Source organism: Gorilla gorilla, chromosome 9 (genome assembly GCF_029281585.2).
Source record: "Gorilla gorilla gorilla isolate KB3781 chromosome 9, NHGRI_mGorGor1-v2.1_pri, whole genome shotgun sequence".
Classification (NCBI taxonomy): Eukaryota; Metazoa; Chordata; class Mammalia; order Primates; family Hominidae; genus Gorilla; species Gorilla gorilla.
The window spans coordinates 77,739,389-77,810,637 of NC_073233.2; the positions used below are offsets into that span (position 1 = coordinate 77,739,389).

Sequence of the window (71,249 nt, forward strand, 5' to 3'; positions counted from 1 at the left end):
CACAGAGCTAGGAATTACCTGTAGGGTGAGGTTTAAGAAAGAGGAAGAGAGGGCTCTACAGGTAGGGTCTGAAGGAGACCAGTAGCCACTGACCTAGTCTAAGGGCCAGGGAGGTGTCCTCCAAGAAGTGGCATCTGGTGGACCTACAGCCGGGCTTGAGCGGTGACAGTGCTTCCAGGCAGGAAGCACAGCATGGGCAAAGGCCTAGAGGAGACACGAGCAGCCTTGCTTAGGGAAGCCCAGGCAGCAGCCCTGGGAGCTGAATCCAAGAGGCTGCGAGCTAGCAGGGCTTTAAAAAGCCTGGCTCGGCTGGGCTTGGGTTGGGGCCCAGTCAGCTTTGTGTCAAAAGCAGAGATTTCTGGTTGCTGCAAACACCTCCCAGGCGAGGCAGAGGCATGAGTCGCTAGCAAAAATTCTCCTTGAAACTAGTCACTGGTGCCAAGAAATAGAGAATCACGTTATGCACATCAACCAGAAAGACAGCGGAGACCCGGGTACGATGAGCCACAGGGAAGTGAACCTGGTAGTTCAGGGCAAAAGCCATTTTAAGAGGCTCACAAACAACCTGGGAGCAGGATCTGGACACGCTTGTGAATTTCTCCTCTCATCTTTTCCTGTAGTCCCACCCATCCCAGTTGGCCGGCATGACTTTTTGGTAACTCATTTTCACAGAATCTTTCCAAAGCAGACAACGTTTCCATGAGAACATCATCTCTCTCTTGGAGGTTCGTATTTCATCGGTGAGTTTTAGGATTCATTGAATTTCCTCGTTGCTGTTACAAGTAGGGTGGGCCCGGGCCGAATTGGGAACAAATCAGGCCGACTGCTGCTGGCCCAGGAATGAGTGTGAGCATCTGGGCCCTGGCCTTTAGTGGCCAAGGACGTGGGCCAGCACGTCAGCAGGAGTGAGGGTCACTAGCCTGGTGAGCCTGTGTGGCGGAAGTCAGTGGAACCTCGGTTGACTGGCTGAGGCCACGCCGGGTGCTGTACACACATTGTGAGCTGGCTTGCTGCATTTTTAGAAGCAAACACATGGCCTCCTTGGTGGGAGACCTCTGAGGGGCTCCACTTTGCTCATCGCTTGCCGTGTGACCATAGGCAAGTTACCCACCTTCTCTGAGCCTCACTTCCTCCTACCCTTGCAGTGAGGCCTCAACAAGAATGTGGACAAGGGAGGCAGGGTCCTGTGCATGGGCTGGTGGCATGGTCTGATCTCTATCTACCTGGCACCTTTTGGAGCCGGTGGGCATTTGCGGGCAGCAGGTCCTGCCCTGGGTCACAGCAGAGGGGCCCCCTAGGACCCATGGTGGTCCCTCTTCAGCACAGACGCATGTGCTCTGGATTGGGGGTAAGCAGGCTCTTTGATATCCTCTGTCTTGCCCCTGGCCCCTAATTGTGCAACTCTGCTTCCCAGGACCCAGGGCCTGGGTGGAGGCGGGAGGGACCTAGGACAGCCATCAAGTCAGCCTGTTGTCAGGGGTGCGGGGGCCGGAGCCAGAGGATGTTTGGTTTCTCACGAGCCATTGTAGTCCCAGGGGAGGGGCTGTTGGTCTCTGGGGATGTGGACACGCCAGAAGCAGTGACCGTGGCACTCCGAAGGGGCCCAGACTCCGTGCATCTTGATCACCCAGGCCAGGAATGTGGTGGCAGAAAGGCCGTCGAGATGAAGGCCCTGATAGGTCCTGGGGCGGGGGCAGGGGATCTTCCTCTTACAAAGGATGTGGGTCACGGTGTATGGTCTTGCCACAATGTGGGAGGACAAGCAACTCGAGGTGGCTCCTGAGAGATGCTCCTGAGGCAATCCGATCCTGTTGCTGCCTCCTTCACCCTCCATGGCTCCCCAGTGCTGGATAAGAAGGTCTGATGGGTTTGGCTGGACTCTGGCTGCCTCTGCATAGTTCCCCACCCACCACGACCATCTGGCCACACTGCACTCCTCAGATTCCATTTCTTCTCTACACCCCCTGCAAAGGCTGTCCCCACCTTCTCTGATGCCACCATTTCAAAGGCATCTCATCTTTGAAAAGCTGCCTGGCTCTCGTGCTCCAGGGCCCAGCAGGGCCACCCCCATCAGCACCACCCCCATCAGCGCTCTACTCCAGCGGGTGATAACTGCTGGTCCATGGTCTGCTTCTCCCATGACATCCCAACTCTTCAGTGTAGGGCCTGTCTGGCACAGCCAAGCCCTCTATAAATGTTTATTTGCTGAGTTGACAGCTGGATGAATGAATCATCCTGCAAATACAACTTTTTCCCACTTAATAAATATATTCTACCATTTTCCCACAATATTAGATGATCTTTATAAACATTGTGACTTCTGTCAAGAGGGCGGATATAATAGGCCATGGCTTATTTAACCACACTGCTCTGTTTCTAATATTAGATGATTTCCGAGTTTATTTCTATTATAAACAATGCTGTGATGAACATCTTTGTGCGTAAGTTTGTTTTTCTGTATTTTGGATGTGATTTTCTGCAGCAGAATCTCTGGATTTGGGGGCTATAAATTTAAGGTCCTCAAAAGTAAACAATAATGTGTTTTATATTTCAAAGTAGCTAGAAGAGGGGACTTGAAATGTTTCTTTCTTTTTTTTTTTTTTGAGAGAGAGTTTCACTTTTGCCACCCAGGCTTGAGTGCAATGGTGAGATCTCAGCTCACTGCAACCTCTGCCTCCCAGGTTCAAGTGATTCTCCTGCCTCAGCTTCCCAAGTAGCTGGGATTACAGGTGCCTGCCACCACGCCCAGCTAATTTTTGTATTTTTAGTAGAGACGGGGTTTCGCTACGTTGGCCAGGCTGGTCTCGAACTCCTGACCTCAGGTGATCCACCTGCCTCGGCCTCCCAAAGTGCTGGAATTACAGGCGTGAGCCACCGCGCCTGGCCGAAATGTTTCTAACACATAGAAATGACCAGTACTCAAGGTGGTCGGCACCCCAAACACCCTGACCTGAGCATCACGTGTTCTATGCACAGGGCCAGGCACGGTGGCTCATGCCTGTAATCCCAGCAGATGGGAGGTGGAGGCAGGAGGATCACGAGCTCAAGATTTCAACACCAGCCTGGGCAACATAGTGAGACCTTGTCTCTATAGAAAAAAAAAATTAGCTGGGCATGGTAGCACACTCCTGTGGTCCTAGCTACTCAGGAGGCTGAGAGAGAAGGATCACTTGAGCCCAGGAGTTTGAGGCCTCAGTGAGCTATGATTACACCAATGCACGCCAGCCTGTGTGACAGAGCAAGACCCTGTCTCAAAACGCACACCCACATTCTCACACACAGGTGTGTGCCACAGAAAAACCCACAAACACATCCTATGCATATAACAAAATATCACATGTACCCCATAAATAGTAAAATATTATGTATCAATTTAAAAGTGTCAGCTGATGCTGTTAGGAGCACACAGGAGGCTGCCTGTTTAACCAATCCTCACCAGCATTGGATACATTTTATGTGTGTGTGTGTGTGTTTCCTACTTTGTTTTGTCTTTATTAATTGGCAAGCAGGCAATGATACTTAACTTTTAGTTTTTAATAAGTTTTAATAAACATTTATTTTAGGCCAGGTGTGGTGGCTCACACCTGTAATCCCAGCACTCTGGGAGGCCGAGGTGAGCGGATCACGAGGTCAGGAGATCAAGACCATCCTGGCCAACATGGTGAAACCCCATCTCTACTAAAGATACAAAAAGTAGCTGGGTGTGGTGGTGCGTGCCTGTAATCCCAGCTACTCAGGAGGCTGACGCAGAAGAATCGCTTGAACCGGGGAGTCAGGGGTTGCAGTGAGCTGAGATCACACCATTGCACTCCAGCCTGGGCAACAGAGCGAGACTCCGTCTCAAAAACAAAACAAAACAAAACAAAAACATCTATTTTAGAATAATTTTAGATTTCTAGAAAAGTTACAAAGACAGTGCAGAGTTCCTGTATATCCCATGCTGAGTGTCCCATTATTAACACCTTGTGTTAGTGTGGTGCACTTATTATAATTAATGAACCAATATTGATCCATCATTATTAACTAAAGTCCATGCTTTATACAGAGCTCCTCAGTTTTTCCCTAATGTCCTCTTTCTATTCCAGGATCCAGCCAGGACACCAATCGCGTGTAGCTCTCTCATCTTCATGGGCTCTTCTTGGCTGTGACAGTTTATCGGACTTGCCTGGCTTGGATGACAGCTTTCTTTCTTTCTTTCTTTCTTTCTTTCTTTCTTTCTTTCTTTCTTTCTTTCTTTCTTTCTTTCTTTCTTTCTCTTTCTTTTTTTCCTTCCTTCCTTCCTTTTTTCCTTCCTTCCTTCCTTCCTTCCTTCCTTCCTTCCTTCCTTCCTTCTTTCTTTCTTTCTTCTTTCTTTTGGAGATGGGGGTTTCACTCTGTCACCCAGGCTGGAGTGCAGTGGTGCAATCTCAGCTCACTGCAGCCTTGAACTCCCGGGCTGAAGCAATCCTTTCACCTCAGCCTCCAGAGTAGGTGGGATTACAGACATGCACCACCACGCCCTGCCAATTTTTAATTTTTAAATTTTCTGTAGAGATGGGTCCTCTCCATGTTGTCCAGGCTGGATGGCAGGTTTGTTTTGTTTGTTTGTTTTTTGTTTTTTTGAGACAGTGTCTCACTCTGTCACCCAGGCTGGAATGCAGTGGCATGATCTTGGCTCACTGCAACCTCCACCTCCTGGGTTTAAGTCATCTTCTCGCCTCAGCCTCCCGAGTAGCTGGGATTACAGGCATGTGCCACCATGCCCAGCTAATTGTTGTATTTTTAGTAGAGATGAAATTTTGCTGTGATGGCCAGGCTGATCTCGAACTCCTGACCTCAAGGGATCCGCCCACCTCAGCCTCCTAAAGTGCTGGGATTACAGGCGTGAGCTACTGCGCCCAGCCTGGATGGCAGTTTTGAGACAGCACTTGGTTTCCGTTCCTGCGCTGAAGGTAACTGTGGGGCTGAATACGGCTCCATGAGTTGCTTTGATGTTCGGGTTTTCTCCTCCGTGTCCCTTTATCTCCTGGGGGTCTTGGTAGCTTTCCTAGAAACGTGAGCGGCTGTAGAGGTTGTCAACATGGGCCCTTTCCTGTCCTGAGCAGCTCACACAGTTCATGCCGGTCTGTGGTCCTTTCACTTTGGGCCTGTCACCTGTCACTCCATGGTACTTGCTGATGACCTTTCCAGGAGACGGGTGCTGGCGGTCTCGTGGGCCAAGCCCTGGGGATATTTCTATTCCTTGGTTCTGTGGGAGTCAGGGAGGGCCTGAGGGGAGCAGGGGGTGGAGGAACCTTGAGGCAGGGAGGTAGTAGCTGCAGGAACATCTCAGACAAACCCGTTGAGAGCAGCGAGGGCCTCTTTTTCAGGGTGGGCCACAAGCAAGATCCCAACGAAAAGTAGCGTGGCTTCTGTACCTGCCCATAGAGCCACAGCCCCAGAGTTAGCCCCTGACTACACTCAGAACAAAATGCAGAGTCCCTGGCTCAGCCCTGCAAAGGCTGCCCTGCCTGCCTCCGTCACCCCAGCCCCTCTGCAGGTCCGAGGCAGCCTCCCTGCTGGCCTGGCTGCCCAGGGCCTGGGCTAGAACTCCTGCGCCCCAGGGCCTTTGCAATTGACGGATACCCTCCCTGCAGGGTGGCTCCTTCTTGCCATTGGGGTCTTCGCTTGATGTCACCTCTCTTGGCAGGTTTTCCTGGTCAAATTGTCACCTGTCTCCCCTGCTGTGTCCCTCTTGTCTGCTCAGGTTTTAGACATGTAGACCTGTGACACACTCGCCACCACCTGGAGTAGCTCTGTTTTTTTTTTTGTTTGTTTTTTTGGTTTTTTTTTGAGGTGGAGTCTTGCTCTGTCCCCCAGGCCGGAGTGCAGTGGCGCGATCTCGGCTTACTGCAAGCTCCGCCTCCCAGGTTCACGCCATTCTCCTGCCTCAGCCTCCCGAGTAGCTAGGACTACAGGCGCCCGCCACTGCGCCCGGCTAATTTTTTGTATTTGTAGTAGAGACGGGGTTTCACCGTGTTAGCCAGGATGGTCTCGATCTCCTGACGTCGTGATCCGCCCGCCTCGGCCTCCCAAAGTGCTGGGATTACAGGCGTGAGCCACGGCGCCAGGCTGGCTCTTTGTTGCTTACATTGTGTGAGTGCCTCACTGGTGTCAGCCGCACAGACCCAAGGGCCGGCCCATCCCACGTCCTCTCCCTGCAGGGGCCGGTGCCAGGCTGGCACAGAGATGAGGTCAGTGAGCAGAGAAGGACGCTGGGCCGGAAGAGTGGATGGCACCGTGCAGGTCTTCCTCACGATCAGTGGGATAGCACCATCTGCTGCTGGAGGCAGCTGCGCCGCGTGGCCACTGCCCGGCTCCGTCCTCATGGACAGGGGAGCTGCGGATGGGGTGGGGCATGGAAGGGTGGCCTGGAGCTGGGCCATGTCACTCCCCAAGGACCAGGGGGTCACACTCCCCTTGGACCAGGACTCAAGTCCTAGCTTCATCCCTACTCAGCAGCCTCTCCTGCAGGACCCAGCTATCAGGGTGGCCGGCTCTCCGAAAGGCCCACCTGGTCGGTCTAGAGTAGACACCAGACCAGGGGTTGCTGCCAATGTCCTGCCTGCACAGAGACCCTAAGACCTTCTCACCTGAGTCTCTCACACTGCCAGCTCTGCAATGCTCTGTATGAGGGGTGTGGGGCAGGGAGGGGCACCGCCCATTTTATGGGAGGAACGAGGCTCACAAGGGCAAAGGACTGTCCCGCTCATGAAAAGGTAAGAGCCAGGTTGGAAACTGGGTCTGTCTGACTGTTCAACAGCTGCTTTAACCATGGAGACTAAGTGCTGTGTGACCTGGGGCAGATGGCTTCACCTCTCTGAGCTGTTCCCTCATTGGTAAAATGGGGATGATAGTGACTGCACACATCTCCTGGGATAATCCTGAGGCCTGAGTGAGAGAGCACACTTCCAGGACCCAGTGAGGCAAGCGTCACATCACACTGTGGCTTTTAGGTCTGGCCTGCGGGACTAGCACCGTGCTCCTCGTCCAGTGCTCTCCTCCCTCTACCCAACCCCTCCTGGGTCATGACAAGGCTGCCCCTGGGGGAACTGCATCCCTAAGATCATGGAGGGAAGCTGATTTCTGAAAGGCTGATCCCTGTCTTTGTTCAGGCACAGGAATCCAGGGCCTCAGCTCTGGGCCCCAAAACCTGATCACCATCCCTGTGGGGTCTCCAGGTGGGTGGAGCATAGCTGGCACCTGGCCAGCAGGGTTTAGAGTCTCACACCTGTGCCGGGCTGGGTTTGAAGTCATGCTCTGGGGAAGGAGGACTGCCCAGTCCCCTCTGCCAGGGAGAAGCTGCATGGCTGGAACCGAAGTCTACACAGGGCCTGGCTCAGATGAAAGTCCTGCCATGTGCCTGGTGAGGGCCCCTGGATGAGCCTCCTCAACCGAGTGCCCCAGGAAGGGCTGCTAGAGATCAGACCTCCAGGAAGGCGGCAGATCAGCAACACATTGCACCCACTGTGCCTGCCAACACTATGGGAGGAGCTGAGGGCCCAGGCAGGGGGACTGAGCACTAGCATTCGGGTGGCGACCACCACTTCCAGTATCCAGGGCTGGGTTAGCTTGGCCAGGCATGTGTGGCCCGAGCACAGAGCCTGGTGCACAGCTACTCTCAGAGACTGCTAGCCCTACAGGCTTCCCTCACCCTCAGGACTGTGGTTCTTTTTTTTTTTTTTTTTTGAGACGGAGTTTTGCTCTTGTTGTCCAGGCTGGAGTGTAATGGTGTGATCTCAGCTCAGCTCACTGCAACCTCCGCTTCCCAGGTTCAAGCAATTCTCCTGCCTCAGCCTCCCAAGTAGCTAGGATTACAGGTGCTTGCCGCTGCTCCTGGCCAATTTTTTGTATTTTTAGTAGAGACGGGGTTTTACCATGTTGGCCAGGCTGGTCTCAAACTCCTGACCTCAGGTGATCCACCTGCCTTGGCCTCCCAAAGTGCTGGGATTATAGGTGTGAGCCACTGCGCCAGGTCAGGGCTGTGCTTCTGAGGGAGATGCTGGCCTGGCCAATGCCCCTTACATGGCCCCACCCTGGGGGGAGGTTGGGAGTGACAGGTGAGGGCACCAGCCCAAAAAACCTGCCGCCACCCAGGGAGGAGCCTCTGATGACAGCCACTCAGTGTCATGCTGGAAAAGCCTCTGGCGGAGGCCAAAAGGCTTGGGCTGGGGAAGCTCTCATGGCTGGGCCTGGAGTGGGAACAGCAGCAGTCTGACCTCCAGCAGGTGGTCTCTGGCTGAACTGGCAGTAAATAACATCACTCCCACAGTGGGGTCGGAGGACATCCAATTCACCAAGCATTCTCCTGTATTCTTGACATTTGAAGAAGGGGCCAGCAAAAAAACAAACAAAAACGAAACAAACAAAAAAACCACTTGACAGCCCCGGGAGGCACACAGGTGGGTGGATGAGGAATTGTGATGCCCCCTCTAAGGAGAGCTGTGGCACTGACAGTATCCCTTTTCTCTTTTCTCCTCAGGAATAGAAGCCCTGCGTTTTGTCTGGCACTGGCTGTCTGGAGTAAAAACTACATTTCCCAGCCTTCCCTGCAGCTTGGAGTGGCCATGTGACTGAAGGCTGGCCAATGGAAGGTATGCAACAGTAGTGGGTGTGGCTTCTAGGAGATGACCTTGGAGGAAGGAAACCAACCCATCGTTTTTGCTACTGCTGAGTGGAATGTGGGTGGGATGGCTGGAGCCTAAGCAGCCATTTTGTACCATGAAGTCAAAGCTACATGACACATATGAAGGAAAAAGATGGAGGGACCTGGGTCCTTGATGAATCTGAGCAACCTCATCACCCTGGACTTCCTTTACATGAGAAACACCAGTTTTTATCTTGTTCAGGGTACATGTATCTTAAGTTTGCTGGCCTGCATAGCTAGGCTGAATTCCACTATAACTCATAGAGGGAAAACAGATACTCTGGGAGGTTCAACTGGGACCAAGACAAACCGTGGACTCAAACCCACTGGGTTCTGAAAGCAAGCCTTTCCTGTGCACCTTGAGGTGGGCTGCAGGTCGGGTGAGCATTGAGAGGACCCACCCTGCTGCTGTGGGGTCCGGGATGCCCCAGATGAGGCCTTGGTGAGCCTCAAGTGGACCGTGACCCTTCACTCCCCCTCTGGCCTGTCTTTCTCATACACAAAGCCTGAGGTGTCCCCAGACAGTGATGCCCATATTTCAGTGGCAATGCCTTCCCCGGAACCCCCACTCTGTAGAGAATGTGTGTATGTTGGGGGTGACAGTCACTATGCCTGGTGCACAGTGGCCTCTCAGACCCAGCCTCCTGTCTAAGCTCATCCCTCCCAGCTAGGGACTTCAGGCTTTACCCCTGGGCCTCAGTCTCCCGACCTGTAAAATGGGAATCATAATGGCCATCCTTGCAGGGTCACTGGGTGAATTCAGTGGATGATGGGTGAAAAGCACCCAGCCATGGCAGAGCACTTTGTACGCTAACTCAGTCAGTGTTAGCAACCCATGGGGATGCCCCTTTAAATCAGGGGTTCCTAAATTCTAGGGCATCCAAACTACCTGGAGGGCTTGAAACACACAGATTACTGGGCATCATCATCAGGGTTCTGGTTCAGCAGATCTGGGGTGGGGCCTGAAATGCAAATTTCAAGAACCACTGGTTTAAATCAAGAACCCTAAGACAAGCCGGGTGCAGTGGTTCATGCCTGTAATCCCAGCACTTTGGGATGCCGAGGCGGGTGGATGACTTGAAGTCAGGAGTTCGAGACCAGCCTGGACAACATGGCAAAACCCCGTCTCTACCATGGGCCTGTAATCCCAGCTACTCGGGAGGCTGAGGCGTGAGAATCGCTTGAACCCAGGAGGCGGAGGCTGCAGTGAAGTGAGATGGTGCCACTGCACTCCAGCCTGAGTGACAGTCTCACTCTATGTCACACACACACACACACACACTCACAAACCCTAAGACGAAAAACATGGAATCAAGGAATCAAGATCCCGTTAAGACAACCTGGGCCCAAGACCAGCCGGGCAGCTGGGTTTGAATTTGGCTCCAGTTCTTGGAAGCTGTGTGGCCTCGGGAAAGCCTTTCTTCTCTGACTCATCTATCATATGGGGAGAATTAGAACTCAACTCAGAGAGCTGAGGTGGAGTCAAAGCAACATGGCACCAGGTGGGAAAGGCACCCACTAAATGCTCACCTTCTCCCTCTCCCCCCAACACTGTCATCATCATCATCATCATTTTGTATAGCTCTGCTGACCATCCTTCCTCCAGTGGCAAGGATGAGCACCTGCTGCATACCCTACCCAGGCCCCAGGCCCACTGCCTCCTCCTCCGTGCCAAGCCTGGCCCTTGTGCCTGGGGAGGGGGCCCTCTGCCTTCCGTGTGCCACTGGGGCATGCCGGGATGCCCAGGCACGGTCTGTCCTGACTCCTCCCTGACCGCCTGACCAGGGTGAATCAGCAGTCGCCACAAGCATGTCACCGGCAGAGAGGCGCCATTGCCCACCAGGTGGAAAGATGGATGAATGGAAAGACCCGGCGAGGTGTCCTCAGCCAACTCTGCTACACCTGAAGCTTGTCCCTGAGGTCGCTGCCATCTGCTGGTAGGCCTCAGTACTGCATGCAGGGGTGCCCTCCCAGACCACCTGGGACGACCCAGCCCCCACCTCCTATACCCCAAATTGTCCCCAAGGGTGGGGAGGGCCTGCCCAACCGCATTCTCCTAGAAAGACCTGCAGACTACGTGGCTGTGCCAGCAGATTCATTGAGGTATCATTCATATGTGATATCATTCACATACCATACAATCCACCTGTTTAAGGAGTACAATTCATTATTTGTATTCACAGTGTGATGGTGACCATCACCACCATCTATTCCAGAACATTTTCATCATCCCAAAAGAAACCCCATACCAATGAGCAGTCTCTCCACTTTCCCCATCAGCCCCTGGAAGCCACTAATCTACTTCCCGTCTCTATGGGTTTGCCTATTCTGGACATTTCATAGGAATGGAATCGTAAGTGTGTCCCTTTGGTCTGGCTTCCTTCATTTAGCACCTGGCCCTCAAAGTTCATGCCTTGAGGTGGTATAAGACGTTTCAGCACTTCATTCCTTTTGCCTGTGAACACCATTTCATCCTAGGCCATAGCACTGTATACATATAGCATTGTATATGCTATCTATAGTAGACAGTGGATACGTTGTATTTATCCATTAATCACTTGGTGGGCATTTGGGTTGTTGCCACGCATTGGCTATGATGAATAATGCTTCTAGAAACATTAGTATAGGGGTTTTTGTGTGGACGTGAGTTTGCACTTCTCTGGGGCATATACCTAGGAGTGGAATTGCTGGGTCATGTGTAACTCTGTTCTGCAGTTTCAGAACTGCCATACTATTTTCCCACTTCTCACTTCTTGGCGACTTCCTGTTCTTGCTCCCCTCCTTGGGCTCCATGTAATATAAACTTTGGAGCCTGAGAGATCTTGGAATCAGCCCTGACATGTCCCTCACTGGCTATGTGACCTTGAGACAATTGCTTCATATCTCTAAGCCTCAGTTTTCTCATCTGCAAAAGGTGAATCATGACAGAATGTAGCAGACACTGGCGTTGTTCCACCCATAACCCTTCAGGCCTCACCCTTCTGCACAAAGAGGCCCCAGGGCTTCCCATCACAAGCCCTTGGATTTCTTGTCTGAGGGGAGCAGGCCAGAAGTTCAGGGAGTGTCCCTGGGAGTAGTCCTCAGCCAAAGGCAGACTTGAGTTGGTGGAAATAAATAGCCCGGGTGCCTCACCTGCATGTGGGAGACTGATGGGGACAGCAGTGAGTGGACAATTAACTAGATAATTACAGATTATGTTGGGTTCTTTGAAGGAAAATAACAAGGCACTGTAAGAACAAAATGAGAAGGGGCCCCAGTTGGAGTAGGGTGGTCGTGGTAGGTCTCTCTGAAGAGGTGACACCTTTAGAAGTAAAGATTATGAAGGGACTCAACTAGTGAAGAGTGGAGGGAAGATTAGTCTCAACAGACAGCATGTGCAAAGGTCCTGGGGCAGGGGAGAGTTTGGGATTGACAGAGATATCAGAGCGCTTTATCTGGCCTCACAGCCTGTGAAGGGAGCTTTTAGCCTGGGGCCCAGGTTGACCTGACTCCAGGGCCTGAGATCCTAAACACTCCTCACGAGGCAGCCAGTTATTTCTCTGTCCTGTCTTCTCTGCCCTTCCTTCAGCCCTGCAGTCTGAGCCTTTCCATATCCCAGGGCCAGCCTGTCCCCTGTGAAACTGAAAGATTCTGATGCACAAGGAGAGGCAGCTCCACCTCTGTCCATCCTGCCCAGCAGAGTATCTGGCATTTAGCTAGCTGTATGGGTGCCTGCTGCATTCTCTACCCAGGCTCCAGACCCACTGATGGGTGCCCATATGCTTGCTGGATGGATGGTAGATGAGTGGATGGATGGGGGGATGAATGGATGGAAAGATGCATAGATGGATGGAAGGATGGGAGAATGGATGGATGGAAGGATGGGAGAATGGATGGATGGGTGGATGGATGGATGGGTGGATGGATGGATGGATGTGGATGGATGGATGGATGGATGTGGATGGATGGACAGTAGATGAGAGGATGAATGGGTGAACAGATGGATGGATGGATGGATGATGGATGGAAGGACAGAAGGATGGATGGATGAAAAGATGGAAGATGGATTGATAGATGAATGGATAGTAGATGAGTAGGTGAATGGGTGGACAGACGGATGGATGGCTGGATGATGGATGGATGGATGAATGAAGGATGGATGGAAAGATAGAAGGATGGATGGATGGATGGACAGTAGGTGAGTAGATGAATGGGTGGACAGACGGATGGATGAATGAAGGATGGATGGAAGGATAGAAGGATGGATGGATGGATGGAATGGATGAAAAGGTGGAAGATGGATGGATGGATGAAGGCATAGTAGATGAGTAGATAAATGGTGGACAGATGGATGGATGGATGAATGAATGATGGATGGAAGGAAGGATAGAAGGATGGATCGAAGATGGATGGTTGGAAAGATGGAAGATGGATGGATGGATGATGGATGATGGATGGATAAAAGATAAGTGGATAGAGGGATGATGAATTACAGTGCCTTTCTCTTGAACTGTACAAAACACAGATAAATGTATTTGTTTATCAGTGATAATGAATGCATTTTTAAAATTTCTGTCTTCAAACCAGCCTGCTCAAGGCATGAGAGCTCCCAGGATCTCCCAGCCCACCACCAACACTCCCTGTGTCCTCTAAACTTTTCCAATCATTCCCCACCTTCTGGGCCCAGGTCAGCAGCCCCTCCAGCGAGAGTGCTGCAGAAAGGGCACCTAGTGGAAGTGTGTTCTGTTTCTTTGCACTGTGCCTCCCCTGCTGCTGGCTAGAGAGCAGGGCCAGGCTTTCTCTTGCATCCTCTCACGGCTGTGTATGCAGCTATTATTTACAGACCTTTTACCATCTGTGTGGCCTCAGCAGCTCTCAATGACCACTGTGGGAGCCCCACTTGACAGATGGGAACACTGAGGCTGGGGAGGGGCAGCGGCCAGTTCTGGGCCACGTGGCTGAAAATGCTGTCATGATCAAATAACAGAAGTGACTAAGGCCACATCTGAATCAGCAGGTCTGAAAACAGCACATGTGCTGGCTTTTTACCCACCCAGAAGCCTCTTCTCCCATGGTCCCCTTCCTTGTGTGGACACACAGCCGGCCAGGCACTCAGGCACAAGTGTAGGCTGCCCCTGGTATTCCAGCCATTGCAGCCAAGTGGGGACAGAGGTCAGCTCCAGGGGCTATATCTGTCACAGCCCTGGAATGCTGAGGCACGGTGGCCCTCCGATGGGTGGGCGCTAATTATAGGCCTGCTGGTTCACCTTTCTGAGTCCTTCCACCCCTGGGAGGCAGGAGGCCTCTGAACCCACCGAGGAGTTCAAAGACCCGCTCCAAGCAGCTGAAGCTCGGGCACCCACAGCCATCCTACCCTCCCCATTGAAGTACTGACTCCATCTGACGCAGAGAAGGTCAAGCGGGCTCCAGGGCTGGGATGCAGGGGGCCGGGTAGCGTGGGTCCTTAGTCTCTTGGCTTCACCCAGGCAAGGCTGTCTTCCCCTGTGGGGCAAGCGGGGAGTGGACCAGACCCCGGTCAAGCGCTCCCTCTGCCCATGTCCACCCTGGAGAGCACTGTGCAGGCCGACTGGGCAGGCAGGGGACCTACTGGCCACTCCAAGAGGAGCTTTTCTTCCTTTTTTTCCTTCATCCAGCAATGGTGATTGGATGCTGCCAATGCTCTCAACTAGCACTTTCCATGGGGAGGGCACGAAGATGAACGACAGAACCACTGCAGTCAAGGTGCTGCAAGAGAGTCACCATTTTAAGTGTGCAATTGAGTGCGTTGAGGACTTCCACAGCCTGTAACCATCACCATTATCTACTTTCAGTACCTTTCCATCTTCCCAAACTGAGACTGTCTCTCCATGAAACACTAACTCCCCATTCCCCTCCCCCAGCTCCCAGCACCCACCGTTCTACTTTGAGTCTCTCTGGATTTGACTACTTCAGGGATCTCATCTAAGTAAAATTGTATCATATTTTTTCACTCAACACAATGTCCTTAAGGTTCACCCATGTTGTAGCATGTGTCAATGTCCTTCCTTTTTTTTTTTTTTTTTTTTTCTGAGGCAGAGTCTAATTCTGTTGCCCAGTCTGGAGGGCAATGGCATGATCTCGGCTTACTGCAACCTCTGCCTCCTGGGTTCAAGCAATTCTCGTGCTTCAGCCTCCCAAGTAGCTGAGACTACAGATGCATGCCACCACCCCTGGCTAATTTTTGTGGGTTCTTTGTTTGTTTGTTTTTTTGGTTTTTGTTTTTTTGAGATGGAGTTTCGCTCTTGTTGCCCAGGCTGCAGTCCAATGGCGTGATCTTGGCTCACTGCATCCTCTGCCCCCCTGGTTCTAGCGATTCTCCTGCCTCAGCCTCTTGAGTAGCTGGGATTATAGGCACCCACCACCACACCTGGCTAATTTTTTATTTTTAGTAGAGACGGGGTTTTACCATGTTGACCAGGCTGGTCTCAAACGCCTGACCTCAGGTGATCCACCTGCCTCAGCCTCTGAAAGTGCTGGGATTACAGGCGTGAGCCACAACATCTGGCCTGTGGGTTTTGTTTTGTTTTGTTTTGAGATGGAGTCTCCCTCTGTCGCTCAGGCTGGAGTGCAGTGGTGCGATCTCAGCTCACGGCAACCTCTGCCTCCTGGGTTCAAGTGATTCTCCTGCCTCAGCCTTCTTGAGTAGCTGGGACTATGGGTACTTGCCACCATGCCCAGCTAATTTTTGTATTTTTAGTAGAGACGGGGTTTTGCCACGTTGGCCAGGTGATCTGCCTGCCTCAGGTAACCTCAGGTGATCTGCCTGCCTCGGCCTCCCAAAGTGCTCGGATTCCAGGCGCGAGCCACCGCGCCCAGCCATGTCTGTCCTTTTTAAGGCTGAATGGCATTCCATTGCATCGATGGAGCACGTTCTATACATCCATCCCTCTCCTGATGGATTCTTGGTGTGATGGTTAATACTGTCAACTTGATTGGGTTGAAGGATACAAAGTATTGATCCTGGGTTTGTCTGTGACGGTGTTGCCAAAAGAGATTAACATTTGAGTCAGTGGGCTGGGGAAGGCAGATCCACCCTTAATCTAGTGGGCACAACCTAACCAGTTGCCAGTGAATACAAAGCAGGCAGAAGAACGTGAAATGGCGAGATTGGCCTAGCCTCCCAGCCTACATCTTTCTCCCATGTTGGATGCTTCCTGCCATCAAACATCTGACTCCAAGATCTTCAGTTTTGGGACTCAGACTGGCTCTCCTTTCTCCTCAAGCTTGCAGACGGCCTATTGTGGGAACTTGTGATTGTGTAAGTTAGTACTTAATCAACTCCCCTTTATATATATATACATATATATATACACCCACATGCATATTTTATATATATAGAGAGAGGAGATATATATATAATATATATGATATATATATATAATAGGATATATATATATATCTCCTATTAGTTCTGTCCCTCTAGAGAGCCCTGACTAATACACTTGGCTTGTTTCCACCTCCAGGCAACTGCGAATGGTGCTGTTATGAACATGAGTGTGCAAACATCTATCCATGATCCTGCTTTCATTCCTTTGGGGATATGCCCGGAAATGGAATTGCTGGATCACATGGTAGCTCTCTGTTTAGTGCTTTGAGGAGCCACCGTACCATTTTTCATAGACTGCATAATTTTTCCATTCCTACTCCTGACAGGTTCTGGACCCAAAATCCCAGAGACTCAATAGGCAAAGACCTGCCCCACCTGCTCAGCCTCTTTCTCTCCCTTCCGATTCCCTCTGGGTGATGCAAATGCAAGTAGGGAGGCCACTGTCCCTGGAGCCCCTGGGTCGGCCTTTCCTGACTCAGAGGGCATCTTCCCACACAGCCACAGGTGTGCGGTCTCCAGGCACTGCCCGCCCTGAGCACACGCGGAGCAGGTGAACCATCTAACAGCTATGGGTGCTGGGTCCCAGGACCCTCTCACCCCCATACCCTTTTCTTTTTCAGGAGAATTCTACCTGCCCCCAGCCCCTCCTGTGTGTAAGGAAGCAGGAGTTCCCACCGTGGCACCGGAAGCAGCGGGCACCCTCTGACCCCTCCCAGGGAGCCCACGCTCTCAGCCTGGGGCCCACCTTCTCTCCCCTTCCCCTCATCCAGCAGAAGCGGGGTCGCTCTCCTTTTGGAGGCCAGAAGGCCCCTTGCCCTCTGTGCCTGATGCTCAAGCTGTGGTAACACAGCCCCACACAGAGTAGGTGGCTCAAACAGACATTTATCATCTGCAGGACTCTGGGCTGGATGTCCAAGACTGGGGTGTCGGCAGAGTTGGCTCCTTCTCAGGGCTATAGGGCAGAGTCTGTTCCTTTCTTGTCCTTTAGCTGCTGGTGTTTGCTGGCAAACTTTGGCACTCCTTGGCTTGTAGCAGCGTCACCCTTGTCCCCACCTTTACGCTCTCATGGCGTCCTCCTGTGTGCATGGCTGTGCCCATGTGTCTCTTAAGGAGGACCCTGGTCACAATGGATTCAGGGGTCATTCTACTCCTATGTTACCTCATCTTCACCAGTTGCATCTGTAATGACCCTATTCCAAATAAGGTCACATGCTGAGTTACTAGGGTTAGGACTTCAACAGATGAACTCTGGGGAGGAGACATAATTCAGCCCATGACCCCCCAAACACACACACACAATGAAGTCCCTTGGACTCTGGTGTGGGGAAGAAGGTGACCATGGCACAGCCGTCAGCTGCGAAAAATCCACATTCTCTTGTCAAAGCTGTTTTACATGTTAAACAAGAGCCCCCAGTGTCTCCTACGCCTTCATCAGGGACCATCTGTTGATCCTGCAGCACTGAGTACTGCTGCTTCCCCTGCGTTGACACAGCCCCGGGCAAGCTCCCCTTGCCAGGCCTCAGGGTCATCATCTGCAAGGAGGGAGTGATGGCAGCCCCTGCCCCATCTCACTCTAGAGAAACAACAAAACCCACAGCAGAGCTCAGCTGCGCGCTGCTCCTGTTGACTGCCAGGAATGTTTGCAGCTGCAGGGGAGCCATTCCGGGAAATCTGACATGCGCTGGGGGCTGAAGGAGGCACCGAGATTTTCACTTGTGTTGCACACGTGCCAGTGAGGAGCCCAGCCTCCCTGTGGGTTTGGCGAGTCTGCACTAACCAATCAGGTGGCTCTGAGTCTGGGCTCTCTGAGTCTGGGCTCTGTGACCACAAGCTCTCTGGCCCTGGACACTCTGACCCTGGGCTCTCTGAGTCTCAGCTCTCTGACTCTGGCCTCTCTGACCCTAAGTTCTCTGACCCCGGGCTCTCTGACCCCTGGGAGGGCATGGGAACAGAGAGCGATGGTCCTCACAGTCCCAGGCTCAGGAGAGGCTCCTCACCTGGACCCTGCCCATCCTGCCAAGTGCCAGGAGAGGTTAGTACACTGCCCATGCTGGCTCTCACCTGGGCCGGCCCAGGTGATCCCACCCATGCCATTGTTGGGGAACAGGTGTGAGGAGGCATCTAGTTCAAGGCAGGGCCCGGCCACTGAGTAATTGCTTCTCTGAGCCTCACCTTCTTAGGTAAAGACAGGGTGCATGGGCCCCAAGAGCAGGTTATAAGGATAAAGGAAGTTTCTGTGCTGCCTGACCTGACGCAGTTGCTCTAAAGGGTCCCTGGAGAAGCACACAGCTTCCAGAGGGAGAGGCTTTTTAGAGTTTTCAAAGAAAGTAACCTCTCTCTCTCTCTCTCCACACACACACACACGCACACACACACACACAGACACACACACATCACACATTCAGACACACCCAGAAACACACACACACATACATGTCCTCACACAGGTACCACTAACACAAGATCACACATACCCACATGCACACTCACGCTTTCAGAAATACACGATCCTTCTCTCCACGCACACATACACGATGCACACACATGCACAAACATGCCTTTGCTTGTTTCCAACCATCCAAAAAAACGTAACTTTCTAAAACCAGGGAACTGAAATGCACCTTTAGCCCGATTTCTGGGAATACCGTCTTCCTCTTAAAGCAGCAGCTGACACAGGCTGATGCCAGCGCGGATTCTGCTGTGCTGGAAGCAAGCACGTTCCAGTAAAGGCAGCAAGCGCTCCTCAGCCTGCATCACGATCTACCAAACGACAGAGTAGAATAAAATACTTTAATGTTTTGATGACACAAAGCCCCACACTGCCCCGCTGCTCCTGGGAGGCTCCTCAGTCTGCCAGGGCTGGCACTCAGGCCCTTCCCTGCCGGCTTCCTGCCACACAGACCCACAAATGCCCTGCATTGCAGGCAGCCCCCTCCGAGCTCTGACTTGGGCCCTCTTCAGTTCCCACTGGACCCTGATTTGAGCTGGCTCTGGAAATAGCTGAGAACCCAGACGCAGGACGCAGGGGCAAGGGCTCAAGGAGGAGAGTCAGAGTCGAGAGGCTGCCACGCCAAGATGTCGCCAGGAGCTCTGGCGGTGGCCACTAGGCCCAGCTAGTGCGCACTGGCCTCCAGCTGGGAGCCCAGTCTCGAAGCCTGAACGTGCGAGGGCTTCAGGTTATCCGGGCTCTGCTTCTGCCGCCGCCGTCGGGGCTGGACCCCCTTACCAGGGGGTCTGGGCAGCCCACCCTGTAGCTGCCGCACCATCTCGTGGTCCCTGTGGTCCAGCACGCGGGGCAGGAACAGGGAGGACTTCTGTGTGCGGCGGGTCTTGAAGCCCCTGCGGGGCCGGCCCTTGCCGTTCACAGACACGTACCACAGTCTCTCGGCGCTGGGCTGCCGCCGGGCCCCAGGCGTACTAGACACCGTCCGGTACAGCCGGGAGGCATACGTATTATAGCCCAGCTCGTGGATCCGCTCCACAAACTCGCACTCGGCGTTGTAGTGCTCCTGGGGGGGATGAGATATCATGGTCAGTGCCCCGGGGAGACTGCGGCAGCGTCAGGGCCCAGGGTTGCCCGATGCCTCCCTCCCCTCCTCTGAGGCTGTTCGGTCCAGTGCCAAACCCCGGCGCACTCTCAGCCAGCCACACCTTTGCCTAGGCCCTGCCCTCTGCCCAGCATGTCCTTCCTCCCCTGTGTGCCTGGTGAACTTGGCCTTCTGCCCAAAGGTCACCTTCGCTCAAAGCTGTGCCGAACAATTCCCAGCTCCTGCTCTCTGGGTTCCACCAGCCTCTGTCCCCCATCTGAGGGCGCTGACACAGCAAAGGGATGTGTAGGGTTGTCCATGGAGCAGAGACCAGGCCGGCCAACCCAGGTGCCCTGGCAGTCTGCTGGCAGTGTGGAGGTCAGCAAGGACTGGGCATTTGGACAAAGGAAGATGACAGCACTCAGATCTCTTTTAAAGAAATTGCAGAGGCTGGGCGCAGTGGCTCATGCCTGTAATCCCAGCAGTTTGGGAGGCTGAGGCGGGTGAATCACCTGAGGTCAGGAGTTCGAGACCAGCCTGGGCAACATGGCAAAACCCCGTCTCTACTAAAAATACAAAAAAATTAGCCGGGCGTGGTGGCGTGCGCCCACAATCCCAGCTACTCGGGAGGCTTAGGCAGGAGAATCACTTGAACCCGGGAGGCAGAGGTTGCAGTGAGCAGAGATTGCACCACTGCACTCCAGTCTGGGTGACAAGAGCAAAACTCTGACTCAAAAAAAAAAAAAAAAAGAAAGAAAAGAAAAGAAAAAAAAAGAAATTGCAGAAAAGAAAAACGAAGAAAGAACACAAAAAGCAGGAAGGGAAGAGGACACAGCCAGGTTTGATGAGCCCAGACTCTCCATTAAACGCTGCGCTCAGGGGCCCCAGCTGGGGTCACTGACCCCTGAGCAACACTCTCTTAAGCTGGAGGATCTCGCCTTGCAGGTTGAAGAGGTTACAACACAGAGCAGGGGCTGGGGCCTGGCATGAGGCACGTGATCAATCAGTGCCACAGATACTGCTGTTCTTAGGATGAGAGCAGAAGCTGGGGTGTCCCACCACAAGCAGGACAGAGAGGACACCTCTTTGTCATCAGAGATTAATGGGACCCTTGTCAGGCCCGGGGTGCAGTGGGGGAAGGGCAGAAGGGACCCTGCCCTCTCAAAGGCACAGTGAAGCTCTGAACTGAAGGAGCTTACACCAACATCCCAAAGGCCTGGCCGTGGGAGGTTCCCTCAAGGGCTGCCTCATGGGGTCTTCTTAGTCTGTGGGGTAGGGAAGGGGTGGGTATGCCTTATGCAGACCCACTAGGCTTCAGTCCCAGCTACAGGCAAGTGGTAATGCCTAGGGCCACCTCCCTCAGGGAATGACTGACAGGAGCTGCTCCCTCCAAACCAGAAAGGGTGGTGGGAGGTGGAAGCAGCAGGTGCAAGGCAGACAGCAGGATCTCTCTTTCCTCCTGGGGACTCGCCGCAGGGAGGAGTCGGAGGCCCTCATGGTCTGTCCCCATCTGGAGTGTGGTGTCCCGTGGGAGACAGGGAGAGTGGAAATGGCCTCCAGAGGCTCCCAGACTGGACCGAGCAGCATCTGACCTCGCAGGACCTCAGGGAATAAGATGCTTCAAGCACCCCATCCTCTTTTTCAGCGACATGCAAGCCCAGAGCAGGGAAGGGTGGAAGTCTTGACCTGGTGGTAGGGGCTGCCTCTCCCCATAACCCCAAGCCCCCCTGCTCTCCAGCCCTCTTGGAGGCCCAGTGCCCCCTGGGCCACAGTCTGGATGTTACTATCCAAGACCAGTCTCCATGTTTATAGATGGGGAAACTGAGGCCCAAGGGTGGTGCCAGGCCCTACATTACAGGGGGATAGAACAGTGTCTGATCTGTGCCTGACCCCCACATAGCCTGGGGCTCAGCGACTATCTGGGAATGAGCGGGTGGGCTCAGGGCCGACTTCCCCACCCCACACACTGGGTACACCATGTTAGTGTCTGGCTCCCATGGCAGACTGTGAGAAGCTCAGGGCAGGACCCAAGCTTCTCCCAGGTCCCTCGATCCTGCAGCAGGTGAGTCATCTCAGGGCCAGAGAGGCCAGGAAATAGGCTTTCTCTTTGGGGGGCCACTTGAGGGGTGGGTCACTGAAGGACAGGTGCCTGTGAGCCTCAGGTGGCAGGGGGCTCAGGCTCTCCCGAGGTGGGAGATTGGGGGCAGTGTAGATCACTTGCTGACACGTGGTAGGGCACCTGGGGTGGCCAAGATGACCAGGGCAGAAGGTGTTGGCTCAGGGGCCTGGGCCATAGACTCCAGAGCTACTGCAGTTGGGACTCGCTGTGACAACACTTTCCAATGTGTGTCCTGACTGCCGTCCCACCAGACCTGGTTCCACAGGCCCCTCCCACAGGGCCACTTCCACCCCATGAGGGGTGGGGAGGAAGCCAACTCCGAAGCTGCTTTGTTGAGGAGGTGACTTCTAAAGAGAGCTGTAAGGGCGGGGCGGGCACTTTCTCGTGGGCATTTTCCAGAGGAGGGCGTTCCAGGCAGTGAAGGTGTGGCCTGAGCAGTACAGATGGCTTGGAGAGTTGAGGGGGCTTCCGGAAGCTGGAGGAGGCTCAACCTCCAGATGATGGCCCCCCTGGGAGCAGATGGCACCCGGGCTGCTGCTCTGTGGGTGGAGCTAAGGTGCCTGGGGGATGCCTGCACATCATGGGAGTCCTCAGAAGCCATGAACTGGGCTGATTTGCTTTTTTAGGAAGCCCCCTTAACATGCACTAGCAGAGCGCAACACATGGTAAGTGCCCAGGACACTGACTGGTGAACGAAGGACTGAATGTCAGATGGGTGGGTGGATGGATGGATGGATGGATGGATGGATGGGTGGATGGGTGGATGGATGGATGGGTGGATGGCTGGATGGATGGATGGGTGGATGGATGGATAGGTGGATGGATGGATGGGTGGATGGCTGGATGGATGGATGGGTGGATGGGTGGATGGATGGATGGATGGATGGATGGGTGGATGGGTGGATGGGTGGATGGCTGGATGGATGGATGGGTGGATGGATGGATAGGTGGATGGATGGATGGGTGGATGGCTGGATGGATGGGTGGATTGCTGGATGGATTGGTGGATGGGTGGATGGGTGGATGGGTGGATGGGTGAAAGGATGGAAGGAAGGAGGGAGCATGGATGGATGGACATGTGAATGGGCAGATGGACAGACGAACGGTTGGAAGGATGGATGGAAAGAAGGATGAGAGAAAGGAAAGAAGGAAGGAAGGAAGAAGAGGTGTATGGACAGATGGGTGAAGAGAATAAAGGAAGGGGAAGGAAGGAAGGAAGGGAGGGTAGATGGATGGATGGCTTGACAAACAGATGGATTGGAGGTAGGAGAGGCTGGAGCAGTGATCCAGGTGGGAAGTGATGAGCCTGCCTTATAAGGCGTGCTCTCGGGGATGAGGCAGAGGGAGGTGAGGTGCGTGGGCTGAAGAGATGCAGGGGCGTGGTCTGAGGACTAGGGATGGACTGAACAGCAGGAGGGGTCTACCGTGACTCCCAGCCCACTCTGGGTGAGAGCGAGTGGCTGGTGGGGCGATGATTAAGATGGGGAGTTGGGGAGCTGCTGAGTTTGGTTGGAGTGTCTGAGTCAGCAGGATGTTGGGGGAGGGTGGTCTATACCTCAGAAGGGAGGTCAGGGCCAGACCCAGGAGTGTCGGGGTGCAGTGCTCACTGGCCCACAGTGGGATGAGCTGGCCTGAGGGCAAGCATGCTGCCGGCAAAGTCCAGGGAGCCCCGTGGCGGGACAGCACTCCTAGGCAAGCTGGCCGCACACAGGACTGTGGTATCAGGTGGCAGGTGGCAGGTGACGGAGTTGGTATCCAGGCTGCTATGCCTCCCAGGTTGTCTGCAGGGCAATGGGAACTTCTCCACTGGGCACTCTGGAAAGTTCCACACCCTCCAGCCAGACTGCTTGGCTAAGCATCCCTGGTGGGGCTAGGAGCCTCTGTCCACCCTTCTCAAAGCCAGGCTGTGAACTCTCAGGCACGGAAGCCCCAGGTGGGCTCTGAACCACTGGGACCCCCTCATGTCGTGCTTTATTCTGTCTCTTCAAATCCTGGCTCCCCTATGGCAGAAGCTGGCACCATGAGGGCCCCTGCTCCCAGACACAGCTTCCAGGACACTGACTGATGAATGGACTGAATGTCAGATGGATAGGTGGACGGATGGATGGGTGAGTGAGTGGGTGGGTGGATGGATGGGTGAGTGGGTGGGTGGATAGGTGGATGGGTGAGTGGATGAGTGGATGGGCGGATAGGTGGATGGATGGATGGATGGATGGATGGATGGATGGATGGATGGATAGGTGGATGGATGGATGGGTGGATGGGTGGATGGGTAAATGGGTGGATGGGTGGATGGGTGGATGGGTGGACGGGTAAATGGGTGGATGGGTGGATGGGTGGATGGATGGATGGATAGGTGGATGGGTGGATGGGTGGATGGGTAAATGGGTGGATGGGTGGATGGGTGGATGGATGGATGGATAGGTGGATGGATGGATGGGTGCATGTGTGGATGAGCGGATGGGTGAATGGGTGGATGGGTGGATGGGTGAGTGGATGGGAGGAAGGAGGGAGTAGCCTCTGGACCAGAGAAAATGAAGGGGTGCATCCCAGCTTTCTGGACCTTCCTTTAGCAAAACGGCTAAAAATCTGTGATGAAATCGTCAGCTTCTGCGAGAGGGATCTGCGGGATGTGTCCTCTGTGAGCAGGACTGAGCAGAGAGCTCACTGCAGGGAGATTGTCCTTGGGCCGCGTCAGCCAGGCTACTCATGGATGGAAAACCTCTCATTGCCCAAGGAAGTATCAGCCAAATTGCATGTAATGACTAGTTGGAGGTAGCAAATTTCCCTGTGACATGTATTTTACTCTGTGTATTCCCCACCCCCACCCCTTATGAAGAGGGGCGCTGCCATACCCACAGAGTAAGGAGACCCTTTTTGGTTACGCGGAGGCCCAGGCAGTAGATAGACTGGGTCCCAAGCCCGGGCTCCAAGGCTCCTGTGTGCCCGGGACATGGGCGCCATCCCCCTTCCCCTCCTAGGCTTCAGCTCTCGCCTTTCCACCCTTGGAGAGAGCCGGTGGAGCTGGGCCAGCGCCCTCCTCTCCATGCTCCCAGGAGAGTTCTGGCTGCTCTAAGGAACACTCCCAGGTTGTCTTGGGTCCATTTATTTTGGTGGAAATTTGGAGAACAATCACTTCCCTGCTCTCAGCTACTCTCAAGGGAGGGTGGTAGTGATGACGAGGATGGGGGATACCTTTGCTAACCTGGCATTCTCCAGATCCCAGGTCCCCCAGGGCCAGGCTCCAGGTCACTCGCGGAGCAGCCTCTAACAGGCACAGCCAAAGATCACTGGGCGTGGAGCCCTGGGCCAGGGTCTGGTCCTAGCTTGGGTCCCATGTACCCTTGGCAAAGCATTCTACTGCCCACATCCCCCGTCCCCTGGCTTGATGTGCAGGCCAGACCGCTACTCCGTCAGCGCCCACCCATGTGACAGCCTGGACTCACCGAAGCATAGAGTCGTCCCCTCTTGTTCATGGCCAGGTACCGCCCGGAGAAGAGACCCCTGATGGCCACAATGCCCACCTCCACTGCCGTTATCTCCAAAATACCTAGAAGAAATGAGAGGTGCCTCACTCCCGCAGCCCCCACGGAGGGGGCGGCTGAGGCCCAGCTGGCCCTGCCCAAAGCCACACCCCGGGATCAGGGCTGGGGAGGGTAGCACACACCCCACAGGTCGGGGAGTGAGTGGAAGTTCAGGGAGGGAGAAGTCACCCGACAGGAGGTAGAGAAGGGAACATCAGGGAAGGCTTCTCTTCATTCAAACTTGGGAGGGTAACAATGAAATTAACATTCCCACCCGCTGACGCTGCCTGCACCCTAGCTTCCATTCGAGCCTCACAACACCTTGCCAGCTGCCATCATCATCCGACAGACAAGCAAGTGGGGACCACTATGGCTGGGTGACTGTCAGGCCCCTGCACATGTGCTTGAGCGGGAAATCAAGCCCTGGCGGCAGCCATGGGAGTCTGAGCTCTGGAACTGCACGGTCCCCAATGCCTGTGCCTGCCAGCGGGAAAGCTGGGCCCTGATGAGCCAGGCTGATAATATAAGCCACTGGCAACAACACAGCCAGGGTGCCTGCCACCCAAATCATGCTGGCAATAGACCTGGCGGGAGATCATTGTACTCGCCGGGGGACCTGGAAGGGCAGGAAGCCAGTTTAGACTCTGGAGCCCGCAGACGGAAGCTGGACGGGTCTCACCCACTCCCCAGGGATAAGAAAGTTTAAATCTCCCCTCCCGCCTTTCCTTCTGGATACACGAGTGCTGTGGTGGCGGCTGGGGGCGGGGGACTACATCAAAGGACGGGTTGGGGTCATTGTCTCCCAATAGAGGCTGCGAGGGGATTGGGGCGACTGCCTGCACCCTCTCCAAGGCATGCCTCTCAGGAGCGCCCTCCTGGCACGCGGTCCGAGCACAGCCGCGGTCACCACCGGGCTTTTGCTCCAGCCCAGGGGTGCTGTGGTGCAGGCTGCGAGCCTCCCGCCTTCCCAGTGCGCAGGCCGGGCGGCCTCGGCGGTGCCTGCCCGGGGACCAGCGAAGCCCGAGTCTCGACGCAGGACAGGGGCGGCTGCGGGCGCGCGCCCTCCCCTGCCCCTGAGCAGCCAACACCAAGAAGTTTGGATGCTGTGCGACTCCGAGGGGGAGCCTGGCTTTGGAGAGAACCGGAGTGTCTTTGTGAGACGAGTTCCGCGCACTCGGACCCCCTGGCGACAGCTGGTGCCCACCGTGCGGCTCCGGAGGCGCATGTCCCCAGGACGCCCTCTCAGGGCTGCGGCTTTCCTGGAGGAAGCCGCGATTTGCTGAGGCCGCCGCCGCCACCTTCAAGCCGCAGAACCGCTTCCTGCGCCCGGGGCCGGAGCCGAGCGCCGCGAGGCGCACCCGAGGACCGCTGTGGTCTTGACTGCCCTCCCACGCTCCCCACGCGGTCCTCCCGGGCCCTGAGCTCCGCTATCCTGCTCCTCAAAGGGCTCGGCGCGGGCCTCAGGTCCCTGTGACCAGAGGAGCCCAACCGTGTAGTCCGGCGGACTTCCGCGGTGAGCGCAGCCCGGGCCGCGGGTCCTGCGTGCGGGGGCCGGAGTGTGTGTGTCTGCACCCTCAGGCCCGGGCGGACACCGTTCCGCGCTCGTGGTCCGCACGTCCCGACGGCGAGGGCCTCCACCCTCCTGTCGCTGTGCGGCCAGGGCGGAGGCGGGGGAGGTGCAGATTCCAGCGCGGGGAATAACTGTCGGTGGCGGCCGCGGCCAGGGAACCGAGCTCCGCAGGGCAAGAGTCCTCCGCGCAGAGGCAGCGGCGGGGGCGGCCACCTGGGCAGCCGCGAGCGGGGAGGGCGGAGGGGACGGCGGGGCGTCCAGGGGTCGGCAGGAGGAGGAGAAGTCGTATAAATAATAAAGAGGATGATAAATGCCTTGTCCGGCTCCTTTTCTCCGACACATTCAAAGGGCTTAAACTTGTCAGAGCTGCCCAAAGCAGCAGAGCCTGGAGCCCCGGGGTCGCCTAGTTCGCGTCCCCTCAGACCAGCGGGCCGGACCAGGGACGGACTCTGACGGCCGCCGGCCCTCTTCGGACGTGAACGCCCATGCCCCCGAGTTCTGCTCGAACCCCAGCGCGCGCTCTTCTCCCGGACGTGTAGGTTGAGGAGGGCACCCTGGCATTCCCCTTCTGGCAGCGGGAGGCAGACGGTCTTTTCCCGGACACCCCGGGCGCACCGTGCCTTCTCCCGGGCCCGACCCCTCCCGGCGCCGCTTCCCCCGGGGCCCCGCAGCGTCCGGCACTCACTGTAGGCGCTGTTCTCCAGGCTGCCGTTGACGCGGCCGCTCGGGTGCAGCTGGAGGTGGTACTTCGTGGCGCAGTAGAGCTTGCGGCGCCGGGGCGCCCCGCCGAGATGCTCGTAGACGCCGCCACGGCCGCCCGCATCGCGCCGCAACCGCCCCCCAGGGCCCGCTGCGGGCCAGCCGGGCTCCAGCAAGCTGAGCAGCAGCAGCCAGATTAGGCCCATCGTGGCATCGCGCCCGCCCCGCGGCGGCGGTGGCTGCAGGCGAGCGCGGCGCCCATGGAAGGGGCGGCAGCCGGGCAGCTGCGAGGTGCTCGGAGCGGGCTCCCGCGCCTGGAGATGCTGACTCCGGCTTCCCGGGAATGGTGGGGGAAGAAGCGGGAAGGGTGGGCGAGAGAGAGAAAGAGAGGGAGAGTGGGAGAGGGAGAGGGAGAGAGCGAACGCGAGTCCCTTTAATTTCCACCCAGGAGCAATGAAATTTCCGTTGCTGCGCAAAGCGCTGAAAGAAAGGACGGTTCGCCAACAAAAGGCCGACGTGGTCCCCAGGCGGAGGCGCGGGAGGGGCGGGAGGCCGGCGGGTGGGGAGCCCCGCGGGGCTCGGGGTTCGGGCCGGGCGCCGTCTGCATACACTCGCCCCCAGCGCACCGCCGTCGAGCCGCGGCTCCGCTCCGCAGCGCGCCCCACGCCCCCGAACGCCCTCCTGGCTCTGAAAGGTCCCCTCCCCGCCCCTCCCCCGCCCCCTCCCCCAGACCAATTATGCCTCCGAAAATTATAGACCGAGGCCTTGAGGCGGCCGCCCCAGGCCCTGTCACCCCCTCCCGCTCCCCATCAATCCCCCTGCACAATGGGGCCTCCGCCGATGACTGATGTCCGTGAAAACAACTTGCGGGGAAGTCGAGCTGACAAACGCCCATTAAAGGCGGCGCATAATGAAGGGGACCGAGGAGGGCGGCGGCGGGGAGGCTCTGGGGCGCGGGCACGCGTGGGGAGCTCCGGGTTTGTGCCTGCGCCCGGCGCTTCCTGCAGGAGCAGTGGCGCTGTCCTCAGCCTTGCAAGGCGCGGGGCAGGCCGGGTCTGGAGATGCTATCTCCTTTTGCGCACACCGACTGGGCACCCGGAGTGGTGGGGTTAGCTCTCGTCGGACAGGCCTCGGAGGATCCCGTCCCAGTGACGGTCCAGAGAGGGGCCTGGGGAGGCGGGAGGAAGGACGCGAGAGCCAGAGAAGTGGGCGCAGACAGAGAGCCCTAGAGAGAAAGAGATGCAGATAGAGACAGACAGAAACGGAGGAGGAAAGGACGGGAAAGACATGGAAAATGTGAATGACAGAGATCGCCAAAGAGAGGAGGCAGCGGAGATGGAAAGAAGACAGAGCCGCGGAGAACACCCAGAGAAAAGCACAGGGAGTCTGGTAGCCACAGCGGGTGGGTGATGACAAGAGGAACCCGGTAGAAGCTGGGAAGGGGTGTGGGGGAGTCCTGGCCTGGAGGATCTGAATCAGTGCAGATGCTCAGGTGGTCCCCTGGACTGTGTGGGGGTCAAGGTGTATCTCAGGGGGCCCTGTGAAGAGGGGCTTCAGAAAGTATCAGGAAAAGCCATGTCCCCACCCATTTCTCTTGCTTCCTGGTCCTCTGTCCCCCAGGGTCCTGGGGCCAGCAGGAAGCAGGGGCCAGCACAGGGGATTTGCTTCTCTCAACCCTGCCCCAGAGGAGGGCACGCTGTGGAGTCCAGGGGTCTAGGCCACAGCTTTGGCTCCAAGTTGACCAGGGGCTCTGGGGTGAGTTGGGTGGGCTGACATTCCCCAGCCCGCCATCTGCATCAGGGTTTGAGGTCAGGCAAGTGTGCAGGGCACCATGAGCTGTGGCAGTGAGCACACACCCCTGGGACGTGTCCAGCTCCCATGGCCCAATACACACAGGGCAGTGTGTCCTCTGTGAGCCCACTCCAGCGTGCACAGGGTCCAGGTGGCCATCCTGAAGGAGGGCGCCCCCAAGCCATCCCCAAGCACCTCAGTCTTAGTCAGGGTCTCCTAGCCGCTGCCCCAGGGCCAGCTTGTGAGAGTCCTTGAACAGGCCAGAGGCCAGCCACTGAACTACAGGAGCCTCAGACTCTTGATGATGGAGACCGTGTTACAGGGGTCAGAGGCTGGTGCCAGGAAAGCCCCAAAGGACAGCAGCAAGAGGAGAGCTTGTCTAGTGCAGCCCTGTGCAGGCCTGGGCTGGGATGTGTGGTCACCTGGGCTCCCTAAGAGGCATGGAAGAGGCACAGGAAGGAGGTCGCTGCTCTAAATGCCTTAGCTCTGCTACCTCCTGACACCTGGCCAAGAAGAGAGGAGATGTAGTTGGGGGGGATGCACAAGAAATTCAGAGAGGGGTGCAGTCAGGGGGCACAGTCTGACAGAGAGAGGAGAGAGGACACAATAATGTTTTGAGAGAGAGAGCAAGAGCAGCCTGCTGGGGCCAGGGGACTTCCGATGCCCTTTCCTGTTGAGGCCCCGGCTGCCTCCTTGGCAGGACCCCCTCTGGAGGACTGGGAGGAGCCAGAAAAATCTGACCAAGGCAATCTGGGTGTCCATGCCCCTCCTGCTCCACACCTGGGGCCCCCAGCAGTTCCCAGGGAGACTCCCGGGCTCTGGACTCCAGCCCTGCCCACTGCCAGGTTGCCGTGTACCCGAGAACCCAAGATGAGGGCAGGGGCTGCTGCCCTGAAGCAGGAGTCCAAGGGTGACCCCTCTATAGGAGGGAAGCTCAGGGGATGGGCAAGAGGTTTCCAGCTCCTCGGGAGAACCTGACACACCAGCCACTCAGTGCATACTCCTAAAATGAATGAATGAATGAATGAATGAATGGCTCGGCCACTTCCTTGCCATGAGGCCTTGGCTGCGTAGTGTCACTCCTCTGAGACACCCAACCTCTGAGATACTGGTTTCTCATGTGTGTGATGCCCCAAAGGTAGGGCCGGAAACTGAGTGGCATTACCTCTGCAAAGTCTCTGGCCTCCCATCAGCGCAGGGCATGCTCCAGCCGCAGGGGACCACAGTTTATGACGCAAACCCTGCTGCCTTTGAGAGTGAAAGAGGGCGCAATTTGCAGTTATACCAGGACAGCCAGTGCCCTGCCTGAGGTCCCTCCTGGTGGCCCTGGCTCACTGTCTGCTGTTCTGGTGAGCATGACTTTTCCGAGGCAGCCAAGCTCTCTGGGCCAAGTTTTCCTCTCTCCTCCAGTCGCTGGCGACAGCCTTCAGCCTGGTCCTTCCATCTGCGGTCCACCCTGCAGTCACGGGAAGTGGTCTGGAGCCCAAAGCTGCCTTCTCCAGCTGCCCCAGCCCCTCTGACAAACGCCGTAGTGTTGGGGGAACCCTGGGGATGCCCACCCACCCGCATGGACCTCTAGTTCACTTCCCACAGCTTCCGGGCTGTGCCTCCAGGCCCTTGCTCACCCACCTAGTGAGTTCTTCCTCCTCATCTAAACCTGTTGATCTTTCCAGCCCAGGAAGCCCCCCAGACCCCCATCCTGGGACTCTGGGACCCTCAGGCCCAGCCAAGGGAGGGGAACCTGATTCCTCCACATCTGCCCGGCAGGGGCAGGGGTCTGGGCCACAAAGTCTTGTGTGTGGGGTGGGGCAGAGGCACCCACATAATGGCAACCTCGCCTCTCTCCCTCCCATTCGGAGCCAGGTGGGGAGTGCACCATGCGCTAATAGCGACCCTGTTAATTGCTTCCAAATGGTCAACTGTAGCCATTTGACTAATTGGTCTCTTCCAGAGCCCAGGCTGGACACCCCAGGACCAGCAGAAGTGCTCCTACAAGCATCCCCCGAACCTCTGCCCTGGGACCCTCTCCCCCAGAGCACCCCCAGCCCTATCTGGTACCTGAGTCTGCCCCTAGCCTCTTCCCCCGGAGAGACAGCTGGGGTGGAGAGAGGGCAGAGAACAGGGTCCCATGGTGTGGCCGCAGGTGGCTGGCCAGGGACTGTCAGATGTGATGCTGACTCCCAGCCCCATACTCACTCTAATTATGTTGCCTGCCCCCCCATCCTCTTACCCCATCCTTGTCCCCAAGAGCAGTGGGGGAGAGACCCAGCCTGCCTGTGTCACTGGGAGACCATGGGTCCCTGAAATTCTGGGAGCAGCTCTGATCAGCCCCACATTACAGATGAGAAAGGGAGGCTCAGAGAGGTGAAGTGACTTGCCCGGGGTCACACAGCCGGGAGATGAGGCGAGAAGACTGGAATGCCCCTTCTGGCTACGGGGCCCAGGACCCGAGCAGTGGGGAGAGGGAAACCATTGCCCCTCTAAGTCCCTCTGGGGCAAAGCTGGTGCTTTGCTTCTGGCAAAGTTAGGAGGCCCCGCAGGCAGGGGTGGGATGGAAGGCACATCTCCCCGCAGTGGGGCCTGCGCAGCACTTTGAGGCTCATCCACGGCGTGGCGTGTGCCAGTGCGTCCTCCCCTTTTCTGCCCTAGTGGCATTCTGTCGTGTGCACAGACCACATGCTGTTTATTTTTCATCCATGGATGGATGTTCGGCTTATTTCCTGGCTACTTGGCTATTTTGGAGCCCCAAGCTGAGACATAAAGGAGGGATTCTCTCTGGGTAGAGGAGAGGAGGGAGCAGAGGGCCCCCTGGCCCAGGGACAGACACCTCCAGCTGCTCTTTTTCTTCCCCACAACACCGAGGGCAGCCTGCGCCTGTCAGTGCCTGGCATCGGGCTCCAGGCAGAGCAGCCAACAGGGCTTGTAGATGCCGTCTTCTCCCTGTGTCCTCACAGGTTCGTCCCTCTGTGTGTGCCTGTGTCCTCATCACCTCTTCTTATAAGGACCCCAGTCAGATTGGACTGGGGCCATTCCGCAGACCTTGCTTTACTTTAATCGCCTTTGAAAGACCCTAGCTCCAATTGCAGCCACATTCTGAGGTCCTGGTGAGTAGGGCTCCAACATACAAATCCTGGGGGACACAGTTCAGCCCAAAACAAGTGCAAATGATGAGGTTCGCCCCCAGTCCTGTGGATGAGGTGGGGTGGAGGGAAGGGAAGCAATTCACATCCCCACCTCCTCCCACCATGAAATCAACTGCAGCTGGGTGAGGCCAGGCTTGATGGGGAGCTGTGGTGGCAAACCCACACCCATGCAATCACCCTGTGTCCCTGCCTTGCACCCCCCTACCCCTCTCCACCTTTGCCCAGGCCAGTCCCTCCACCTGGGGGCCCTTTCACCCTTTCCATCTAGAAGCTCCTGCCATTCCTGCAGACCTGGCCCCGGTCACTGGAGGTGCCCATACCCCAGGCAGAGCGAGTCTCTTCCTCTGGCCTCCCTGGCCTTTGCTCCTTCCATGCTGCCCTGATACCTAGGCCTGTTTCTCGTCAGCAGCAGCTCAGGCAGGGCAGCTTGCTCTAGAGGGCAGGCAGGCTTTGTTTACCTCTCCCCTGTGCTGACCTGTGCAAGATGTGGCCAGGACGCTTGGACAGTGGGCAGGAGGCAGGGATGGTGAGGTGGGGATAGAGGGAGGAGTGCCGGGCTCCCCACTCCCAGTCTAGGATGTTCCTCCTCCACACCTGCATGTTCTATGTTCTCCTTAAACCATCACGGTGCTGCTTTGAGGCTCCTGTGTCTGCTAGGAAGAAGGGGCTGCGCTGCTGGGGCCTTCACTCAGCCGCCTACAACTGGGGGAGGCTGAGGAGTGCTACAAATACAATCAGAAGAGCCAGCATCGATGGACCGATGGGCCCCGGTATGCATGGTCTATCTTGGGGGTGGTGGCACATGGGTCCAGGACCACCCAGATTCCATTTTCTGCTCTATTCCTTACCCTGCATAAGCGCTCCTACAGCTGTCAGCCTCTGATATCAATTCCAAGTTATTGGATTTCTTTTGAGGCCGGGTCTCATTCTGTTATCCAGGGTGGAGTGCAGTGGCTAGAGTTTGGCTCACTACAACCTCCACCTCCCAGGCTCAAGTGATCTTCCTGCCTCAGCCTCCCAAGTAGCTGAGACTACAGGCATGTGCCACCATATCCAGCTAATTTTTGTATTTTTTGTAGAGATGGGGTCTCACTATGTTGCCCAGACTGGTCTCAAACTCCTGAGCTCAAGCGATCCTCCCATCTCAGCCTCCCAAAGCACTAGGACAACCAGCATGAGCCACTGTGCCCAACCCCTATTCTAAGTTTAAAGGACAAGCAGGACTTTTTCTCAAGTCCCAGAGTAGCGCACCCCACTCCCAACACCAGGACTGAGCATGCACCCCACTCCTAGCATCAGGACTGAGCGTGCTCTGACCTGTTTCCCTGAGCTGAGGAAGGGGCCGAAGAGCTGAGATAACTCCCAAGAAATTTCCAGGGAGGGATTTTCTGGGGCCAAGTCCTGGCCTGGCCCTGCCGGGCCTGTGTGAGCTCAGGGTCCTGCAGCCCCGGTGACTGGCCATCAATGCCCAAGCTGCAGGGACTCTCGAGGAAGTCCGAAAGACAGCACTGCCTTTCTACAGGCTGTTCTCAGGTGGCCAGGAGGACTGCATCGCAGAGGCAGCGGGCAGTGCATGGGGACCAGCTTCCTGCCTCTGGCTCTGACTCAGACCTAGTGGCCTTGCCCAGCCCAGCCCCACCCTCTCACTAAATCAAAGCCATGCCCTTCAGATGTGGTTTCCCAAGCCTCCCTTGGTTTCATGACTGCGAGGGACCTTCTGCAGCCACCTGGGCTGGTACGTGGATGGGACCCTGTGACTGGAAGCCCCAACCCTCCAAAGGCAGTGAGTGTGCAACGTTGGGGGGCATGGCCGGCCACACACTTTCCTTAATGGGAAACATTGCTCACTTCCAGACTTCCAGAGGCTGGCACCAGGGACTCGATTGTCACTGATAAGCTGTATGCAGCCCCTGTGCCCACCATAGCAAGACCCCTGCTGTCACCCACCTGACGGCTGCCCTGGCCCTGCCTCAGGAGGCTCCCTCGCCTCCAGCCACATGGAGGTGAGTCACCGTGAGTGTGCTGCGTCCTTCTGTTTTCTGAGGCAGGGCTGCAGCCCCTCATCTCTGGGGTGAAGCCCATGCTCTTTGCTTGGATTTGGGCATGGTCTGGGCCCTGTCCATCTCTTCAGCTCCTCCTGGCCCACCCTTGGCCTTGAGCAGCTGCTGTGACCTGGACATTCCCAGTGAGCACTGGCTCCTCCCCACTCTGGGGTCTCTGCACGGACTGTTACCACTGCCTGCAGCTACTGCTCCCTCTCCTCCTCCAAACCTTTGGCTTGTTTAGATTCCTCATGTCCTTCCAGATGCAGCTAAGAGAGTCTCTCCTCGGGGTTAGGGGGGTCCTTAAACCCCCTCGCCCTGGCTGGGCCAGGGTCCTCCTCCCGGCTCCCTCAGCCTCCTGCACTGCACAGTCACCTTACTCATCAAGAGGCGTCTGTGAGGCCACCCCCCGGCCCTCGGCTGTGAGCTCTGGAGCAGGCAGACGGAGTCTGCTTTCCTCCTGGCCCGTCCCCAGGGCTTGGCCCAGAGTCCCCCTGAGATGCTTCAGGAACAATTGCATGAAACCTCTGTGGCATCCCTGACCTGACAATGTCCGTCATTTGAGTGAAAACATGGAGAGAGAAAGGTCCTTACATAGATCCCGACAAAGAGGTAGAGGGTGGCCGGGGACAAGCAGCCTCATCCCCTCTCACCCCCTGGCAGGGTGGCATGACCCACTTGGAGACCTTTCAGTAGGGATGCCGGAGGTTTTCTGCAAAATTTGATTTGGCAAAACTCCAGAAAAATGATAGACTAGAAAATCGCCCACAAAAGAACTGCTCCTCGGAAGCACAGAGCTAATTCCAGGCACTTCTCAAACTTGAACGAGTTCAACCAATAGATAAAACCATCGGGGCAACTAAAAAGACCGAGAATGGGCCTTGAGCCTGTCTCTGCAGAGATGGGGGTGGGGGGACGTGCAAACCAGGGCCATCATCACAGGTGGCACTGGGCCGTGACTATGACAGTGTCCATCACAATGCCTTTTGCTTGAGGAATGCCACACCTGACACTCTGACACTTTATCTTACAGAGTCTATAAAGAAATATGCACAAGCAGCATCATTCAGCAGGATTTCAGACCAGAAAGAACCCTCCCGTCAGAGACTGGTGGCCATACAAGGGTGCACTGTGAAGCTTTCGAGACAGCAGACAGCCGGAGTCGTGCTCAGGGTGGCCAGGAAGGGAACGACACGGTAGCAACCAGAGTGCCCTCCCATGTGTGAGTTGCTGGGTTAGAATCCAGATTCTGCCATGTATGACCTGTGAGGACTTGGGCATAGTAACCTCTCTGGGCCTCGATGTCCTCATCTGTAAAATGGGAACGTGCCACAGTGCTCTCAGAAGGCCAACATGAATCCATATGGGTGAAGAGCTAGGACAGTGTCCGGCGAGCAGGACACACCAGATCAGTGCTTGCTGCTGTTGTTGGTATTCACACGTGATTTTTTTTTTTTTTTTTAGACACAGTATAGCTCTGTTGCCCAGGCTAGAGCGCAGTGGCATGATCTCTGCTCACTGCAACCTCCGCCTCCTGGATTAGAGCAGTTCTTCTGCCTTAGTCTCCCGAGTAGCTGGGATTACAGGCATGCACCACCACGCCTAGCTAATTTTTGTATTTTTAGTAGAGGATGGGTTTCTCCATGTTGGTCAGGCTGGTCTCGAACTCCTTACCTCAGGTGATCCACCCGCCTCAGCCTCCCAAAGTTCTGGGATTACAGGTGTAAGCCACTGTGCCCGGCCCACACATGTGATTTATACACAGGGCCCTTCTGCAAGATAGGCAAGCAGTGGTAGGAATGACCACCTCTGGGAAGTAAGGATACAAAGAGATGAGAGGGAGAACTTTTCTCTTTGAGCCTTTGGTACTAATTTTGCTATTGACTTGATTTTTACTGCAAATAGGGATTCCTTTGGTGACGAATAAGCCAGTTGGTGTGCAGGGTGTTCACTGCAAGGCCCAGACAGGACTACAAGGGACCAGGACTGTCCTCGGTATGTGATCTCTCTCTCCTCTGGCATCAGCTCTACCCAGGAACGGATGTGAAGGCTGAAGACCAGGCAAGGGCTCATAGTGTGGGGACCATGCAGCTGGATTCATGTCCAGTGGAATTTGACACCATGGCCATCATCATAATGTTTTGCCGTCATCAGCACAGACCTCTGAGCAGAAATGCCAGAACAATGTGGGGCCACCCTGGAGATTTATTTTATTTATTTTTTAAATTAAATTAAAATTGTTTTTAAGAGATGGGGTCTTGCTATGTTGCACAGGTTGATCTTGAACTTCTGGGCTCAAGCAATCCTCCTGTCTTGGCCTCACAGTGTTGGGATTACAGACATAAGCCACCGCGCCTGGCCTGGAGATGTATTTTAAACTGACATCTTGGGAGAAATAAAAGCCTTCCTTTTCCCTGTGTGTCGGTAGCGTAAGTAGCGAACTGGGAAGGATTTCTCGGGGCCCCTGCCCTGAGCTCCTAGACCTTCTCTCCCACGCCATGTTACACAACAAAATCTGACTCTGAAAGATCAATTGGGTCCAGCTTGGGGTCTGATGGGCAGACGGGCTTAAGCAAAGCCCCCACTTGACTTCAAGAGAAGAACTTGGGGCCCACATAGACATCGAGGCCTGCACAACGTAGCTAATTGGCCCTAACATTTTTCTTTCTTGAATTTTAAATCCTTTTAGCAACAGATTATACAACAAAGGCTGAACTCATTGGGGCCGTCATTAGGCTGGCGGAAAACGCTGGCTTGGCTGTTCCTGGGCGAGTCTCGTTACCAGGTTATTTAGAGGTGCCGTGTGTCTCTCTTGGGGACATGCACACAAATGTAAAGAATGTCTCCGAGCCACAATGACATTTTCATTAGCCGCGGCTCACAGAGGAGCCTTTCCTGGCAGTTCCAATCCGGAAGGTTCTTATCCTGCTCTCTGGCTTTCTTGCTCTGGGTGAAAGGCAGGCACCATAATCCAAGCCAAACATCCCGACCTTTGACCCCCACATGGTGCTTGCTGTCAGGGTGGGGGTTCTTCTGGGGTGCATGTCTGAGGCCTGACTGGGTTGCCCACTGTCCCAGAGTGCCCTGCCTTTGGCCAGGACAATTCACCTCAGCCCCTTTTGTTCCAACAGCTTTTGATCTTACCTGCCTGTCACCCAGGGAAAGAGCCTGCCTAGGCCCTGTCCCACGCCTGCCTGCAAACTGACAGCCATGGCTCCCCCAGCCCCACTGCAGCAGCCTTAACCCTTTCTCTGCCTGACCTGCAGGGCCTGCACCTACCTGTCTCCAGGGTGCTGGGGCCTCAGGCTTTGGCCAAACCAGAGCAGGACTAGAAAATAATTCTTCTGAGGGTCCAAGGCCTCGTCCTACCGCCCCTACTGTGAGTGTGGGACTGACAAGGGAGTTTGGAGAGCATGAGTCCCCTGGAATGGAGCTCCCAGGAAAAGCCAAAGAGAAAGCCCCAGGCCACTGGGCCTGGACTTTGCCCCACGGCAAGGCCCCCGCCCACTGGCTAGGCAGGTGCTTTTGTGAAACTGACATTTTCTCAGCTGCACCTCTGCCACTGCTAATGAGCTTTTCAATAGACTCTTGTATTGAGACAGAGCCATGTTTTCATAACTTGGCACTACAGCAAAGAAAGACATGGGGTCCTTGCTGCTCAGTCCTGGTGCCCGGCCCAGTGTCTGGGGTGCCCACCTTGCCCAGTGTGTGCTGGGCATGCAGGGGCACTTCCCTAGGGCCAAAACCTGGGAGCTTTCCTCCAGGCCAAGACGCAAGTCTCTTTGTTTTTACGGTAGCTTTGTTGAAATGTAATTTACATAACATGAAATTCACCCGTTGAAGGCATGCGATTTAGAAGGTTTTATTCATAGAGTTGTATGAATTCTCTATTTCCCAAGGCCATTTTTTTTAAGATAATGGTAGTCTATGTTCACTGTGGAAAATACAAACAATTCAGAAAATATACCATGAAAAGTGCACATTCTGTTTATCCATTTATTCAGAAACTGTTTCTTTTTTTCTTCTTTCTTTCTTTCTTTCTTTTTTTTTTTTTTTTTGAGACAGAGTCTCAATCTTGTCACCCAGGCTAAAGTGCAATGGTGTGATCTCACTACAGCCTCCACCTCCTGGGTTCAAGCAATTCTCCTGCCTCAGCCTCCTGAGTAGCGGGATTACAGGCGCCCGCCACCACATCCAGCTAACTTTTGTATTTTTAGTAGAGACAGGGTTTCACCATGTTGCCCAGGGTGGTCTCAAACTCCTGATCTCAGGTGATCCACCCACCTCGGCCTCCAGAGTGCTGGGATTACAGGCATGAGCCACTGCGCCCAGCCTCAGTATCTGTTTCTTAAGCACCTACTATATGCCAGGGTCTGCCCTAGGCACTTTGGAAACATCAACAACAACAACAAAAAACAGACAAAAGTCCCTGCCTCGTGGGGCTTCAGTTCCAGCGTGGGGAGGTGGACAATAAATATTATACATTAGGCCATTGTGTAGCAGGCTAGCAGGGCCTAACAATTTCCAGTGTGGATTCCTTCAGCCCTTTCCCCACGCGTTGCAAGCACACACCTGCATCTAACACACAGGCTGCTCCACCATTTGCTCTGTCGAGAGCAGAACGTCGTGGACACTTTGTGCGACAGTGCCCAGGCCACTGCTCCATCCCTTTCACAGCTAAAGTGGGACTCCACTGTCCTCCACTTAATTCAGTCACTCCTGTGGGGGTTGCTGCATGGATTCTATTTAATATCAATGCAAACTAGGGTGGCACTGAATATTCTTGTTCTATTATGTGTGTGCACTTGGAAAGTGCCAGAGAGGGCAGGAGGCAGATCCCATATGCACTCCAACATATTATCTTTCCCCCCTTTCCTTTCCCTCTCCCTGCCTTCTGTCTCCCCCTTTCCCTCTCTTCCTTTCCCCCAGCCCCCCATGTACAGCAGCTGCAGCTTCCTGGGATCCTTTTCTGCCTGGGGCCACAAGCTGGGGGCTGTGTGAGCCCCACGTCATTTTCCAGCCCTCCTAGATGAGCAGTGGGCTCTGGAGGAGCTGAGCAGCCTGAGAGAGGACATCTAGTGCTCAGGAGGAGGAGGAGGAGGATGCCACCTCAAAACGCCCTCAAAAGGGCCGGAACCCCAGTCTTGGAACTGGAACTGTCCATCTTTGTCCCGGGATGTAACCCCATCTTTGGCCCCTGGAATGGGGAAAGAACAGGAAAGCCACAGAAGCCAGAGCCCCGGGGACCCACCCTGGAGCCCCATGTACCCAGAAGTGCCAGTCCATCTGGGAAGATGCCCCAGGAGGGGAGTTTCCTCACCACAAACCTCTTGCAAAAATGCCCTAAAAATGTCAGAACCTACTTTCCTTCCCAAAAGAGAGTTCGTTGAGAGCCGTTGAGCATCTGTGTCTATAAATCTTCCACTGGGATGGTTGTGCAGGGTGCCACCCTCTCAAGGTGGCCTCAGGAGAATGTGTTCAAGCCCCTGGAGGTCCACTGTATGACCGAAGTCTGACAGATAGCCCCGCGGCTCTTACACACACCCAGGGCCACTGACGCCCACCTAGGGCCACTGATACCTACATAGAGGCCACTGACACCCACCTGGAGGCCACTGGTGCCCACTTAGGGACCACTGATGTTCACATGGAGCCACTGACACCTACCTGGAGGCCACTTAGACCCACCTGGGGCCACTGATGCCCACCTGGAGACCCCACTTGCAGTAGCGCTCCCCCAGGCTGCCGCCTGGCCACCTCCTCAGAAGGTGCATGGTGTGAGCACCAAGGGACCCTGCCTTCTTCATGATGAGCAACCCAGGCTCCAGTGGCATCCAAATGTCTGTCAAGATTCTCCAGGCAAGCCCGTGGTCTGCCAACTATGGAAATTACTGCCTTAGGCCATCTGTGAGACGAAAGTACAGTCTGATAACTCCTCCACTAACTTTTTTTTTGAGATGGAGTTTAGGTCGTGTTGCCCGGGCTGGAGTGCAGTGGCATGACCTCAGCTCACTGCAACCTCTACCTCCCGGGTTCAGGCGATTCTCCTGCCTCAGCCTCCTGAGTAGCTGAGATTACAGGCATGCACCATCACGCCTGGCTAATTTTTGTATTTTTAGTAGAGGATAGGTTGCACCATCTTGGCCAAGCTGGTCTCGAACTCCTAACCTCAGCCTCCCAAAGTGCAGCCTCTCAAAGAACGCCTGCCTCAGCCTCCCAAAGTACTGGGATTACAGGCGTGAGCCGCCGTGTCCCGTCTCCTCCACTAACATGTGTCGCCCATTCATTCATTCACTCATTCATTCATTCAGCAATATTTTGTGTTCCCATTTCACACCCAGCCATGAACTGAGGTCACGAGGATGCAATGCACAGCACATCCTTCTAGGCATTTTATAAATATTGACTAATTTAATCCTTATAACCCAGGGGTAAGGACTTTTAATAGCCCCATTTCAGAGATGAGAAAACGAAGGCACAGAGAGGCGGAGCAACTTGCCTGCAATGCTCAGCGGCTGAGGGGCAGAGCCAGGATTGACAGCAGGGAGCTGAGTTCCTGACCACCAGGCTCTGCCACCTCTCTCTGAACTACTTATTACCCAGCTTTAAGGACAATTATGAAGACTGTGTGTCGGATGGGGAAGAGGTCATGATAAGATAAGGGAAAAAAGTAGCAGTGGACATTGTATATATAAACAGGAGACAAAGTATACACATATTTTTATATAAAAAAAGATGACATGCATATATCACCTGGGGCATGTCCTGGTGGGGAGCAGACACACAGCATAAGACACCAGAGTGATTAGCGTGGAGGAATGGGGCGGGCAGTGACTGACCCCATTGTCTGACAACAAAAATAACTCATTTCCCCATGAATGGGTTTCCTAAAAGTGTCACTTCACAATTCCTTTCGGATTCTCCAGGCTTACTCAGGTGCTTGCCATAGGAGTGAAGGCAGCCCATTATCCAGGGACAGAGGGACAGCATTCCCGCCTGTCCTGGGCTTTGATGCTCAGAATGCATCACCTGAAAGAAAAACGGCATTTCTCTGGGCAGGCTGGAACGTCCGGAGGGTAACCAGACCCGGGTAAAGAAATGCTGTGGCCTCCATGTGACAAGGCAGGCGGGAGCTCACCGGCTCAGGCCAGCTCCTGGTCGGCCCTGGGTAATTCTGTCTAGGCATTTCCCGGAGCCTCAGAAACTCCTGAAGCACCGAGGCTCCCGGGACCCGGGCCATGGGGCAACTGACCTTGCACCAAGACAGGGATGACTCCACACCCCGCTAAGCGAACGCATATGAAAATGCTTCCTGATGGGCTGGCAGCTTCAGTACTTGAAGGGGATTAAGGCAACGGTCCCTACAGATGGGAAAGCAAACAGATATTCTAGCAGATCCAACCTACAAAGGATGCTGCAGCCACCAGCACTGTTTACAATGGGTTTGAAGAGTCTGGGGACACTTCTGTCCCAGCTGCTGGTGCACGGTGCAGAAAGGAAGATTTGAAGGCGGCCTTGCCCTGCTGAATGAGTACCCGTGCAGTCCTTGACAAGGTGACCACGGCACAGAGCTTCAGAAGTCCCACCCCGGCCTCACCCTGACCTGTCCTGTGACCTCTCTGTGCCTCAGTTTCCCCATCACACTTACTTCATGGGTTTTTGTGATGATAAAATCTTTAGAACTGCTCAAGCATGTATTAAATATTCAAATAACTCAACGTAGACTGGAACTCAAAGGGCAGAGAGGCTGAGCCACCGGCCCAGGTTATCAGTTGTAGCTCTGTATCTGCGTGGGCCATTCATTGATTTGGTGTCTCAGCAAGAGTGAGCAACACTGGACCCCCAGTTACTGGGCTGCAGCAGGAGCTCCCCCACAGAGCTCACGGCAGCTAAAAACGTCCCAGCACACATCTTGCCAGTAAGAAAATATCTGTGAAGAATACATGGATTCATTGCTATTTTTTACTCAAATTTATTTGAAAGCCAACTCTGAACCTTCATCATCAGTAAAGACCAGCATTACTTGTTCTAATTCAAATGTAACTGTAAAAATAAGTTTGACCAAATAGTATTTTCAAATGCCAACTAAATGCCAGGCTGAGACACGGGCGGGTAAGGGGCGAGAGCTCTTGTTCGGGTAAGGGGCGAGCAGCAGGTGTTGGGGAGGGGTCACAGGTGGACCTTGGTTAGAAAACTTGAAAGAGGCCGGGTGCGGTGGCTCATACCTGCAATTCTAGCACTTCGGGAGGACGAGGAGGGCGGATTACCTGAGGTCAGGAGTTCGAGACCAGCCTGGCCAACATGGTGAATCCCCATCTCTACTAAAAATAAAAAATTAGCCGGGTGTGGTGGTGTGCACCTGTAATCCCAGCTACTAGGGAGGCTGAGGCAGGAGAAACGCTTGAACCCAGGAGGCTGAGGTTGCAGTGAGCTGAGATCATGCCACTGTACTCCAGCCTGGACGACACAGCGAGACTCCATCTCAAAAAAAAAAAAAAATCTTGAAAGAGAAGAGACTGGGGTGCCCTGGCTGCACGATGCCTCACCCACACCCCTTGGCTCCCCTGCACACAGATCAGTCTTTGGTCCCCGTGGGCCCGCGTGGCTGCAGGCCGGGCCTCTCATCCCATTTAGAGTAGTGGGAGAGGGCCTCATCGCACCAGCAGATGCCAGTTGGCTCAGGCCTCCGGTGCTGGGGACATCTACTTCTCTTGGACTTTGGATCATCTAGGGTGTGAGGGGACCCAGGCCACCCTTCCCTCTCTGACAGAGGATATCTGCTCTCTCGGCCAAGCTGCCTGCAGGCCCCTGGCCCAGTCAGCTTCGCCTTCTGGCGGCAATGTGCCAGGCCCTGGGCCTACAGGCTGGGATTGGGAGAGCAGAAAGCCAGACAAGCGTCCAAGCTGCGGGCTGGGATCCCTGAGGACATGAGCATGGGTTCTGCTGCCGCCCTGCTGCAAAGCAAAGGGTGAGGGGGCACTTGAGCTGGGCTGGGGCCTCCTGCAGCTGCTCCCACCTCCCTTTTCAGGAGTTTTCTCCTTCACCCCCTTACCCGGTTCCTTATTTATAGTAGACATCAGAGGCCCAGAGAGGTCAGGAGACTTGGAAAGTTCACACAGCAGGCAAGAAGACCCAAGAGGCTCAACCCCTCACCTCCAGGCTGGGTTCTTTAGATTTAACGATCACAGCTCCAACGATCTGGACTGTTGGGAGATCACACTGGATCCCCCAACACCAGGTTCAGAGGTGGAGTTGGCCACAGACGGCTGAACGACACGCTCAGTCTCATGGCCAGGAAGTGGGTGTAGGATTCGAACTCAGGCCCGCTCTCACACCTCTGTCCTCCACCTGTGGGCTCACCCCCATCCGTCAGCCTTTTGCTGGCATCCACACCAAGGCATCACAGCCACCCACCCTGGGAGGCTGGGCAGGAGGGGGATCAGCGGAGCCCACTGCTTCCCACCTCAGAGCACTTTGCATTCCAGCCATCCCACCCCCATTTTTCTGGCTTTAAAAAGATGCTGTGGTCTTCAAGAAACCGTTTATCTTCAAAGCTGGGGTAGAGAAAAGGCTCCAGAGGGGCCGAGTGTGTGTTGTGAGCGGCTGGGAGGACATCACTTAAGGCCCTTAAATGACGACTAATTGGAACCCGGGCGGCCACTTTCAAGGGGCCAAGTGGAGCCGCATTGTGAGCTCGGCAGGCGGAGGATGCCGACGCGGTCGCGGTTAGGGGAGGGCGGTCGGGGTGGCGGTCGGAACCGCATCCCCTTCCCAGGCAGGGGAAGCCCGATCTGGCACGGCCGAGGGCCCCACAGCCCTGCTGAGTGGTGTTTACAGCCCCAAGTCCCGCTTCCTGGCTTTGGTTTGAGAAACGGAGAGAACCCCTGGGTCCGGCCCACTGGGCTGGGCTCTCTGGCGGGCCCTGCTGGGATGGAGATTAGAATCAGATCAGTTTTGTCTCACTGTCCTGGGGCTGCTGTCACTAAGTCCCACAAAGTGAGGGGCCTAAAACAGCAGAAATGCATCCACCCACTGTGCTGGGAGCTGCAAGTCTGAGACTCGGGTGCCAGCAGGGCCGCACACTGGGGAGACTCCTTCCAAGACATTTCCGAGGGTTTTTTTTATTATTATTATTTTTTGAGACAGAGTCTCGCTCTGTCGCCCACGCTGGAGTGCAGTGGTGCAATCTCAGCTCACTGCAACCTCCTACTCCCTGGTTCAAGCGATTCTCCTGCCTCAGCCTCCCTAGTAGCTGGGATTACAGGCACGCGCTACCGCACCCAGCTAATTTTTGTATTTTTAGTAGAGATGGGGTTTCACCCTGTTGGCCAGGATGGTCTCAATCTCCTGAACTCGTGATCCGCCCGCCTCGACCTCCCAAAGTGCTGGGATTACAGACGTGAGCCACCGCGCCCGGCCACGGGTTTCTTGGCTCTAGGCCGCATCACTCCAATCTCTGTCTCTGTCTACCCGTGGCCTTTTCCCCTTGCACGCCAGTGTCTCTATTTTTCCTTCCCATAGGCACTGGTCACTGGAGCAGAGACCGCCCTCCCCCAGCATGCCCTCATCTTAATTCATAACATCCACAAATCCCTTCCTTCCAAATAAGGTCCCATTCCCAGGTACTGGGAGTTGGGACTGGGACATGGGTTTTGTGGGGAGACGATTAGACCTGCATTCTCTCATCTGGCTCCCATGGTGCCCATCTCCTCCCCCAAATTGTGGCGGTGATTCTCTCCCACACAACGGCCCTGCAGAGGAGGCTCGCGAGCCTTGTCGGCACAGTTTTCCTTTTACAGATGGAGAAACCAAGGCACAGAGGCCCTGCTGTCAGCCGCTAGCACAGGCAGCTCGGCTATATGAGAAGGCACGAGGATCCCTTTCCACAGATGGGGACAATGAAGCACTGGGGGCTTCAGGAACCCGCTGTCCAGCAGCCACGGCTGTCGGGCTCCAGGCCTGGGCACTGCCCACCACCCCACGTGACCGCCCCACCCCAGGAAGGCTCGTGGCTTCAGCGGATTGTAGACTGGACAGACGTGGGGGTGTTTAGTGCCTGAGCTAGGCTGAGTTGTGAATTCATGAGGCATAACAACAGGGACCAGGGGCCAAAGTATGTGATCTGGTCTTCAGTCAGGCAGAACCTGATACGGAGCCTTGGACAAGACACTTCCCCTCTCTGAGCCTCAGTTTACCCAACTGGAAAAGTAGGGAGCCTCTAGGTCAGCACTGTTCAATAACCATAGCTGTGTGTGGTGATTGAGGACTTGAAATTTGGCTGGTGTGACTGAGGAACTGAATCTTTCATTTTACCATATCTTAATGAACTAAATTTTAGTTTTAAAAACAGATGCTCTAGGTGGGCATGGTGGCTCACACCTGTAATTCCTTCGCTTTGGGAGGCTGAGGCGACAGGATCTTTTGAGCCCAGGAGTTTGAGACCAGCCTGAAACCCCGTCTCTAGAAAAAATACAAAAACATTAGCCGAGTGTGGTGATGTGGGCCTGTGGTCCCAGCTACTCAGGAGGCTGAGGTGGGAGGATCACCCAAACCTGGGAAGTCAAGGCTGCAGTGAGCCGAGCTGTGATCACATCACTGCACCCCAGCCTGGATAACAGAGTGAGACCCTGTCTCTAAATAAATAAATAAATACATATATATATATATAATAAAAACGGATGCTCAATTTAGTTACTGGAAAACTTTTATGTAGGTTTGGAACAACTTGGGTTTGTGAATCTACTTTTTCAACCACAGATTTATGAAATTTATATCTGAGATCTAGGATATATATCTGAGCAGATATATCTGAAGAAAATTTAGCATCTGAATTGGGATGTTTTATAGCACTGGATTTCGAAGACTTAGTACCCAAAAAAGAATGTAAAATAGCTCATTAGGGTTTTTTTATTGATAACATTCTGAAATGATCATGTTTTGCATGTATTGGGTTAATTAAAAATATTATTCAAATTAATTTCACCTATTTCTTTTCACTTATTTAAATGTGGTTTTTAGAAAATGGAGAAATGACATATTCTAATTGGAATGGTCTAGATCCATGATTTGCATTTCACATGTTGCAGGAGTTAAGGATTTATTGTGTTTTCCAGGCAGGCTTTTGCAGCCTGGTGCACACAGTAGGTGTATCCTGTCTTCCAGGTGCATACAGTAGGCATCCAGCAATTCTCAGAGAGAGCTCTGGTGGCTGTCTGCAGGAGGCTGGAGGGGGTGATGCCGTGGTCAGGTCCAGGCAGTGCTGCTCTTCTCACCCGGCCCAACAACACTTGTACTTGTGTTTCCAGAGTGTGTTTAGCGGGGTCACTAAATGATTTATCACCCAACCCAGGACAGTGGAAGAGGGTGCGAGGAGCCCATGCACTGACTGGGGCTCTCCTGAGCAGACCAGGATGTAAGGTCCTCTGTGACTAAGCCATGTCAGCCATCAAACCACAACCACTGTGTCCCCACCCCAGCGGGAGCAGTCTTGGACCCCACTCCCACCTGATGTCCTCCAGAAATGACTCAATTCTTTGCACCATTGTGACAAAGAACGTGGTTCATGGTCTCAGTTATCTCTTGCTGCAAAACAAACCACCCCAAAGGAGAGTGGCTAACAAACCACAATTTAGCATTTAGAAAACCAAACCAAAGCAAAACTATTTACAGTTGGCTTTCTTTATCCGTGGGTTCTGTATCCATGGACTCAACCAACTTGGATCAAAAATATTTTTTAAAAAAAGGATGATTGCATCTCTACTGAGCATGAACAGACTTTCTTTTTTTAATACATGATTAATGTATATTTATTAGAGAGCAAATTCACGAAACTCTCCACACTGAATACAGATTGATTATGGTGACTTAGCAGAGTTGTCCATTTGGGGCCTAGTGAGGAGTAGTAGAGATTTCTCCTTGTCTTCTTAGAGGATGTTTCAGAAGGAAATTTGTAAAAAGCGGTAGTGCCTACAAGAGCCTGGCCTTGGATGTTCTCATTGGAGGTGAGTTGGTATGTCAGAGTTTTTGATCTGTCTGAGTAGAGAAAAAGGAACTGGAGAGTGATAGAAAGATTGATGGAATGAGGGAGATCAGTGGAGCAGCAGACATGCCCAGTCTTTGGCATGGTAAGGATGCCTGTATCCAGAACTAGCTACATAACTAGCTACATTTTCATGGCTCAGTGCAAAATGAAATTGTGGGGCCTCTTGTTAAAAAACAATCAAGAGGGCCGGACACGGTGGCTCACACCTGTAATCCCAGCACTTTGGGAGGCTGAGGCGGGCGGATCACGAGGTCAGGAGATGGAGACCATCCTGGCTAACACAGTGAAACCCCATCTCTACTAAAAATACAAAAAATTAGCCAGGCGTGGTGGCGGGCGCCTGTAGTCCCAGCTACTCGGGAGGCTGAGGCAGGAGAAGGGCATGAACCCGGGGGGCGGAGCTTGCAGTGAGCTGAGATCGTGCCACTGCACTCCAGCCTGGGCGACAGAGTGAGACTCTGTCTCAGAAAAAAAGAAATCCTTGTCACAAGTGGGGCACAGTGGCTCACACCTACAATCCCAGCACTTTGGGAGGCTGAGGCAGGTGGATCACTTGAGGTCAGGAGTTTGAAACCAGCCTGGGCAATATGGTGAAACCTTGTCTCTACTAAAAATACAAAAATTAGCCGGGCATGGTGGTGCACGCCTGTAATCCCAGCTACTCGGGAGGCTGAGGCGGGATAATCGCTTGAACCCAGGAGGTGGAGGTTGCAGTGAGCTCAGATTGTGCCACTGCATGCCAGCCTGGGCACCAGAGCAAGACTCCATCTCAAAAAAAAAAAAAAATCCTCGTCACAGAAACAGATCTGGGGGACAAGTCTTGAATGGGCTGGGCCAGAACCAGGCCCTCTCTGTGGAATATCTCATTCAATCCCTAAACAGCCCAGGCAGGCTGGCTTGGCCACCTTATCCACTTTAAGATAGAGGGAGGCTGAGCACGTGGTCTGAGGTCCCTAGTCCGAGGCTGTACCAGGACTGCCTGAGCCTGCATCTCGTGTTCATCATTGGGCCCTCGTCCCACACCAATGAACAGCAAGCAGGTGAGGAGGTGACTTCAAAACACAGGTTGGGCCAGGCATGGTAGCTCACGCCTGTAATCCCACCACTTCGGGAAGCCGAAGTGGGCAGATCTCTTGAGGTCAGGAGTTCGAGACAAGCCTGGCCAACATGGTGAAACCCCGTCTCTACTAAAAATACAAAAATTAGCCGGGGTGGTGACACACACCTGTAATCCCAGCTACTCTGGAGGCTGAGGCACGAGAATCCCTTGAACCGAGGAGGCAGAGGTTGCAGTGAGCCGAGATCACATCACTGCACTCCAGCCTGGGTGATGGAGCAAGACTGTCTCAAAAAAAAAAAAAAAAAAAAAATTCCAGAGGGTAACCGCTATAAAATCTCTCCACTCGTGCTACATAGGTGTTTCTCTAAGCACTGTATGAGCATCCAATGTTCACCCTCATGGTGCCCGGTTGAGATGGGTGCTCCATTCTACAGATGGGGAAACTGAGGCACAGAGAATCAGGATAGTTGACTTAAGAGCCCATGGCAAAGGGAGTCCATCTCTGTTTCCACGTGGGCCTCACACCTCTTAGAGGCAAGAGTGGCAGTGAAGGGAGCTGTGGTCCCCAGCTGTCCTGCTTCACTGCTGGCCTCCCTCCAGCTTCTGCTTCCTGACCAGCTCCCTGGGTTGCCCAGACCCCTCCAGGCTGACTCACCTGGCCCTGGGCTTGGGGCCAAGTCTCTCTCTGCCTAGAAACTTCTGGCCAGAGCAGCCTGCAAGCACATCCCCTGGGAAGCCTCAGGAACTAAGGGCAGGTGGGAGCCAGTGGCCGACCCCCAAGCCCTGAGGCAGCCACCCTGCTCAATGTCATCCTTAAGAGTCCAGGGGCACAGGCCAGTCCTCCCGCCGAAATGGAATAGTCCTCCTGGGAGAGAGGCCCCCTTTCAGCAGGCACACCACGCCCCCAGCAGCCCTCGCGGGCAGCATCGCCTTGCCACCGCCCCAGCTCCGCTTTGCTGTGACTCCCGCTTAAGATATCAAAGCTGCGGGGCCACAATGCCCCACTGAAAGCTGAGTCACCCAGGTTTTGTGACACCACCAAATCCCTCCTGCTGTCTCGCTCTGAGCCCGGGGCTCCTAGTGCCAGATGAAAAGGAAATCCCCAGCCACGGGTGGGACAGGGAGGCCTGGCGGGGCCGGCGCCACATAAAGGGGCCTTGTTCCCAAATCAAAAGGCCCTGAACAAAGAGCAGAGAGAAGAAAGGGCTGGGGCTGGCTGGGGGGCAGCTGCAGTCTGGCGCACCTTGAATGGCTCGGTGTGCCAGGTTGGCCCACCGCTCCTGGCTGGCAAAGCAGCCCCTCCTCCACCACCTCCCTGGCAGCCCTGGGCTTTTTCCAGAACCCCTGCTGCAGGAGGAAGGGAGGGACAAGGTTGGGGTCACACATGGAGCCACGTAGCAGAGCCTGGGACCCACAGGCTGACCACAGCCAGCACCCTCCCAGCAACAGCAGCAGCAACAACCACCAGCACCACCACAACACAAGAGCAGCATCAACAAGAGCAACAGAAACAACCACCACCATGACAGCAGCAACAACCACAAAAGCAGCAATAACTACCGCAACAACAGCATCATCAACAACAGCAGCATCAACAACAGCATCATCAACAACAGCAGCAACAACAAGAGTAACAACCACAACAGCAGCAACAACAGCAATGACCCCCACCACAACAACAGTAGCAACCACAAAAGCAGCAATAACCACAACAGTATCATCAACAGCATCAGCAGCAACCACAACAACAGCAGCAGCAACAGCAACAACCACCACCACTACCACAACAACAGCAACAACTACCACAACAGCAACAACCACCACAACAGAAACAGCAACAACCACCACCACCACAACAGCACCAACTACCACCAACAGCAACGGCATCATCAGCAACAGCAACAACCACAAAACAACAGCAACAACCACAACAATAATAACAATAGCAGAAGCGACAATAACAACAGCAACAGCATCATCAGCAACAGCAAAAACCACCACAAAACAACAGCAACAACTACCACCAACAGCAACAGCATCGTCAGCAACAGCAACAACCACCACCACAACAGCAACAACTACCACCAACAGCAACAGCATCATCAGCAACAGCAACAACCACCACAAAACAACAGCAACAACCACAACAGCAACAGCATCATCAACAACAGCAACAGCAACAACAACAATGGCAGCAACAATAATAGCAACAGCATATTCAACAACAGCAACAACCACAACCACCTCAAAAACAACAGCAACAACAGCAGCAGCAATAACAGCAACAGAAGTGACAACATTAGCAGCAATAACAAAAGCAGCAGTGACAGTAACACCAGCAGGGACAGCAGCACCCTGACAACAGCAGTCATAGCGGCACCCCCACTCCCACCAGCAGCAGCCACGGCAACAACCCAGGTTCCTCGTCCATGAAATAAGCATGCTCACAGTGGTCCTGGCCCTGCAGGGCTGTTGTCAAGGTTAAATGTGTTAATTCACATAGAGCTCTTGGATGAGTGAGGGCGGAGAGCAGCCAGCACTTAGGAAGCTTTCACCGTGCCCCAGGTTCTATTTTAAACACCGAACTCGAGCTGCTTCCTTCAGAGAGGGATATGATTGTCATCTCTCCCATTTCACAGATGAGGGCACTGAAACCTGGAGAGGTGCAGGAGATTGCTCTCTGCTGGAGAGTCGGGCAGTCAAAATCTGAACCACAGGCAATTTGATTTCAGAACCTGCACCTGGAACCAAGTGGCCAGGCTGCCTCCCAAGCTGATGAACCAGGAGAGTGCAGTGTGCAAAGGAGGCTGTGAGGCTGTGCTCACCGGCAGACCCTGAGTCTCTGCCCAGTGCACACCAGTGCTGCACTCCCGGGACCAACAGGAAATATCTGCCTGGACTTTTAAGAGGGCATTCCAATTTGACCTGCGGTGCAGAAAGAAGCCACAAAGAAATCTGCACTGGGAAATTGTTCATCCATTGGCTGTTAACTTGAAAACCCTGAAAACCCAATGCTGGCCAAATAAAGCTGGTCTGAGGGCTAGAGCTGGCTTGGGGACTTCAGTTTGGGACTTCCAATGAAACAAGGACAGAACCCAGGGCCGAGAGCCAGGCTGCCCTGGTCTAGATCCCAGCTCTGCCAGGTGCCAGAAATGAAACTTCTGTGCCTCAGTTCCTCAATCTGCAGAATGGGGATATTGACACTTAAAGGTAACCTAAGGCTTAACAGGACAGATGTCAGCACAAGGAGCCGTAGCTCCAGGGCTTTTGTCCTAGGGACCCCAGACCCCATGCCCCTGAGGGCACTTGCAGATGGGCCAAGGGCCCCACAGTCCACTCTTCCTGGCTTCTGAGGAGGTACGAGCTTGGCACCTTCCTCAGTTTACCTGCTTCCACTGAGCTAGGGGTGCCTCCATCCCTATGTTCTGACTCTTGCCTGGGCAGGTACAGCCTAGAGCCCAGGTCTCCCCATCTCAATGTGCAGATTTTGCTGGGGTGGGGGCAGCTCCGTGACCTCTTTTAGCAGCAACACCAGCTTTTTATCCAACACTTTCAGGCAGACTTCACCAACTCAGCCCCACCACTCCCCGCAGCCCAGGCATCTTTTTTTGTTTTGTAAATTGCCTTTCAGAAAGCCACCCTGGCAGGCTTTGATGTGGCCCTTTGATAATTTAGCCTCATCAATAGGCGGGCCCTGCCCAGGAAGGCTGACTTTGAAGAGGGAGCCTTCTCCCAAGGCAGGAAAGGCAGGGGCTCCTGTCTCAAGCCTAGGGGGAGCAAAGGAGTGGGCAGGGGAAGGGGTTAACTGGCTATGAAGCAATTTACACAGTGACTCTGTCAGCACTTGGGTGAGGCCAGGGATCTGAGGTTCCCAGGTCATGGAGTGGGTGGTGGCTGAGGATGGAACCTTACAGAGGAAATCCAGCCGAGGCCTTTGGAGATGTGAAGGTTTGGTTTGCATTTCAGCTCTGGCACTTTTCAGCTATATGCCCGTGGCTGGTCCCTTAGTCTTCATGAGCCTCAGTTTCCCCATTTTAAAAATGAGGAGTGGGGTGGGGGAGGAAAATGGCACCATTGTAGTGAAGATTTAATGAGATGATGCACATGACAGTTTGGCACAGTGCCAGGTACACAGCAGGTGCTCAGAATGGGCTGGAAAGATGGTGATGATGATAATGATAATGATGTGTGATGATGATTATGGTGATGAAGATGATGATCATGGAGACAGTGTTGTCAAAGAAGATGATGATGGTGGTAGTGATTATGATGGAGATGATAATGTCAATGAAGGTGACAAAGAAGAAGATAATGAAGATGCTGATGGTGTGGTGAAGATGGTGTGATGATGAAGATAATGATGTCAGTGAAGATAGTGAAGAGTTTATGCTCCCTTGTGATGTGAGGATGATGTTATTATGTGAAGAAGAGGGTGACAGTGCTGGATGGTATGAGACGATGAAGATTATATCAATGAAAGTGATAAAGGTGATTAGTGATGATAAAGATGAAGAAGTTGATGAAGATGATTATAAACATAGTGAAGATGATGGTGATGAGGATGTTAGTGAAGAAGATAAAGATGGTGAAAATGGTGATGATGATGATGGTGAAGATGGTGATAATGAAGATGGTGATTATAGTGAAGAAGATGAAGATGGTGGTGGTGGCGATGATAAAGATGATGAAGAAGTTGATGAAGATGATTATAAATATGGTGAAGATGATGGTGATGAAGAAGATAAAGATGGTGAAAATGGTGATGATGATGGTGAAGATGGTGATGATGAAGATGGTGATGACGATGATAGTGAAGAAGATGAAGATGGTGGTGGTGATGATGACGATGATGAAGATGATTAAGAAGTTAATGAAGATGATTATAAATATGGTGAAGATGATGGCAATGAGGATGTTAGTGAAGAAGATAAAGATGGTGAAGATGATGAAGATAGTGAAAATGATGATGATGACGGTGAAGATGGTGATGATGAAGACGGTGATAATAGTGAAGAAGATGAAGATGATGGTGATGATGGTGCTGCTGCTGAAGATCTAATCCAGTTCTCTCTTTAGAGGTGCAGAAAATGGAGAAAGTAACAACGCAATTAGGGGAGAGACAGACCTGGCACCCGAGGCTCCTTATGCTCATTACAGTGCTCTCTCCTCTGCCCTTGTTACCATCTTGAATTGAAGCAACTGGTCTAGTCCTTGCATGAACTCCTGGGATTCATGGGTGCCCAGAATTAGATGACTCAGGCATAACTCCTCAGATGTGTCGAATCTGTCAGTTGCCTCCTTCCCCATATCTGTCTCCCCCTTCCTTCTTTAGTAACAGCAGCTCTTGTACTTTGGTGTGACCATATGACTGAAATCTGGCCAATGAGATAGGAGCAGAAGTTCTTGGATGGGATTTTTAAGAGAATCCCTTTTTGCCTTCACTCCAGTTTCCTTCCCCCTGCCTGGGATGCCAATAGGATGGCTGGAGCTGGAGCAGCTACCTTGGATCATGCAGCCATGAGAAAGGAAGTCACATGCTTCCTTGGGAGCAGACAGGTAGAAAGGGCCAGATGATCATAGAACATCACACCAGTGTTGAGTGCTCACCTGTGCTGCAGAAACAAAGCCTCTGCCCTGTGGAGCATTTGCGCTGGTTGAGAGAGACAGGACATAAAACAATAGGTAAGCAAATGTAGTCAAGTCAGGCATTGTAAAGCCAAGTACAAGAATGGAGAATGATCAGATTGTTCTGCTTTTGATGGGGAGTGGGGAGGCAGTCCATGCAGAGGGAAGAAGGGCCTTGGAAATGTGTCTGAAGAACAGTGAGGGGTCAGGGATCTGGGGTCATGTGAACATTGGGGTCTACAGTGGGCAGGATAGTAGCTTCCCAAAAGACACATCCATGTCCCAATTCCTGAAACCCGTGAGTATTACTTCATATGGCAAAAGAGTGAATACTACCTCACTGGGGAAATTCAGGATAAGTTAAGAACCTTGAGAGAGGCTTATCCTGAAGTACCCAGGTGGGCCCTAAATGAAATCACATGTATTCTTTTTTTAATTTTTTTTGAAACACAGTCTCACTCACTCTGTCGCCCAGGCTGGAGTGCAGTGATGCCATCTCGGCTCACTGAAAACTCCACCTCCCAGATTCAAGCGATTCTCGTGCCTCAGCCTCCCAAGTAGCTGGGACTACAGGCGAGTGCCACCATGCCTGGCTAATTTTTGTGTTTTTAGTAGAGATGGGTTTTACCATGTTGGCCAGGCTGGTCTCAAACTCCTGGCCTCAAGTGATCCACCTGCCTCAAGCTCCCAAAGTGCTGGGATTACAGGGATGAGTCACCATGCCCAGCCTCACGTGTATTCTTATAAGAGAGACACACAAAGGAGAAGACACAGAGGGGAGAAGGAGGCCAGAAGACAGAGGCAGAGATTGGAGTGACACCCACAGCCACCCTAAGCTGCAAGAAACAAGGATTCTCTTTTGGAGCCTTCAGAAGGAGTGTGGCCCTGTAGACATCTTGATTTTGGATTTCTGCATTTTGGATTCTCTCTCAGCATTGTGAGGGAACAAATTCCTGCTGTTTTGCACACCCAGTTTGAAATCATTTGTTACAGCAGTCCTTGGAAGCTAATACGGAGGCAAGTTGTGGCATGGGGGCCAGAGGCTGGGAGGGGTTCAGTCAGGCAGGGCTTCCTAAGGTGCCCTGGGGACTCTGGACCTTATTCTGGATGTGAGGAGAAATCACTGGAGGACCAAGAGAAGAGCGTGATGGCATCTGATGTGCATTTTAAAGGACAGGTCTGGCTGCTGGGTTTCTGGAAGGGTGCTAAGAAACCAGCTAGGAAATGTCTGTGGTCATCCAGTTATAAGAAGGTGATGCCTGGCTTAGAGCAGTCCTATTCAGGGGTCACCCCATGCACAATTGGCCAGTTACATTCAGTGTTATGAGTGGTTTTGGAAAGAGATGAGCATGGTTGGGTCCTTCTAATAAGCTAAACCGACCAGACATGATTTCAGTGGGAAGTAAGAGGCCATGTGGCCTCTGGGGCAGAGACAGTTGTTTGTAAATACTTAGAAAACTGGGTGTGATATGTTCATATTTTTAAACATTTCACTTCCTTTTCAGTCAATGATTTTTTTGAATGACAAAGTGGAACCCCCAAGTTGTTTTTACACAAATTTACAGAGAGGTCACTAAGCTGTAGTAAGTTGAGGCAGAGGAGAAGAAAAGAAGAGGTAAGCCTAGGAAAATTCAACCCACAGTCTTCCATCAGGGCAACAAAAGAATCTGGCTCAGCTGACCCTGTAGCTTAAATCCGAGGAAATACACAAGGTATGGGCACCAACAAGAGCTCCACAGGTACAAAGCCCAGCTCTTAGGACACAAAAGCCCAGCAGGTAAATACTCTAGTCCATTATTTTATCAAAGGCCTTTGTAGCTGGGTGAGAAGGCAAATCTACCACAATTGAAACGAGTTTGGATAAAAGACCATTTATTCTCAAAATCCCTGCCCCTTCTCCCTCTGCACTGTTGTATACACCACATTGCCTCTTCTCTGCTCTTTAACTAATTCCTGGCTTCAGGTGAGCATATACCCAAGGAGAGCAGAGTATCCAGAAGACCTTGGACTTTAAGGTGAAAGAAGACTTTCCTTTGGGCCACCCAAGAGGAGCAGTAAAATAAAAACCCATCAAGGCAACTGGGTTATCTATCTAAGGGGTTGAGCAGAGCAGGGGGACTCAGGAATGAGCAGCAGGACAGGAACTTGGAAAATAGTTCCAGACAGAGCAGGATATCTCATTCCAGTGTGTATTAGTCTGTTTTCATACTGCTATAAAAAACTGTCCAAGACTGCGTAATTTATAAAGGAAACAGGTTTAATTGACTCACAGTTCAGCATGGCTGGGGAGGCCTCAGGAAACTTCCAATCATGGCAGAAGGTGAAGGGGAAGCAAGGCACCTTTTCCACAAGGCAACAGGAAGGAGAAGTGCCAACCATAGGTGGAACAGATCTTGTGAGAACTCACTATCACAAGAACAGCATGGGGGAACTGCCCCATGAGCCAATTACCTCCACCTAGTCTCTCCTTTGACACATGGCGATTATGGCGATTATAATTCAAGATGAGATTTGGGTGGAGACATAAAGCCTAACCATATCACAGTATAAGACTGAACCTGGAGGCCTCCACTGTACCTCAGAAATATGATACTGTGCTCACTATAGTTGGGGGAGCTTTTAAGGGCACCAAAACACTGCTGCATCACCCAGATTTCTCTCAGCTTTGCTCCAAGCCCTATTCATCCAAGGTCACCACTTCTATAATGCATAACTTCCCTCTTCTTATGCTCCTTTAGCTCCCAGAAGGCAAAAGCAGAGAGCTGTCACACATGCTGAGCATCTATTATGTGCCAGGCTCTGTGCCAGGGGTTTTATGTGTTTTATATCACTTAATTCTTACTGTACCTTTGTCATATAGGAACTATTGTGATCCTCCTTTTGCAGATGAAGAAACTGAAGCTTAGAGAAGTAAAAACTTGTCCAGACTCACATAAGTCTGTTATTACAGTCTTGGAATTCATCCACTTATTCTCCAAGTATTTGTTGAATGCTGCTTGATGGCTGGCACTGTTCCAAACACAGTGTATAGTGTATATCATAGTGAACAGAACAGACACAAACCCCTGCCTCCTGAGGGAGGTTTCTGGATGCTGGAAACATCCGGATTTCTTTTTTCTTTTCTTTCTTTCTTTCTTTCTTTCTTTCTTTTTCTTTCTTCCTTTCTTTCAGATGGGCTCTCTCTAAGTTGCTCAGGCTGGCCTCGAACTCCTGAGCTCAAGTGATTCTCCTGCCTCAGCCTCCTGAGTAGCTGAGACCACAGGCATGCACCACAATGCCCAACCTAACATCCTGATTCTTTAGCACAAGTGTGTTCAGTTTGAAAATCATCAAACTGCACCCTCATGATCTGTGTATTTATTGTATATATGTTGTACTTAAATTTTTTTTTTAAATCCCTGCCTTCATGGAGGTTATGTTTGGTGGAAGAATTGGGGAGTTTGGGAGAACAATAACCAGTATGTGGTAAACTGAATCATGACCCTCAAAGATACCCAGGTCCTCTTCTATAGAGCCGGTGAAAGTGATCTTATATGGCAAAGGAGACTTTGCAGATGCGGTGAAATCAAACGTATGGAGATGGGGGAGATTATCCTGGATTAGTCAGTGGGCCCTAAATGGGACCACACGTTTCCTTATAAGAGGGAGGCAGAGGGAAATTTGACTACACAACAGGAAGTAGAAGGTGGGATGATGGAAGCAAGAGATTGGAGTGATGTGAGGAAGAGGCCACAAGCCAAGGAATTGGGGTGGCCTCCAAAAGCTGGAGGAGGCAGAGAAACAGGTTTTCACCTGGAACCTGCAGAAGAAACCAGTCCTGCCCACACCTTGGCTTTAGCCCAGGGAGACCAACTTCAGACTTCTGGCCTCCAGAACTTGAAGACAATGAATCTGTACTGTTTTAAGCCGACAACCAAATTTGTGGTAATTTGGTACAGCAGCAACAATAAGCTAATACACAAGTTAATTAAATACATTACACAGCATTACATATTATCTTGGTCACATTCGTTTCTCATGGTTCTGTTCTGTCAATTTTTTTTTTTTTTTTTTGACAGAATCTTATTCTGTCGCCAGGCTGGAATACAGTGGCATGATCTCGGCTCACTGCAATCTCTGCCTCCTGGGTTTAAGCAGTTCTCCTGCTTCAACCTCTCATGTAGCTGGGACTACAGGGGCACACCACCATGCCCAGCTAATTTTTGTATTTTTAGTAGAGATGGGGTTTCATCATGTTGGCCAGGATGGTCTCAATCTCTTGACCTCGTGATCCACCTGCCTCGGTCTCCCAAAGTGCGGGATTACAGGTGTGAGCCACCACACCCAGCCAACTTTTTTACTGCTTAAAAATTTTCATGGGCCAGGCTTGGTGGCTCATGCCTGTAATCCCAGCTCTTTGAGAGGTCAAGGTGGGCAGATCACTTGAGGTCAGGAATTCGACACCAGCCTGGCTAACATGGTGAAACCCTGCCTCTATTAAAAATACAAAAGTTAGCTGGGCATGGTGGTGAGCACCCATAATCCTAGCTACTCAGGAGGCTGAGGCATGAGAATCATTTGAACCCAGGAGGTGGAGGCTGCAGTGAGCAAAGATTGTGCCACTGCACTCCAGCCTGGGCCAGTGAGACTCTGTCTCAAAAAAAAAAAAAATTCAAAATAGAAAGTTAGAGATTAAAAAAAAAGAAAGATTGGAAGGCAGGTCAAGAGTGAGTTTAGGTCACCCTTTCAAAGGAAGGAGCTGAACAAGATAGAGGGGAACCATAGCTCGAGTGAAGAGAAAAATTTGGACAGTTTTTTAATTGTGGTAAAATACTCATAGCTTAAAATTTACCATTCTCATCATTTTTAAGTGCACAGTTCAGTGGCATTAAGTACATTCACAATATTGTGCAACCATCACCACCATCCATCTCCAGAACTTTCTCATCTTCCCAAACTGAAAGTCTGTCCCCATTAAACACCAACTCCCCATCCCCTCCCCGAGTCCTGGGCACCCACCATTCAACTTTCTGTCTCTATGAATTTGACTACTCTGGGTACATCATATAAGTGGAATCATACAGTTTTTTTTAACTGACTTTCAGGTTTCTCTCAAATGAGATAAATAACAATGTATATTTTAAAAAGAGGCTGGGGGTACAGTGGCTTATGCTTGTAATCCCAGCACTTTGGGAGGCTGAGGTGGGAAAATCACTTGAGTCCAGGAAGCCGAGGCTGCAGTGAGCCATGATCATGCCACTGCTCTTCAGCCTGGGTGACAGAGCAAGACCCTGTCTCAAAATAAAATAAAACAAAACAAAACAAAATAAAATAAAATCCAATTAAGATGGACAAATAGAAGATTCTAGAGAGAGGGGAGCACTAGTGGATTTGTGATCCTGGGTAGGAGGCAGGCTAGTATTTGACATCAAGTGCAGAGACCAGAGCCTGACGTCTGTGCAGAGTAACCAAGAAAGGGATGCATGTGGTGACAGGTGTAGGAGCTTGGGGATCAGAGTGGTGGTGGTGGCTTGTGACCATTCTTTCTGATGGCGCCTGCAATTCTCAGTGAAGCAGAGGACAAGGTGATCAGCTGAGGATGAGGACAGCGGAGGAGGCAGCAGAGATTCATGCAGACGAGAGAACCCAGTTATCCATTAGAAGACTGAGGAAAGAACAGAATCCAAGAATTAGGGTGAAGCTGGTAGTGGCTAAGCATAGCCTCTCCTGTTTTCCAAGCATTGTTAATCTTTTGTCTCCTGTTTTCCAAGCTCCCTGGGAGCTGTATCCTCCAAAGTCCTCATAAGAATAGAAATTCAAAGGAGAGCCATCCTCAGGGCATATGGTGGTCTTCAGATCAACTTTTGCTGCATCTTCAGCACAGTTGGGGTGCTGTACATTTGTGGCTGAGTGTAAGCAGCACACATCGTTTGAGGCTGACTTGCAGCAGGTTCTCCAACTCTTGGCAGGTTCCTCACCAGCCTGCTCTCCCTCCTGAAAGCCTCAGTCTCCAAGGGGGTCTAAGCAGACAACAACCTCGTTGGTCAGAAAAGAGACGGTCCTAATGCTAGTGGATGGTTCTAGAAACTAGAAATCCCCTCCTTGGCAGGTCACAGGAGTGCCTGGAGGGAGCCAGAGGCTGGAGAGACTCCAAACTGCTTCCTGCTCTCCACCCTCCATGCCCCATGGAGTCCTCCAGACGTCCAGCCAGGTGGACATCTGGGGTTTGTGTTTCTACAACAGCTCTAATCCTTGCTACTTTATGCACCTCTAAGAGACACGGCATCAAAGCCTGCACTGGTCATGCTGCCTGTTAAAAGGGGAACCTCTCTTTTGCACACTAACTAAAGTCAAAACTTACCTTTTTGTCTTCTGTTAGTGTCAAAGAGGCAATGAGGCTGAGGCTCTAGTCCATTTCCTGCCTCCAGGCTTTTGGGCACCCGGCCCCTCTACCTGGGACCCCTGCCTTCCTTTCTGCCTGGAGGACTCCTTCTCAACCTTCAGGATCTGGCTCCCTTGCCTCCTCCTCTGTGAAGGGTCAGGGGGTCCCCAAGATGACCCTCAGTTTCTATAATTCACTAGAAGGGCTCACAGAACTAAAAAAAAAAGGTGTTACATTTGTGGCTTATTACTGTGAAGGGCTACACACTGAAATCAACAAAAGTAAGAGGGACATGGGGCAGCATCCTGGAAGGAGCAGGCATCAGCTCTTGGTCGGTCTCTTGCTGTGAAGTCGCGTGAACAGTATTTAATCCTGCTGGCAACAATGTGTGGCAACACAGATGGAGAACTGCCAACCAGGAAGTTCTCCAGAGCCACGGAGTGCAGGGCTTCATGGGGGTCCATCTCACAGACATGCAGAGTCCACGTGACTGATCTTAGCCATTCATCCTCCAGCCTCTCCAGAGCTCAAACAGATCCAAGAGGCTGAAGGTCTCAGGTAAACAAAGACATTGTCACGAAGCAGTATATTTCAAGAACTCAGAGTTCCTTCTAGCCCAGGACCAGCCCTTTCTTTGGAACATGCAGGGTTTTGGCAATCCCAAACATTTCCATTTTATGTGCCTTTCCTTGCTTCATTGCAATGGCTTATATCTTCAATGTGATTTGAACAGAACCAGAGAGAGCAGGCATCCATGCCTTGTGCCTAATCTTAAAAGAAGTGTTCAGTTTTTCACTATTAAGTATGCTGTTATCTGTGGGGTTTTTGTAGAAGCCCTTTATTATATATGAATACTGAATTTTGTTAAATTTTTCTACTGCATCTAATGAGATGATCACATGATTTTTCTCATTTATTTTTATTAATATAGTAAGTTACTTTAATTGGTTTTCAAATATTAAGCCGACCTTGCATTCCTAGAATAAATTCCACTAGGTCATGACGTATCATCATTTTGTCTATATTGCTAGGCTTGATGTGTTATTATTTTCTTCAGGATTATTGCATTTATGTTCATAAGGGACAGTGTTTTGTACTATCCTTTTCCTATAATGCACTTCCAGAGTTATGCTTGCCACATAAAATGAATTGAGAATTGTTTCTCCTCCTTTATTTTCTGAGAGTGTTTATGTAGGATTAATATTAATTCTTCCTTCAATTTTTGATAGACTGCACCAGTACAAATATATTGTGAAGGAGACTTTAATAACAAATGCATTTCTTTAATAGATACAAGGCTATTTTGTATTTTCTATTTCTCTTCTTGAGTCTATTTTAGTAATTTATGTCCTTCAAAGAATGTGTATGTTTATGTTGTCAAGCTTATTGGCCTAAAGTTGTCTACAATGTGCCCTTATTATTCTTTTAATATTTGTAGGATCTATATGATGCCCCTTCTTTCATTCTTTGTAATCTGTATTATTTCTCTTTCTTGATAAATCTAGATAGGAGATTGTAATTTTAAAAAACTCTTTACAGAACCTATTTTTCTTTTGTTGTTATCCTCTATTTTTTTAATTTTATTCCAATCTTCATGATTTCTTTCTTTTTAAACTTATTTTAAGCTTAATTATTCATCTTTTTCTAGTTTCTTATGGTAGAAGTATAAATAATTAAATTTATACATTTGCTTTTTTCTAATGTAAGTATTTAAAACTATAGCTCCTTCCAGAAGTTTTTGTTTTCATTATCATTCAACTAAAAATATTTTATAATTTCCTTTGCAATTTCTTCTTTGATCTACATATTAGTTAAACGTTTTTTGCTTAATTCAGCAATCAAAAAAGCCACCAAACAACCCAATTCAAAAATGGGTGAAAGACTTGAATAGGCATTTTTCCAAAGAAGATACACAAATTGTCAGAAAGTACATGGGAATCTGTTCAACATCTTTCATCAATAGGGAGATGAAAATCAAAGCCACTGTGAGATACTTCTTCATGCCCTCAGGATGGCTGTTATTTTTAGAAAAGAAACAGAAAAGGTGTGTTGACAAGGATGTGGAGAAATTGGAACCCTGGTACATTGCTGGTAGAAACTGGAACCCTTGTATGTTGCTGGTAGAAATGTAAAATGATGCAGCCACTGAAGAAAACAATTTGATGGTTCCTTAGAAAGTTAAACACAGAATAGCCATATGATCCAGAAATTTTATTCCTAGGTATATGCCCAAAGGAATTGAGGCCAGGTGTGGTGGCTCACCCCTGTAATCCCAGCACTCTGGGAGGCTGAAGGGGGAGAATCACTTGAGCCCAGGAGTTTGAGACCAGCCTGGCAACATAGTGAGACCCCATCTCTTTAAAAAGTAAAAAAAAATAGCCACAGCTCACTGCAGCCTTAACCTTCTGGGCTCTGGTGATCCTCCCACCTCAGCCTCCCAGGTAGCCAGGACTACAGGCATGCACCATCATGCCTGGCTAATTTTTGTATTTTTTGTAGAGATGAGTTTTCACCATGTTGCCTAGGCTGGTCTTGAGCTCCTGGGCTCATGAAATCTGCCTGCCTCAGCCTCTCAAAGTGTTGGGATTACAGCACTCAGGTTGCTGAGGTGGGAGGATCACTTGAGCCTGGAAGTCAAGTCTACAGTGAGCTATGGTTGTGCCACTGCACTCCAAGCTGGGCAACAGAGCAAGACCCTGTCTCAAAAAAAAAATTAGAAGCAGGGACTCAAACAGATATTTGCATGCCAGTGTTCATAACAAAATTATTCACAGTAGCCAAAAGGTGGAAGCAACTCAAGTATCCATCAGCAGCTGAACAGATAAACAAAATGTACTACAGTAGTCCTCCCTTATCCATGGTTTTGCTTTCCATGGTTTCAGCTCCCTGTGTTCAACTAAGGTACAAAAATATTAAATGGAGAACTCCAGAAACAAACCTTTCATAAGTTTTAAATTGCACGCCATTCTGAGTAGTCTGATAAAATATCACACCATTCTGCTCCATCCCACCCGGGACATGAGTCATCTCTTTGTCCATCATATCCTCATTGCCTGCCCCTTAGTCACTTAGTATCTGACTCTGTTATGAGATGGAAAAATGTAATATATATAGGGTATGATAGTATCTGCGGTTTCAGGCATCCCACTGGGGATCTTGAAATGTATCCCCCATAGATAAAATGGGACTACTGTATCTACCTACAATGGAATATTATTCAGCCTTAAAAAGGAATGAAACTCTGATACATGCTACCATAGGGATGAAACTTAAAAATATGATGCTGGCCGGGTGCAGTGGCTCACACCTGTAATCCCAGCACTTTGGGAGGCCGAGGTGGGCGGATCACGAGGTCAAGAGATCGAGACCATCCTGCCCAACATGGTGAAACTCCGTCTCTACTAAAACTACAAAAATTAGCTGGACGTGTTGGCACGTGCCTGTGGTCCCAGCTACTCCAGAGGCTGAGGCAGGAGAATCGCTTGAACCCAGGAGATGGCGGTTGCAGTGAGCCGAGATCGCGCCACTGCACTCCAGCCTGGTGAGAGAGTGAGACTCCGTCTAAAAAGAAATTTTTTTTAAACCCATATATTTGTATATATATATATGATGCTAAGTCCAATACACCAAACACAAAAGGACAAATTGTATGATTTCATTTATGTGAGGTACCTAGAATATGCAAATTTATTCAGACAGAAAGTGAAATACACACTATTAGGTTACTAAGGGCTTGAGGGAGGAGGAGGGAATGGAAATCATTGACTAGTGGTTTACAGAGTTACTCTTTGGGATGATGAAAAAGTTCTGGAAATGGGCAGTGGTGATGGTTGTACAACACAGCGAATGTACTGAACGCCACTAAGTTGTACACTTAAAAATAATTAGTTGACTAATAACTAGTTAACTAATATTTAGTTAATTAAAAATAATTAAATAATTAATAAAATAAATAGTTGATAATTTTTTGATATCTTTTTGTTACCAATTTTAAATTTCATTCCACTGTGGGGAGAAAACATACTCTATATGATTTCAGTCCTTTGATATACATTAAGACTTGTTTTATTGCCCAGAATATGAGCTATGAGCTATGTTAGTGAATGTTCCCTGTGCCCCTGAAAGAAATGTGTGTTCTCGTCAATTTCAGTAGCGTGTCCTATAAATGCCACTTAGGTGAAGTTGGTTGATAGCATTGTTTAAATCTTGTACACTATTTTTTTCCTAGTTTTTATTGATTTTTGTTAATGATTTAGTGAAGTTTCAATTTCTCAACTACAGTGTAAATTTATATGTTTCTCTCTTTGGTTTTCTCAGATCTTGCTTTATGTATTTTGAAGCTGTGTTGTTCGATGTATACAATTTTAGGATTGTAATGGTTTCCTCATGACAATCCTTATAACAATTTCTGAAGAAATAGCCCCCTATACCTCTGATAATACTCCTTGCCTTGATGTCTACTATATCAATATAGTAATACTAGCTTTCCTGTGTTTATCATTTGCTTATGTCTTTTTCCATTATTTCATTTTTGACCTGTCTTTATATTTAAAGTACATCTCTTATAAAGAACGCATAATTGATTCTCATTCTTATATCCAAGCTGACAACCTTTCCCCATTAATATGAGTAGTTAGATCAACTGAATTTAATGTAGTTATTAATATGGTTGATTTTAAGTCTACCATCTTTCTAGTTGTTTCCATTTACCCTATCTGTTCTTTTTACTTTTTTCTCCTTTCCTTTATTTTAAATTAATTGAATTTTATTTGTATTCTATTTTGTCTTTGTGCATTTTTTAGCTATAAAACTTTTAGTTTCTCTGGTTGCTGTAGGTATTATAGTGTGTATTGTTAACTTTTCACGATACACCTTGAATTAATATTATACCACTTCACATGTATTGTAAGACCTTTACAACAATTATGCTTTTTTTTTTTTTTTTTGACAGAGTCTCACTCTGTCACCCAGGCTGGAGTGCAGTGGCACGATCTCAGCTCACTTGCAACCTCTGCTTCCCAGGTTCAAGCAATTCTGGTGCCTCAGCCTCCTAAGTGCTTGGGATTACAGGAGTGTGCCACCACGCCTGGCTATTAACAACATACTTCTATTTATTCCTTCACCTTGCCCTTTGTGCCATTATATAATACATTTTATTTCTGTGTATGTTATAAACCCATAATATACTGTGATTATTTTTGCTTCATATCAGAGATACCATCAATTATCTCTGTTCTTGTTTGGGTAATTTCTGTTGAGCTGATTTCAAGTTCATGACATTTTCTTCTACACTGTTAAATCTGTTTTTAGGACCATCCAGGGAATTTTTGATCTTGTCATTTCAGACATTGTACTTTTCAGATCTGGGAATTTCCATTTACTTCTTTTTTAGTTTTCGTATATGTGCTGTGATTCTTCATCTCTGTGTTCATTACGTGCATTTTCTTCTTTAAGGCCTGGAGCATATTTATAATACAGTTGACCCTTGAACAACTCAGGTTTTACCTGTGCAGGTCCATTTATAAGTGGATTTTTAAAAATAAAAGTTACAGCAAGTGCACCTGCCTCTCCTGCTCCCCCTTCTACCTCGTCCACTACTTCTACTTCTGTCACCCTTGAGACAGCAAGACCAACTCTTCCTCTTCCTCTTCTTCCTCCTTCTCCTCAGCTTACTCAACACGAAGACAATGACAATGAAGACCTCTATGATGATCCACTTCCACTTAATGAATAATCAACATATTTTTTCTTCCTCATGCTTGCCTGCCTGCTTTCCTCCCTCCCTCCCTCCCTCCTTCTCCCTTTCTCTTTCTCTCTCTTTCTTTCTTTTGAGATGGAGTCTCGCTCTGTCCCCCAGGCTGGAGTGCAGTGGCACTATCATAGTTCACTGCAGCCTCAAACTCCTGCATTCAAGCTATCCTCCCATCTCAGCCTCCTGACTACAGGTGTGTGCCACCACACCCGACTAATTTCTAAATTTTTTATAGAGATAGGGTCTTGTTATGTTGACCAGGCTGCCTTATGGTTTTCTTAATAACATTTTCTTTTCTCTAGCTTACTTTATTGTAAGAATACAGTGTATAACACATAAAACTTACAAAATATGTGTTAATCAACTGTTTGTTATTGGTAAGCTTCTGGTCAACAACAGGCAGTTAAGTTTTGAGGGATTCAAAAGTTAAGCATGGATTTTTGACTGTATGGGGTGTTGGCACCTCTAACGCTCATGTTGTTTTAAAGTCTTTGCTAAATCATCTGTGTCATCTCTGCGTTTGTTTCTATTAATTACTTTTTCTCTTCTGAGTATGAGTCACATTTTTTCTGCCTCTTTGAATGTCTAGTAATTTTTCTACTGTACGCTAGACATTGCAAATGCTATGCTGTTTTAGTCTGGATTTTATTGTCTTCCTTTAAAGAATCTTGAGAATTTTTCTCCCCTTAACAGGCTGTTAATTTATTGGTGAAACAGTTTGATCGAAGATTATTTTCATTCCTTGTTTTTGTGGGCCTAGAAGAGCCCTTGCTCTAGGGCCGCAATGGCAAGAATGCTGCTTTAGGTTGGGTTTTGCTGCCTTGTGCCTGAGTTTAGAAATTTCCCTTAAGTATAAAGCCAGGATGAAGGCGGGGCTTATTCCCATATGTCTTTCCCCATGAAGGAAAACAGCCCTGCATTTTCTGTTGTCTGATGCCTTCAAAAGTTATTTTAAATATTGCACCCAGTTGAATAGTTGTTTATGAGGAAAGGGTGATCTTAATACTCAGTACAACATGGTTGGAACCAAAATTACTTTGCTTCACATAGTTTTTTTTAGCTTTTTATTTTGAAATAATTTTCAACTGAAAGAAAAGTTGCAATAAATAGTCCCAAGACTTCCTTACCCAGCTTCCTTTAATGTTAGTATCTCAAGCAGCCAAATATAATTGTCGAAACTAAGAAATTAACATGGGTTCAACACTATCAACTAAACTACAGACCTGATTCAGGTTTCATAAATTTCATCGCTATGACCTTTTCCGGTTCCAGGATCCAGTCCAGGACATCATATTGTATTTACTTGTCATATCCTCCTAGCCTCCTCAGTCTGAGACACTTCCTCAGCCTTGTCTTATCTTTCGTGACTTTGATGCTTTTGAAGAGTGATGGTAAGTTATTTAGCAGAATTTTCCTCAATTTGGGTTTATCTGATGTTATCTCATGATAAGGTGGAGTTTATGCATTTTTACAAGAATACCCTAGAAGCAATGCCCATGTCACTGTATCTCATTAGTGGCAAAGTTAACCTAGATCACTTGGTTAAGGTGGTGTCTTCCTTACTACTTTTCCTGTTGTAATTAATAACTTTAGGAGCAATACTTTCAGACTATGCAAATATCCTCTTTCTCCTCAAACTTGTACTCACTAATTTTAGCCTCAACAAGCAGATATTACCTGTAACAATTATTGAGAAGTGAGGCCAGCTGGACTTTCTGGGTCGAGTGGGGACTTAGGGAACTTTCCTGTCTTACAAGAGGATTGTAAAATGCACCAGTTAGCCCTCTGTAAAACGCACCAGTCAGCGCTCTGTAAAACGCACCAGTCAGCGCTCTGTAAAACACACCAATCAGTGCTCTGCAAAATGCACCAATCAGCAGGATTCTAAAAGTAGCCAATCACGGGGAGGACTGAAAAAAGGGCATTCTGATAGGACAGAAACAGAACATGGGAGGGGCCAATAGGGGAATAAAAGCTGGCCACCTCAGCCATCAGGGGCAATTCACTCGGGTCCCCTTGGACATGGTGGAAGCTTTGTCCTTTTGCTCTTCACAATAAACCTTGCTGCTACTTACTCTTCGGGTCCGGGACATCTTTAAGAGCTGTAACACCCACCACGAAGGTCTGCTGCTTCATTCTTGAAGTCAGCGAGACCACGAACCCACCAGCGGGAACCAACTCTGGACACATTATGACTGTGATGTCTTTGTTGTTCTAATGGTGATTTTCTATTTTCCAAATTCTTTCTACATTTATTAATTGGATTCTTTGGTAAGGAAGAGATGTCGCTTCTTCTCATTTATCCCTTTACTCCCCAGTTCTAAGGTACCAGATCCATTTCTTCCCATGCAGCAGGGGAGGCTTTTGTGTTATACGAACTTGCAGTTCTTGTCTTTTCTACAGACTGGCCCATGTGTCACCCACAGCGACACACCTTCAGGCTTCCTACACAAATCCTCCGACGTTCTCACGGTGTAAAAGCTGAGACTGTGATCACAAGTACAATTTTGTTTAATCTGAGAGAATGTTTTCTTCTTTAAAAAATATACACACAAGGGGATGGGGAAGAAAAAATAGCCACGTGTAGTTTTGGAGGAAAATGTGAGCTCCACCTCTGAGCTGGACTGCATGTTGCCCTCTGGAGAGGATCCTGTTTACAGTGCGTCTCTCCTGCTTCTGGCCCCACCCCGCTTCAAGTCTTGTTTGTTGGTCCTCCTGGTTAAATGACTGCAGAAATGCCCCTAATTATTTTCCTCCCCAACTCAACACTCCTGGTTGCAGCAATTCCTAGCAAGAGGCAAAGTCTATTTCCCTGTCCCTTGAATCTGGGTTGGTTTTGTAACTTGCTTTGGCCAAAAAAATGTGACTGCAGTGGCTGGGCGCAGTGGCTCATGCCTGTAATCACAGCACTTTGAGAGGCGGAGGAGGGAAGATTGCTGAGTCCAAGAGTTCGAGACCAGCCTGGACAACACAGTGAAACCCTGTCTCTACAAAAAAATACAAAAAATTAGTTTGTGTTGCCATGGTAGCATGCACCTGCAGTCCCACCTACTCAGAAGGCTAAGGTGAGAGGATTGCTTGAGCTGGGAAGGCGAAGGTTGCAGTGAGCCATGATCACACCACTGCACTCCAGCCTGAGCAACAGAGAGAGACTTTGTCTCAAAAAAGAAAAAAAAAAGAATTGTGGCAGCAGAGACCAGCCACCAATTCTGAGCCTAGGCCCTAAGAGGACCTAGGACTCTTACCAGGGGCTGGCCTGCTGGAGGAAGAGAGACAGTGGCCCAGTGGTCCACCGTGACTCCAGCTGAGAGCTGCCCAATCTTCAGGCATGGAAGTGAGGGCATCCTAAACAAGCCAGCCCACCTGCTGTCTGCAGATATACGATGAGTCCAGCCAAGATCCCCCGAGCTTCATCCAGATAAGCAGGACTGCCCAGCTGACCCCTGGGCCTGTGAATAGAAGAAGCACTCCTCATGTGAAGTCACCGAGTTTGGAGTGGTTTGCTGTGCAGAGATAACTACCTGGTACTGTCCTTCCTGAGCCACTCTCACTCTAAACCCAGATCCCGCAACACCTCCAGCAGATCCCCAGGACTCTTGGGATGCAGTGCACGGAGCATTCGCTTGGTCCAGCCCATTATAGGAGGGATGACACCAAGAGGGATCAGGTGACCTGCCCAAAGGGAGGCAGCAAGGTACAGGCATATTGTGGGGCTAGAACCCTGGACTCTAGCTTCCTAGTCGAGTGCTTTTTCCAGGACCCTTTCTGCTTTTACTTTGACAACTTCTTCCCCAGAGCTCAGCTCTCACTCCTCAGACCAAGTAGCTCCAAATCCTTGGGCTCACCTGCACAGACCCAAGGCTGACCTTGGCAATCCAGAACTCCTGCCCACCTGGGACAGGTGTCAAAAACGAGGGCTCCTCTTGCTTCACCTGGATAGTGGCCACCTCTACCTCTCTCTCATCTTTCTGCTGCAGGAAACGGCCATGGTCCTGCCAGCCCCCCGCTTTTGGAGGGGCCTCCGACACTCTGGGCAAACCTAGTTTCTGAGGACTCATTGCCCCAGAAGCACTGGCTAAGTGAAAGATGAACGAACAGAGGTTTATAGGATCTGGAAAGGCTTCTAACTGGAATGATCTGAAACTAAAAATTAATGACAATGGCAGCCGCAATGTAATAGCTGTGTGGTTTATTGAGGTCTTACTGCATCCCCAATGGAGCTGAGCGTGTCTCATGCTGTGTCTCATTTCATGCATGCAACAACTGTATGATACAACTACTATTATCCCTGTTTTACAGGGGAAGAAACTCAGAGAAATGCAGAAATTGTCCATCATCACACTGGATCACCCCCTTGGAGAAGCTTCCCTGACCACCCTAGCAAGGACACAAGCCCCGCCACTGCCTGCCCCTGAGCACTGGTCACATTGGACATCTCACCCACGCATTGGTTTACTGTCCGGCTTTCCCCTGTGGGACACACAGCCACATGAGCCCAGTCTGTCCCGCTCATGGCGGTATCCAAGGCCTGGAGCGTGGCAACAGGCAAACAGAGACCCGTGGAGGGAATGGTCGGGGAATATTGGGGCTGTAAGAACGGCCCTCGTGGAGGGGAGCAAGGTGTCAATCAGCTGATGACATAGTGCATATTTGATGACCCCTTGGTGGGTGCAGGTTGCTGGGGACCTGGTGCTATCGAAGATTACAGATGGGCTGGCAGGGGCCCTTTCTCTCTTATGGAATCAAGCACGGCCCGCAAAGGTTGCTACTGAGCCGGCCTGCAGTGGACCCAACCAAGCAGTGGCCCCGGCTGCAGCCAGGGCCTTTGGAAATCTCATCAAAATGAAGAGTGGCCTCGTGCGTGCTGACCAGGGGGCTGGTGGCCCACGGAGACGGCATTCCCAGAGACTACAAGGAGCCGGTGGCCCATTCTTCAACCGCCAAACAACAGCCAATCTTGGCCCCACAAAGACGGGCGCATGAA

General features: G+C 51.6%; 1 protein-coding gene across 1 annotated transcript; it reads right to left on the minus strand.

The window, feature by feature from the left end:
- Positions 1-18,786: 18,786 nt before the first annotated feature.
- Positions 18,787-28,138, minus strand: FGF3 (fibroblast growth factor 3). The gene is made up of 3 exons (XM_004051699.5): positions 27,436-28,138; positions 25,103-25,206; positions 18,787-19,519 (listed from the first exon to the last, which is right to left on the minus strand). Exons 1-3 carry the CDS (start codon positions 27,653-27,655, stop codon positions 19,124-19,126), a joined length of 720 nt encoding a protein of 239 aa, XP_004051747.2. The 5' UTR covers positions 27,656-28,138; the 3' UTR covers positions 18,787-19,123.
- Between the last annotated feature and the right edge of the window lie 43,111 nt (positions 28,139-71,249).

Coding starts and splice junctions, on each gene's coding strand:
- FGF3 (XM_004051699.5), bottom strand. CDS start 27,655: ATGGGCCTAATCTGGCTGCTGCTGCTCAGCTTGCTGGAGCCCGGCTGG. Junction 25,207..27,435: donor CCTGGAGAACAGCGCCTACA/GTGAGTGCCGGA, acceptor CATTTCTTCTAG/GTATTTTGGAGATAACGGCA. Junction 19,520..25,102: donor GGGGACGACTCTATGCTTCG/GTGAGTCCAGGC, acceptor CATCCCCCCCAG/GAGCACTACAACGCCGAGTG.